Source organism: Lacerta agilis, chromosome 11 (assembly GCF_009819535.1).
Source record: "Lacerta agilis isolate rLacAgi1 chromosome 11, rLacAgi1.pri, whole genome shotgun sequence".
NCBI lineage: Eukaryota > Metazoa > Chordata > Lepidosauria > Squamata > Lacertidae > Lacerta > Lacerta agilis.
Genome location: NC_046322.1, coordinates 25418334 through 25490422, shown reverse-complemented (window position 1 = coordinate 25490422; position 72089 = coordinate 25418334). Strand labels below are relative to the sequence as shown.

Here is a 72089-nt window from a genome sequence, read left to right as displayed (position 1 = left end):
TAGCTCTGTTGGTCTGCCATAGTCAAAACAAAATAATAATAAAATTCCTTCCAGTAGCACCTTAGAGACCAACTAAGTTTGTTCTTGGTATGAGCTTTCGTATGCATGCACACGAAAGCTCATACCAAGAACAAACTTAGTTGGTCTCTAAGGTGCTACTGGAAGGATTTTTTATTATTATTTTGTTTTTCCTTTTGTCTGTCCTGATTCTTCCAACATTCAGCATAATTGGATGTCCCCAAGTTCTAGTGTTAAGGCAGAGAGGATTTTAGTTCAGCAACACCTGCACAGGTTCTCTGCTGCTCCCAGGTGTGCCAAGTGGGGCCGAGGTATTCCGTCCACCCCTATCTGTTGGGAGGGGAGTGGGCCCTCTCAAGGTTGAGGGGGCAGAGGAGGCTGAGCATGGGGTGCCTCCAGTGTCTGGTGTTAGGTATTAAGTTTGACTGCAGTACTCATTCTGGCCACCGGGGCTGCAGTTCTCACTCTGGTCCACAACATGCAAATGAAGGATTGAAAGTGCCGTTCACAGATTGGGTAGCTGGAGGAAGTTTGTTACTGTTGCAAGTTACTTAGTACCATATAAGCCAGGCGGCTAAGCTGTTGTTCAGTCCAGGACTCAGAGCTGAAATAAAGAGCTCTTTCTTTCATCCATCTTTCCCACTATTTAACATCGGGCTCCTTTTGAGGCCGGCTGGCTAGCAACAAGCAAACAGCTGATCTAACACATTTGTGTCTGGTTTTGAATTTTATTCCGGTTATATCACACTCCCTAAAGCAGCGCTCACCTATGAAGTTTAGAAATGGTGCCCAGACAATAAAGATTTCTGAGATAGATAATGCTAAATATATTAGAAACCCTGTTCAACTTAAAAAAAAGAAAAGAATAGAGAGTGATGGTGGTAATAATTCAGAAACTTCACCATGAGGTGCTTTGACTATTTTCCTACCTTTTGGGGGGCTCTGGCTGTGTCTAGAGGGGAGGTCTGGGCTTTGCTGAATGACATTGTGAGATGTCAGCTGTTTCTCTCTTCTGCCTCAGGCCCCACAGCAATGAGCTGGGGCAATGAGAAAACTGTTTGAACAGAAGAAGAAGGGGAAAAAATATCAAAAGGAAAATTGGAGTGAATGCTATGCTAAAATGAGCAGCTCGCAATCTCAAAGAGATTACTAGTGAAATGATAACACAGGCTATTATTTTAAGAACCTGACTTCCACAAAAATGGGGGCTTTCAGGGGAGGGAGGGAGCATGGGGGGAGCAAAAAGATCAGCACCATCAATGGTGACTCCTGTCAGGAGGAGGATAAATTTGTCATTATAAACGATTTTTTATCTGTTGCCATGACATTGGCAAATGTGTTTGTACCGCATATATTTAGGTTCAGCCAACTTTTAATATTCTAAAATAAACATAAAAACAAGGCAAGTATTGGAGGGAAACTAAAGAAAGGAGACTTAAATCCTGCATAAATGCATGGTTGATTGCATTTTTTTCACTTAGCAGTAATTCTTAGGTATACTCCTGGCTACCTTCACAATGCAAACTGCACAGAATAACAAAAAGGTTCAGCAAGAAAAGAATAATTTGGATTTCATACTTGATTAATGTTTTTGTTGTGGATCAAAATTAAAGTGGAAGGAATCTTGTTTTCATCGTACTCAAAGTGCACAACTAAAAGATATGAATATGTGGAGACAGTTTGTTTGTCTTGCTCACATGCTATGGCTACTTCTGCAGGGGTGTACAGAAACTACTTGAATGAACTAGGGAGGGGGGGTCACCTAAACAGCTCCCTTTTCTGCCCATTCAAAATATGTCCACATATGTAGGGTGCACAGACCTGGGAAATATTACGTTAGTTTTCCTGATGAGAATGCTAGTGCTTTTGTCCCGTTTTCTAATGCTTCACACTGCAGTGCCTTTTGCGTTAATTTAAGTGGAGCTTTTGACTGATTGCACTAAATTTCATTCACACCAGTCATTGGACAATGGACCTATCCCCCTGCCACACACACACACTTTCCACATTTGTGTGCTTCTGTGTCCCCAAGATTCACCAATGAAACCGGCAGGAGAGAACTGTATGCAAGTATACCACCACCCCAAATTCCTGTGATTTTCTGGGTTAATGGGTTGCAAATGGGGTTTTTCTGGATGCAATAAACACGGGAAAGAGCACTAAGCGTCCACTATATTTTCTGGGTTTCTGGAAGTGGCTTTTACATTGTGTGAAAGCTCAAATAGAATGCAAAAATCAACAGGGAGGGGAACACAGGGGAAATGGAACAAGCTGCTGTGCAAATGCTGCACAGCCATAGTACACCAGAATTGGGGAATCTGGAAGGAGCTTGTACCTCTGGTGTTTCAACTACCTGTGGCTGTTAATCGGTTGTGTTATTACTATGCAGCAACATTATGAAATGTCCCCTTGAGATTACAAATGGCAGCTAGAAAAGGGTCACCATTATTCATTTCCAGTCTCCCTCTGTTGCATTCATCCATTTTTTAAACAAAAACTGAGTTCCATTTTCAAATAAAAAAGAGGATTACTTATCATTTCAAAAGATATATATCACTACCCTGTAGCCAGGACTTTGCTTCCATCTTCAATGATAAAAGCCAAATCCATGCCTCTCTCGCTCATTCCCACCTCTCCACATCTATACTTCTCTCAGCCCTTTGTTCCTGGCTCCAGTCTCAATTCATACGACAACCCTATTATTCTCATCAATACCTTCTCCCAAATTCCTGCAGGCTTCTCTGCTTCCCCACATTGCGTATTGTTGTCAACCTATTCCATTCCTCTAGCTCCTTTCTTTCTGTATCTAAAATAATTAAATACACCACAATTTCCCTCGTTCTAAAAAAATAAACAGTCTCCCTTGATTAGGGATGGGTGAGTCTGTCAATTTTTGTAGCTCTGAATTTATCAATTTTCTAATCTTCAGCTCAGTTCTCCACATTTCCTCATTAGTTTTTGCTTTAACGAAAAGTTCTCAAGAAAATCTGCCAGCATTTTTGTGCTAATATCCACATGGACATGCATTTTTGTCTAATATGCAAATGCAAATAAATTCCCTTAATATAATGCATTTCTGCATTTCATTTTCATCGACACATGCATTTTTATGTACACTTTACCACAATATAAGCATATATAAGAACTGCAAAATTCAGAGAAGTGCAAATTTTGAAGCATGGCTATACCGGTATTTCAGTCCTTGTATTACTTTGGAAAGTGCAAATTTGGGAGATTCACCTTGTGGCCCACCCGCCTGCACTGCACTGAACTGCCTTCCTCAAATTCACTGCCTAGTTTTAGCCTCTTTCAGACATTCCTTCCATGCATTTATTCTACGAAGGAAGAAAGCGGGCCCTCTGTGATCCAGCATCACGGCTGTTTCTGGATCACCTGAGAAGGCAACATAGGTGCCCATTTTCAGGACTCCAGCTGAACACCAGGTGCTGGTGAAGAGACTGGCAGAGTGCATGATATCAAACTCAAAGCCAGCATAAATGAATGGAGGAAATGCCTGAATCCTTACATCTTCTATCTCCTTGTCAAATTACTCACTCAGTATTCCACTGGCAGGATACTTCTCCTCTGCTTTCCCAAGCCCAAAAAACTCCATGTACACTGATGTTAATGTATAAATATAATAATAATAATAATAATAATAATTCTAAAGGAATCACACACCCTTTGAGAACTGCAGCACTTGTCCTCTGCTGTTGCTCTACTAAGGACTCAGCTTATGCAAGCAAATGTGTTTGGTACTACTTAGAAATTAATGGGAAATCAATGGGACTTCTCCTGGAGGTCCTTCCTAAAACAAGAGCAGCATAATTAGGCCATTAGATTTCAAACTTAGCATGCAGATCCATGTCTATACATCTGCTGATGTTATAAAGACAGGGCTACTCAGTGAATAATTGTAAAATCAGCTGCAGCCTTACATTGTGCTTCCTGGTAAATAGCGACCACTTGCAAGTAAACACCGTGGAAATGAGATGTGCATGCAAATGACTTATTATGCTCTCTGCCCCACAATTCCCAGTGCTTATTACTTTTGAAATCACTGCTTGCATATAAGGAGCAACTGGAAGTTTACAGGAGCATCTCCCTTTGCCAGGGGAAGTCAGAGAGAGAAAGAGGGTTGGGTGTGCTGTTGTGAACTGACAAAAGAAATAACATCAGAAATATCAATACAGCACTAGATTACAGATTTGCTTCTTTATATATCTTTGGGCTTTTACTTCTGTCTTACATGCTACCTTTCATTTTTTTTAAAAAAATCATGATGTATTTATATATGCCTAATTAGTAAAATTAAGTTATTTTTTTACTAATGAGAATTAGTAACTCTCCAGTTTTGATTACTGCTGGTTGCATGCAAAAAAGAGAGAAAAGAATAAGAACCATTTTGCATGCTTTACAGGCAAATGAATATGTACAAATGTTAATTAATACAACCATGTAAAAGACCACGTATAGACTGAACCAATGCATAGAATCATAGAATCATAGAGTTGGAAGAGACCACAAGGGCCATCCAGTCCAACCCCTGCCAAGCAGGAACACCATCAAAGCATTCCTGACAGATGGCTGTCAAGCCTCCGCTTAAAGACCTCCAAAGAAGGAGACCTCCACCACACTCCTTGGTAGCAAATTCCACTGCTGAACAGCTCTCACTGTCAGGAAGTTCTTCCTAATGTTTAGGTGGAATCTTCTTTCTTGTAGTATGAATCCATTGCTCCGTGTCCGCTTCCCTGGAGCAGTAGAAAACAACCTTTCACCCTCCTCTATATGACATCCTTTATATATTTGAACATGGCTATCATATCACTCCTTAACCTTCTCTTCTTCAGGCTAAACATACCCAGCTCCCTAAGCCGTTCTCATAAGGCATTGTTTCCAGGCCTTTGACCATTTTGGTTGCCCTCTTCTGGACACGTTCCAGCTTGTCAGTATCCTTGAACTGTGGTGCCAGAACTGGACACAGTATTCCAGGTGAGGTCTGACCAGAACAGAATAGTGGTACTATGTTTTATACAGTTTATACAGAAGGAAGATCAATGAGTTCAATATTTATTCCTGAGCCTGGAACTACAACTTGAGTTTTCAAAGTTGCTACTTCATGGCAGCAAAATCATATGAACTCCATGAATAAAGTTGCCAAATATCCCCGCCCCCCCGCCCCCCCAATTCTGTTACATACTATTGCAGGCATAAGCAAACTTGACCCTCCAGATGTTTTGGGACTACAACTTCCATCATCCCTAGCTAACAGGACCAGTGGTCAGGGATGATGGGAATTGTAGTCCCAAAACATCTGGAGGGCCGAGTTTGCCTATCCCTGTACTATTACAAAAGCACTAGCAATTTTATCACACTACTAGAAAAACATACAAGAACATTAATATTCCACATTTAGTTTGACCATGAAAATATTGCATACTTTCACCTCTGTGGCATAAATATAGTGCATATTTAGCATATGTGAACTATAGAAATGTGCCTGTTACAGATGTGACTGTGAAAGTTGCAAACTGAATATCCTAGTCTAAAGGTTTTATGATGCAATCTTTAAAATACATTTTAAGACAAATGTTTATAAATGAGGTGTGTATTATTCTCATATTGTATTCCGGGCATTTGAAGGTATTCAAGCCCCTCTGCCTTCCACCAAGGGTTTTACACATGTAAGGCATTTTGGATCACAGAACAGCATGTCCTGCCTGCCTTGGTGCAGTCCTAATGAAGACAATACCAGGGAAACCTTGTGAGCGTTCACATCACCTGTTACTGCCCCCTGGTGGTGTGTCGTGCATTCAGTCCAACTTTTGTTCTGAACAAGAATTTCTCCAGGAGCTTTCCTACTTTAGGAAACAGGCTTGAGGCTTGCTCAACACAGTGGATCACATGCCATGTCAAAACAAGCAACAACCAAAACCCTAGTAAAGCCCTAGTTTTGATAGTCACCTTAGTGGACAAGGTAGCCATCAGAATTAGGAGAATTGCCCAATAAGACAAGCCTTTTATAAAGTTGCTATAGCTGCAGTCATTGTAAAAAGGGGCCTATGCTATCACACCTAGACGGAACAGAATGACCTGACTCTCTCCCCTGCAAGGAAACTCCTAACTAGTTTCCTTAGTAAAGCTCCCTCTGCAGGTGCCAGGGTGACATCCCAGGAGGGCTGAGTCTCTTAGGGCTTATCCACAATTACCTCTCCTCTGTTCTTGCTAGGCACGGTCCACACTTTAAACCTCCTTGCCTAAGTGCCCTTCTTTTTTGCTCCAGAGTTTTCCCTGTGAAAACCCGCTCTCCAGCACTCAGAGCAAATGTCAATCTGCAGAAAACCCAAGTGATATTTGTTCCAATTGAGCACTCAAGAGCAGGTTTTCCGCAGGGGAACCTGGGGCAAAGGGGGGGGGACACTTGGGCACAGAGCTTTTAAGCACAAAGCTGTGCCTGGAAAGAGCAGGGCAAAAGCTAAGTGTGGATAAACCCTCAGTGAGAACTAGAAGTAAAAGGCTGGAGATTGGGAGTTGAGAGATAGTTCTAGGCTCTTGTCACATGTACATTTAATTCATGCCTATGTATGGTTAGCAAGGGGATGGGGAATAATGTTTGTATTTCAGTTTGTGCATGGTTTTTGGCAAGTGCAAATGAGGAACGTTTGCACTGAAATGTTAACCACACCAAATTTCTCCCCTCCCCATCTGCAGTTTGGACTGACTGACAAGATTTGTCTGATTTTCTCAGCAAATACTGCATTGTTCATGTGTTAAACAAATTACTTACACATTTAGTTAATTCCTGGGCAACTGCTGTATTGTTTTACATATTATGGTTCCTTCTATTTAAAAAAAATGTGTTTTAAATAATTTGCTTTAATAATTTGCAAGCTCTAGTCTACCTAAGCCCCACAGAGGACCCACGTCAGCTCTCATGAATCTTTACACCTAGGAGCTTTTTAACCGGCTGGTAGGCTTGCAGAAAGTAGACCGTGTCCTCATTCTTTCTACATCCTATTCATTGGTTAGGACCACCGCTGGGCAAGAGAAGCATTTGCTGAATCAGGGCAGGTAGAAGAAATCAAGACATAACCAGCTTAGAAAATAGAGCAGAAGGGGCCAGACAAGGCAAGGGAAAGCAAAGTACCAAAGCCAAATATGTTCTGGGATACAGAGCTAATTTGTGGCCCATGGTCAGAATGCCATGTAAGGTCTATTGGTCAGTCTAAGAGGAACGTTTCTTCCTTGCTTTTTATACAGACTGCTTAGGCTTGGAGCAAACCAAATAAGGCACAGTTGCACACAACTAACAAAGTCAGCAAGACACTGTCATAACAGCACTTAAAGGTAAAGGTAAAGGGACCCCTGACCATTAGGTCCAGTCGTGTCCGACTCTGGGGTTGCGGCGCTCATCTCACGTTACTGGCCGAGGGAGCCGACGTACAGCTTTCGGGTCATGTGGCCAGCATGACAAAGCCACTTCTGGCAAACCAGAGCAGCGCACAGAAACACCGTTTACCTTCCTGCCGGAGCGGTACATATTTATCTATTTGCACTTTGACGTGCTTTTGAACCGCTAGGTGGGCAGGAGCTGGGACCGTGCAACGGGAGCTCACCCCATCACAGGGATTCGAACTGCCGACCTTCTGATCAGCAAGCCCTAGGCTCTGTGGTTTAACCCACAGTACTTACTGCACCACAATAGTGGCAGAACAGTACTTACTACACCACAATAGTGGCAGAAGACAAACTCTGGCTATGCATCGCCAATTACTATTGCTTACCCTAGACGAGGGTGGCGCTGTGGTCTTTGCGGCAAAGAAATTGTTTATGTCTTTGTGCTGGAGAAGCGACCCAGGCCTCCTCCAGCAAGCACGTCCTGGGACATAGGATCAGGATGTCAGGACATGCTCAGTATTTTACTTTATTTTATTATTGGATGGATGTTTCCCAAGGAGGGAAAAAATTCATTGTTGAATGGTTGAGGATGGTTTCCTACTCACAGTATCCAGATTGCTTAAGGGCTCCGGTGAGTTCTCACTGAAAAAAGCCCTAAGTGCCAGCCTCTGCTTTGTGCCAGCCATTCTGAGAAAGAGGGCAGAGTGGACATTTCTTGTTCCTACTCCTCTTTCCTTCATGGCCAACTGTGTAGCAGGACAGTGCTTGAATGACCAGATAGCAAATACTAACTAGGCTAAAAACTCCGCCCTTGTGGTGAAAGGAGAGAGCTTTGCCAGCAGGTGTCACTCAAATGTAAGAAATCCATTCCCAGACTGAATTTCACCAACAGAAAGCCTCTGCACACAATTTTCCTCAAGCTCTGTAAAAACAGGCTTGGGCTTCATGCTGACGTCTTGATAAAGTTTAGCAGCCCAGGTGCTTTTTCAGAATACAGTAGTTTGCTGCCTGGTGCCTTTCTGCACTGGCATGTTTAAAAGAGTTTCAGTCCAACTTATTTTACCCCACAAAAGACAACTTGCAAAGTTGCAATGGTATCATGCTTGAAAAAAAGTGAAAGGTAGGCTTTAAAAAATGTGTCCCCCCATCTCTTTATATACAGTTTTACTTATTTCCAAACAGAAGACTGAAGCAATTAACAATAACAGGCAAAGCAAGTACGATACTATGAAATTAACAGACCGTACAATACAAAAGTGTATCTTGCAATTAAAATGTCGCAATAAACCTATGAATGTTACAGTTCACAACCCAGTAACAAAGTCATAGCAATTTAATGGTCATATGTTTAAATGTACAGTGGTGCCCCGCTAGACGAATGCCTCGCTAGACGAAAAACTCGCTAGACGAACGGCATTCGTCTAGTGGAAGCTGCCCCGCAAGACGAAAAAGTCAATGGGGCTGCTTCACAAGACGAAAAATTTTCATCTTTTTTTTTCGTTTAGCGAAAGCGCGGCTGTCATTGCCGCTTCGCTAGACGAAAAACTCGCTAGACGAAAATTTTCGCAGGACGAATTATTTTCGTCTAGCGGGGCACCACTGTACATGAAATTCAAAACACACAGAAAAGCTCAAGATACATGTCGATCTTCACACACTTAGGTGAGGAATTATATGATCATATGCTGCCTTAGAGTTTTCAACTCAGCTCAACGCATGTAACTATAACTCTTATTATTCATTATTTTCAGTTGTTATCTCTGAGAAACGTAGAAAATAACAGGATAAACTTACACGATTTCTTCAAACTTATACGACTCCTTAAAACTTAGGTAACGAACCACATGTTTAAATGTTGTATAATAACTTGGAATTTAAATTTTAATCTATGCAACCGAGACAAAATGTATTTTCATGTAATGTTTGATACTTCCAGCTGATGAAGGTGAATACATCGAAACAGGGCCCTGTCCTGGTTTCTGATCCATAACTGACTTCTGACTCCTGCTCAATGATTGAAACTAAGATCTTCATATCAAACCTGACTATGGACTAACATGAACTTGCCTCTATTCAAAGATTCTCATTTCCAATACTGTAATGGATTATTTTGTTGTACATATCCCTGTGAGTTTGAGTTTGTAATCTCTGTTTGAATATATGTATTTGAATGGACTAGTTTTTGTCATAATTTATTCTTGATTTGCGAGTAGGGACTGTTCCCACTATTGAAACTTTATTGGCCAGAGTTCTTGGTGTGTTTTTTTCTTGGTAAATGTACATGCCAGCTGTGGTGCTGGTTCATCTTCCTACTACTATGTGGAGCATTACGGGCTGTGGATGCCATGCAGGAAGCTGAGAAGTTTGGGTCTACAATCCCTCTTTCCTTTACTCTCCTCACTCCTGGTAGCTTCAGCTAAAGCAAAGAGAAGTTTCACTTGTCCGTACCTTGAATACCATTTAGCTAGCCGTGAAATGAGAAGTGCCCTCTCTTTATGTTTCATACCTCATGTGAGTATGGGTAGGTGTGGTCCTACCCCCAGGGCCAACTGAGATAGTGTTCCTGGCTCAATAAATCATGCCCACACCCTTCTCCTCCTCTCACACCAGCACGCTCCCTTTTATCCTCTGACTCTAGGTTCTTTGAAACAGAGATTCTCATTACGCCTTCAAAACAGAAGTGCTCAAGATGAAAGTGCTCAAAACGAAATGCTAAAAATAAAACACATTTTAATACAAATGGAAAATGCTAATAATTCACTTTAAATCTTGATAACTCAGGCTTCCTGATAACAATACCGCCCACCTGGCAGCTTGAAAACTTGGAACCTCTACGCCCGTTAGCACCATTACACGTAATTTGCATCCATCTGTCTGCTCACAAAGTGCTGATGTTCTGGCGTTTTGCCTGCCTTTGAGCCAGGCTAACTCAGAGAGACCCTTACCAGCTTTGCAAATACAACCAAACAGAACACATAATCAATGCTGTCATAAAAATCAGAAATGAAAGTACCGGTAAAAGCCAGACAAAACCCTAAAAATATATATTAAAAAAACCAGCTATAAAACATGCCAGAATTCCTAGACAAATACAGAAGCCTTCTCCTGGCACTCAAAAACATCAAGAATGTCACCAGGCCATCTCATGCGATTGGAAGGCATTCCTAAGTGGGGGGGTCCCTGACTAGTAAAACCATTTCCCCGGGCACTACCTACCTAACTTCAGATTGCAGAAGGGTCTATTGGATGAAAAACAATGGTTCAAGCAGACTCATAGAGTGAAGGTGGATCCTTAGTTAACCTAGTACCAAGGCATTTATAAGTAACAACCATAATCTTGAATTATGCTGGAAACAGACCAGTAGCCAGAGTAGCTGTTTACATGCTGGTGAGATGTTCACTTTAGCTGGTCCAAATTGGTAGCCTAGCAGCTGTGTTCACGGATAGTCCCAGGTATGGAGCATTGCAGTATTGAGTAATAGCATTTCTGATTACACCAGTAACAATAAGCACCATATTTTCCCCTCTCCCACCAAAACCATTGCTAGCCAATAGTTTCTGCAATGGAAGATACCACATAAAAATGAAACTGATAAAAAGCTTTTAAAAAATAATAACAACAATGGTGAAGTGTTTACCTGGCGCAGGAATAGTTGCTACACAACATCCAACATCATCTGGAGGGCTACTGCAGGTTCCCCATTCCTTGTGAAATGTTCCCAGCACACAATCCCTAAGAACAGTGTAGTCTCCCAGAATTACTCAGTAATTCCCCTTTACTCAAGAAAAGGAGCCCCTGCAACTCAGTAGCTGTGTACACACCACATATTTTAAGTATATGTTGTTCAACATCTTTTAGCCAATGACTTGAATGAAGGAATTGAGGGGATGCTCATCAAATTCGCAGATAACACCAAACTCAGACAGGTAGCTAACACCGCAGAAGACAGATTCAGAATTCAACATGACCTTAACAGATTAGAGAACTGGGCCCAAACTAACAAAATGAATTTCAAAAGGGACAAATGTAAAGTTCACCACTTAGACAGGAAGAACCAGCTGCAAAAATGTAAGATGGGGAAAACACCTGGATTGCCAGTGGTATGTGTGAAAAGGATCTAGAGGTCTTAGTGGACCACAAGCTTAACATGAGCCAACAGTGTGATGCAGCAGCAAAAAAACCTAATGCTATTCTAGGCTGTATGAACAAAAGAATTTCAAGGGAAATAATAGTACCACTCTATTCTATCTTGGTCAGACCACACCTGGGATACTGTGTCCAGTTCTGGGCACCACAGTTTAAGAAGGATATTGATAAGCTGGAATGGGTGCAGAGGAGAGTGACCAATATGATCAAAGGTCTGGAAACAAAGCCTCATGAGAAACAGTGGAGGGAGTTGGGTGTGGAAAAAAGGAAACAGAGAGGAGATTTGACAGTCATCTTCAAATATCTAAAGGGCTCTCACATGAAAGATGGAACAAGCTTGTTTTCTCCTGCTCTGGATAGTAGGACTCATAGCAATGGATTCAAGTTACAAGAAAAGAGATTCCAACTAAACATCAGGAAGAACTTTCTGAAAGTAAGAGCTGTTAGGCAATGGGACAGTCTCCCTCAGGAGGTGGTGGACTCTCCTTTATTGGAAGTTTTTGAGCAGAGGTTGGATGGTCATCTGTCATGGATGGTCATCTGTCATGAGATTCCTGCATTGCAGGGGGTTGGACTAGATGACCCTTGGGTTGCCTCCCAACTCCACAGTTCTGTGATTCAATTATTTTCTGCAAAGAATGCTGGAAGAGTGGTTTGTTAAGGGAATTGTAGCTCTGTGATTCTTGTGGGGAAGGGGCATGTTTACACAGTCATTTTAACATACCTTTAAAGTTACAGGTAGGTAGCCGTGTTGGTCTGCCATAGTCAAAACAAAATAAAAAAATAAAAAAAATCTTTCCAGTAGCACCTTAGAGACCAACTAAGTTTGTTATTGGTATGAGCTTTTGTGTGCGTGCACACTTCTTCAGATACTCTGAAATGGAAGTCACCAGACCCTTATATATAGTGAGAGGATGGGGAGGGGTATTACTCAGAAGGGTGGTGGGAAGGGGTGATTGGCTGATGGGTGTGGAAAACCTGTTGATGACTGACTGTAAACGACTGCAATTAGTCCTAAAGGAAAAAGCAAGATGGCTAAAGATAGCTTTGTCATGTATAATGAGATAAGAATCCAATGTCTTTGTTCAGACGAGGTCTCTCCGTGGTTTTGAGTTTGGTAATGAGTTGCAATTCAGCTACTTCTCTTTCCAGTCTATTTCTGAAATTCCTTTGTATTAAGACAGCTACTTTGAGATCTTGTATAGAATGTCCTGGGAGAATGAACTGTTCTCCTATTGGTTTCTCTGTCTTGTGATTTCTGATATCAGATTTATGTCCATTTATCCTTTGGCGTAGGGTTTGGCCTGTTTGTCCAATATAGAGAGCTGAAGGGCACTGTTGGCATTTGATTGCATACACAATGTTTGAAGATGAGCAATTAAATAGTCCTGAGATGAGCAATTAAATAGTCCTGAGATGGTATGTCTGATGTTGTTAAAGCACATTCAGAGCACATTTATTCCCTTAAAAAATTCTGGACACTGTAGATTGTTCAGGGTTGCTTGGAATTGTTACACTGTGATGGGCTCAGAATTATTTGATGGGGGAAATTGTGTTTCGAATGTGCTGCTCCTGACTTGAAACTAGTAGAATTCATCTAGGCTTAAGCTGATTTAACAGAGAATGAGGAGCGTTAAGCAGAAAGTGTAGAATACCGTAGTTACATAACTTAGCATTTATTGTGAGAGGAAACTGTGGTCACAGATATGAAAATAGCAGAAACCAAGATGTTAAGAGATGAGAAAGTTAAATGCTAGAATGCAGTTCACTGCTAACACAAGGAAATCTTTTGGTTTCTGTGTTCAAACCGAGATCCAGTTTGCATGAAGGTGGGAGATCCATGCATTGGGGTAGAAATAGGAATCCGAAGTTCAGTGGCCTCACTGTGTGTTCAGTAGTGGGAAATGGTCAAGCAGAAGGGGGCATATTAAAGTTTAGAGGAAGAATGCTGGTGGATTTATTGAGATATAGTGCAAATGGGAGAAAAGGGGGCTTAAGAAGCATGAAGAAGTAGGAAATGGGAACAATTTGAGGTGATAGACCTGTAGGAAGAAGATGTGACAAGAAATTTCCAGTAAGTGAAGGGAGAATAAGCCAACAGTAGCATAAAGAGAAGAAAAAGAACATTAAAAAGAAAGAAAGAAAGAAAGACAAACCTAGGGTAGAAAAGTACCTGGATGTGAATCATGAAAGGAAAGGTTTGGTTGGTGGAAATCTAGTTTTATCCTTGATCAAAAGCTTCCAGCAGTTCTCGTGCTCTTAGAAAGGAGCAAGTAATCATAGAATTGGAAGGGGTCATCTAGCCCAACCCCAGGCAATGCAGGAATATTTTGCCCAATGTGGCGCTCGAACCCATGACCCTATTCACATACCATCAGGACTGTTCTTTCACAACTGCTCATATTTACCCATGTGTGCGTATATGTTTTCAATAGCTTTTAGGTGTTATGAATATGCTTTTCTTTTAATTCCATTGTCACCGATATGTTTACCACCTTCCTTTGGGATGAAGAATGGGCATAAATTTAATTAATAATAAATGTAATACTGGGCTGTATCAGAGTAGACCCATTGAAATTAATGGGCATAACTTAGTCATGTCCATTAATTCAGTAGGTCTTCTCCTTGTAGAACTTGGTTGGATACCACCCATGGAGACCTAGCTGAAAAGGAAAGCATAAAAGTTCTCTTTTCTCCTTCCAAAGCTCTCACTTTTCTTGATATGGAAGTTGGCAGTATAGTGGTCCATGCTGACCAATAACAGGTGGGCAAGAGAATGGCAAAGGCCACTGTTAGGAAACTGCCTCCACCAAACTTCAGCACGAGTTCAGCTAGTTGTTGAGCTGTTTTCGCCACATTTCGGAAATTCCCCCAGCCATCAGTTCCACCTTTGTAATCCCGGTAAAGAATGGGAAAATCCAGACATATGGCAGCAGCCCCAATTCAGCCAGCTAACACAACTTGTGTGTATGTCCAGTGGCGGAGGAACCCTCTCCAGCACCTGGGGCAGCACAGCCCGTATGGACTGCACATGTGCGGCATCCTGTACGGACTGCGCATGTGCAGAGACCATACAGGATGCCACACATGCGCAGTCCATACAGGCTGCCGCTTGTGTGCGACGGCTGTACAGGCTGCCACTTGCACAGTGACCACACAGGCTGCCACGCAAGCTGCATCCTGTACGGATGGCGCGAGAGAGCAGCACCCCGTACGGACGCTGTGTGAGCGAGTGCCCTCGGCCACTCTACAGCTGGGGGTAGGCAGGGGCCATCTTGTCACCCCTCCCAGAGTGGAACACAGGGCGGCCTGCCCCCTCTGCTCCTCCCTTCCTACGCCCTGCATGTCTTCCAGACCCTCTGAATTTATCAGCCCAGAACATTTTACTTCTCTGGCAATATTGCATTAATGCACATGAGATAAGGGATCAGAGGGTACACGAACACAACACTTTGGCCTCACCTGCACTATGCATTTAAATAAGTATTTTACCTTTTTAAACAGTTATGGCTTCCCCCACTTGGCTATATTCTACAAACACATAAGTTCCAGGTAAATTCTATTTTACAAGGAAATTTTTGCGTGGTGTTGACATTTAGTGGGAAATCTTTTGAGGGTAGCACCTGGTAGCTAATGTGATAATAACTGAATGATAAGCTACTTTGCAAGCTTTTCTTTTCTTTTCTTTCTTTTTTTTTTTTTTTAAAGAAGTTTCCTATTGTTGACATAGCAGTTTGGGGGAAAGTTATCAGTAGGTGGCTATAAAACGGTGTAGAGCTTGTCAGTTTCTGTTTTAAGATCAGCTCTCCCCGTAGCTTTGGCTTGCAACCTTTCCAGCCCTAAAAGTGACTTCTTTATTTTCTTAATCCATAACTATTTAATACTATTTCAATTTTAAAACCCTTCTAAGCAAAGGGAGGTGAAATTGGAAAAAAATGGAGCCAAAAGAACTTGCTGTCATTGTAAATTGTGGTAAATGACAGATTAGAAACATGCTCTGCTCTGGACAAATATGGTATAAAATATATATTATATAAATATATATTTACACTTAATGTTTTTCAGCATCGGACAATGTGGTCTTCTCAGCTGCTTAGACTTTAGTCAAGGTAAGAATATACTGTCTGACATGTATTATGATGATGATGATGATTATTATTATTATTTCCAGACATATTCCATTTTATCTGCTTCAGATCCTACTTACAGGAGTCTATTTCTGAAAATGCTTTAACAGGATCCCGACCAAGTAATATCAACAGATGGACATACAGGCGCCCGGGAATATGAGAATTACAGTGAGATAACTGTCCTTGTGTATATTACAGAGTGCATTAGAGGCATTTGGAATTCACATGAGATCCTTGATTATAATAACTTGAGAGTGCAGTTCTTTTTCACCTGCAATCAGGAAGCTGAGAGAATTGTGTTCTGTTGTTTGTTAGCTTCCAAGAAAAAATGGAACCATGGGCTTCCTGCTTGGATATTATGATCCAAAGGACTGGATTAGCATGTTATATTTAAAAAAAGATCAAGCGTGCCTAGCAATTGGGAGAAATGCCATTCTAGAAATAGGGTGATATAAGCAAGAAAACAGCTATAGAAAAATGAATGGAATGGAAGAAAAATCAGCTTTGAAAGATAGTAGCAGACTATGAAGTTTTACGGCCAAAAAGCTAAGATTTATTATTATTATTATTATTATTATTATATATTTTTAAAAAGATTCCTATAGAAACCGGTAGCTCAGCAGTAATTAATATTCTTAAGTCCCACTATAAATTACTATTCATTTCGTTTGATGGAAGTTTTCATGTTTTCTGGACTTTGAACTTGTATTACTAAGCTCAGGTTCTTTTAAAAATAGCTTAAACCAACAAACAAAAGCAGAAGGATGTGGTTTCTGCATCTGTGTATTTTAAGATCCCTCAGTACTTTACATTTTGTTCCTTCAGACTATAAATGGTTTTCTCCTAGAAATGCTTGCTTTAAATTAGATTCTCCAGAAGAATGGATTGTGCTAACCGTATCTGGTCACTATAATAATGTGTAACTTGCCACAGGAGGCAGACAGTGGGGTCAAGCACTCTAGCTCAGTGCTTTACGCCTGTTTTCATTGCCTTCCATTTGCTGGATCATGATTCTGCAGCGGGCGGGGGGCGGGGAGGTGTCTCTTGTATCTGTGAAGACTCCTCACACTTTTTGGAATGAGGACCTAGACAGACTCAATTTATAATATCAGGCAGCAAAATTCAGAACGATCTGTTCTTGAGAGCTGCTGCCAGTCAGAGAAGTCAGTGCAGGGTTAGATGCAGTGCTTTTTTACATAGAAAAAAATGGTGTCAGTACTCACCATGAAGTTGTTATAGCAAGTGCCACACTTTAAACATTTTTTGGGGGGGGGGAAGGTGCCGGTACTGCATACCCTTAATTCCCCCCCCCGGGGGGGACACTAGTTAGATATATTAGTTGTCTGACTACAATGTTAGGCAGCTTCAGATATTTTGGGGGGTGGGGGGCTGGAAGTTAAAGATATGCAACAAGAGGAGGCGACCCACAGAAGCTGTTCACAAATAAACTGGGGCGCTTGGTTAAATGTTATTGAGGGCAACTGAGTATACGGTAGATAAGCTCCCAGTTAAAAGCTGCCAGCACAGCCATGGAGCTTACTTGATGGCAAGTCACTGTAATGGTTCAGACATAGCTTGACACTACTTGAACAAAGGAGGTTAGGCCCCTTGGAATCAAAGGATCCTTCCTTTCCTTCTGTCCACAGCAGTTTCACCTCTAGCTACCTGGTTTAAAGCAAACCATTGCCATTTTATCAAACCAGTCAAACACGCAACCTGCTAATCAGAACTGGACACATGGTTTTCAGTACCAAACATTGCTTGCAGAACAAACTGCAAAATACAGTTCTGCCTTAAAGCAGGGAAGGAGGAAGGGATTTGCCACATGTAGGGTGCAAAAAGTCTGGAGGTCTTGTCAGGTTGTAAACATAGCTCAAATCTATGGTCTGGCTTTATGCCTGAACTATCTCACCATCTTTCAGTCTGGATGGAATACCAATGTAATGGATCAATATACTGAAGCAAATGGAACTGAGTATACCCTTGTGCTTCTTTTTCAAAGGAGAAATGAGGCGGTGTTTATTCTTTGCAGTTTTGGCTTGGCTCGCCATAGGTGAGTTATTATTCACTGCAAAACCCTTTGGACGAGGACAGTCCTATTTGGATATAGGGTAGCTCTACCCCTTTGGGCAGCATATTGACTAGCAATTTAAGGGAAATATAATATTGAGCAGCTGTTTAGAGTTTGATGCCCCTGTGCGCCGCATCGCAGGCTGCTCCTTCGGGAGAGTATTCCTAAGTGGACTCCTTTAGGGTACAAGCATGAAATGGCATGCATAGGGAACCTGTCACCATACAGGTGTTGTTGGACTCTAGTTCTCATTAGTCTCACCCAGCATGGCCAATGGCAAGGGATGATGGAGCTGGCAGTCCAACAACATTTGGAGAGCTGTAGTTCCCCCGCCACTGAGGTACACCATCATCTTAAAAGCATCATTTTTCAACTCCACACCCAAAATAGAAGACCTGGGGTTGAATGTGAGCAAATTTTGATTCACAAATTGACTAAAGGAAGTCTTGACTAAAGGACGTATCTCAGATTACATTAAATCTGAAAAGAAAACAGTAAAAATATAAGATTTTGTGGTTGAGATGAGCCTTCCCAAACTTAGGACCTTCCAGATGTTTGTTCCCATCAGCAACAACTAGGATGGCTAATGGTCAGGTTAATGGGCATTGTCATCTAAAACAGGGCCTCCTAGCCTTTTTGGTATGAAGACCTACTAGACCAAATTTATTTGGCATGGTGACCCTTTGATTTATTGCCACTTGAATTTTTGACCTTAAGTCTTCAGCCACCATTAGTTTCATGCATTGTAACTGCAAGTTTGCCTATTTTATAGCCATTACTTAAGGCATTTACTTAATATCACTATTAATGGGGAATTCATTGAAATATTTATAGTACTTACAAAGATATTCACAGAACATCAATAATCTGCTGGATATTGCTTAATATTCTGCTTTCAAAAATTTATTCTAAAAACGTATGGTTACATGAACTGTTAGTTGTTGCTAACCAATTATTTTTTATTCAGTATTAAGTTTATTTGGCAAGAATCAGTCAATGGCTAAGCTTAGCATTTTGACAAGAAGTAGTCAATATGGGGTTTGATGGTTGATGGACATGGCAACATTTCTGGAAAAAACTGCTTTCATAAAGATGTATACGACCAAATGGCAGCAACACAGAAATGGTTTCATTGAGTAATATTGGTAATATTAAGCCAAAATTCAGATAACTTTACTTCAAACATTAATCTTTGAGGTTCCTATCACATGTCAGTTCAATGCATTGTTCTTTTTCCACAGACAAAAATCACTTTGTGACATCAGTCTATTTCTTTGGCAGAAAAGCAGTGGACAAATTTGGACTAAGGAAACTTTATATCACTATTACAGCTCACCTCTGATGTGCAGGTGCTGCCTTTGGTGCATGTGCATCACATGCAAGCTGCAATAGTCATTCAAAAACTCCCTCTTGTGGCAAACCGTCACCGGATCTGCTGCCCAGCCACCAGAAAGGGGTTCTAAATGTAAGCCTGAAGCCCTTGTGATGTTCAGTTACAAGTGCGAGCACAGCACTAAAATACACCAACAAATAGTTATAAGCAGTGATCATTGCCTGGAAGACCATAGGTTCCCCCACCTATGATCTGTACCCGCCACCATCACAGCTGTTTGATAGTAACGTCTTCTAGTAGAAGCTGGTTGCTGCTATTCTGCACCTTTTGATTATCTCTCTTCCCAGCTTCCAGTTTCTGTGATGGGAATGGCCTCTCTGTCTGGGGAGGCACAGGCTATGGCTTCAATCGCTCCTTGTCAGCTCCAGGTAAGTGCCAGCCCAGCAGAAGCTGGTGTCTCGTAGAACTAGTAGGGTTGGGGGCAAGGATTCCAACTAGGTGGACTCGGTGGTGTTAAAGTCAATGACAGAGAGAGCCAGCTAATTCTGCTTTTGTGACCCCCATGTTCCTCCTCCCATCTGAGTCCTACAACTAACAACCTACTCAACACAGCTGGGAATAATCAGCCAACCATATACGGCCACGGTAATAAAAGAAAAAAAAAGAGTACAAAGCTGTATACAGTATGTCCACTTAGAAACAAGTCCAATTAAGTTCAGTGAGGCTTAGCTCCAGGTATAGGTGCATATAGAGGATAAGGAAAGTTTTTCAAGCATAATCTTAAAAGATGGGGGAGAGAACATTTTAGTTCCCATTTAAGGTCATTTCTTCAAACCTTGTTTTCTCTCTTTTATAGACACCTCTGATTTCTCATATTGTGGCCGGCCTTCGTGCACATTACATCCAGGTGAAAGTCTTTGATTATCCATTACCCATGTAGACCCCAATACCATACCCCCCACATTTTGGGAGGGAAATTTGGTGCACTCCCCCCCATCCCACCAACTCCATCACTCAACCACTCCCTACCGCCAACCCCTTCCTTGCCCGCCCACTCACTGCCACAAGCCACTCACTCATTCACCCGTCCCCCTACCTTTGTCCACTGTCTTCCACCTCCTCCTCTGCAGCCCTGGGAAATGCCACACAGACCAGCGTGGCATATTGGGAGTTTGTCCCAATCTGTGATGCTGCATAGACCAAAACATCCTCCTCCTCCTCCTCCTCCTCCTCCTCCTCCTCCAGCACTGTAGGCATGCTTCCAGGAGTGCTGTGGCAGATGGAGGAAGAGGAGGGGTGGTGCACAAGGAAAAGTGTTTTTTCCTGTTTAGCCCCATGCTGTGGTGTGCGCCAGCTGACTCGAGCCATAGTGTGGAGCCAAAAATGTCCATCTTTTGGTTCCGTGCTCTGTTGCAGCCAGAGCACAGGAGCAAAAAATGGGACATCCAGGATTGGGATCAGAAGCCGGGGTGGCTTCTGTCAATCCAGAATGTCCCACTTAGAGGGTATGCAATCCTATTATAACTGGCATTGCTACTGTCACTCATGACATACATACTGAAGCAGCTGCCAGGCCTCCAGGACCTGTGCTAGACCTGATTATCATCATCATTGTCGTCATCCATTGCTCAGCATTGACCGGCTAGGACAGGCATAGGCAACCTTCGGCTCTCCAGATGTTTTGGCCTACAACTCCCATGATCCCTAGCTAACAGGACCCGTGGTCAGGGATGATGGGAATTGTAGTCCAAAACATCTGGAGAGCCGAAGGTTGCCTATGCCTGGGCTAGGAAGATCAAGACACCATTTAAATTTTACCCTCAGCACTGGTCTGGGCTACCTGGGGAGGGTTTAAAATCAATAAATAAATACTAATAAATAAATTGTGGGATATCAGATGCAGGCTACCTGGTGATGATCAGAGGAGCACAGGCACTGCTAGGTAAGCCAGCTTGGGGTTGGCTGCAGCCCTGGTGCAGAAGGGGGACCTGCTAGTAGGAGGACTGTGCCAAAGAACTGTAGTGATACTAACACTGCAGTTCCCAATGTATGGTGTGTAGCTTGCACAAATTCTTCTTGGTCTCTGCAGCATCTCAACAGTGTGCTATATTTTCCAGTTGGCTCAGGCTGTAATAGTCCAATTGCGTAGAAATGTATGGCGGGGAACCCCATTTCCACTGGTAAAGACACTAGGGGAGGAAAGGTTGCTACTTCCCTTTCTGACTCATGAAAAAAAAAGCCCACCTCAGGATTTCCCTCACCACCCAGAATTCTTATTCACCTGTACGTCACAGAGGGCTGATAATGACCCTTCCTTGTCCAAAATGAGATATCAAGGGCTAGTTTAAAAAACATTTTGTCCAGGTAATTCACAGGAAGCTCTAAATTGAGTCATATTGTTCTGAAGGAGGGTAGATGATGCAGTGACAAAGAAGATTAGAATCTTGCAAGACTTTCATATTGCATGTCTGTCTTTTAATCAACCAGTGGGGAGTGGTTCTTAGAAGCCATCCTCCAATTCCTGTGAATTTACAGCCCACATATTCAAAAAGTGCTGAGGGATAACTTTGTTGATAGAGCACGAGACTCTTAATCTCGGGGTCTTGGGTTCTTTCAGGGCTGGAGTCAGATGCAGGTCAGTAGACAAGGAAGCAGATCTCCATTGTTAGTGAAGTTAGCTATTTATTCAAGGAAACAAACATACAAGTCAACCTAATGGTCTTAGCAACACTCCCCAGCAGGCCTTGCCCCTATGGAGCAGTTGCCAGAACTGAAGGTCTCTGTCTTCCACATTTCTCTAAGGCTCCTCCTCTCCTGGATGTTTCCCAAGCAGTCTCAAACTGCAACTGCGCACCTCAGACCTCTGTTCTGTTGTTCTCATTATTCTGTGAGTTCCTGGAGACCAAGGGGGAGGGGAGCTTGTTGCAGCAGGAGAGGCAGAGTCCTTGGATTCTTGGATCAGTCTCTTGACCCCCCACCTTGGAGTCTGACCTCTTCCCTGTCACAGGCTCTTCCTGCTCCTAAACCCTGCTAGCCCTTCAGCATCCGGCGCTTCATCCCAATCTCTTCCCTGTGGCCTCTCCTCAGTGTCCCACCACCAATCTCTTGGCTCTGAGTCTTCCTCCTCTGGGATTTCCCTTGTGGGTTCCTTGGCTGGTGCCTCCTACCACTCCTCTTCGTCCAGCCAGTCCCTGACAGGCTCAAGCCCCATGTTGGGTGAAGGATCCCTGAATTTCAGGGAGTTAAACTACATGACCCTCATGGTCCCATCTATGAAATTAGATGCAGCAGTCACAGCTTATTTTCCAGGAGGTCAGGTGAGCGTCTCTGCCCCACCATGCTATTTGCTAGTGGTGATTCTTATGACTACTACTGGCCACAATCTTCAAGATATACTTCTTCACCCCGCAATGGATGTGGTTGCTTGCTTTCCTTTTTCAGATTGGCATGATGATCTGACATGCTACTACATCGAAGAGAAATTGATCTTGAATTGTTCTTGGTTGCCCCTACCACATGCAACAGATTCTCTTGTGTATACTGTGTTTTTAAAATGGTAAGTCAAGGGAGAGGGAATTGGGAAATCAACTGCAATGTGCATCAGAGGTTGTTTTTTTTAAAAGAGTTTCAGAGAAAGGATTTTCCTCAAGATCTTGGCAGGCAAGGGGAAGGGTTAACGGTCCCCTCTATGTCTCCAGCGGATGCAATTATTATTTTTGAGAAAACCTGCATGTTAAATGCAATGATGCATTTAGCATCACATGCAATTGGGGCCTCACTCTCCTAGATATATGTCTGCAGGAGTCTATGTTGTGGAGGACTGCCTGCTACCAGCATAGTGTACAAGATTTAGCAGTAAAGGGAGACCAAAATAAAATTGGATGGCAAAATGTAAAGCTTGCAAGAAGGGAATTTACTAATGGACATCTAACAAAAGCAAACTATCACAATTAAATGGGTTTGCACATCCAGTAGTATAAAGCGCTGACTAATTTCTAAAAAGAGAAAGGAGCTGGAGCCTAAGCCCACCTGCGTCATAATACCTGGTGAAGTCAGTGTTTCTGTTCACATATTTCAGGACTGGGTAGACCCCCACCCCAGGATGGAATAGTAGTAGGGGAAATAGTAGACAAAGGATACATTACCTTTTGTGATGGCCCCCTTTGCTATTGTTTTCAGGAAGCAACAGGGTGGGGGCAGGATCTGGCTAAAATTAGAGCTAGCTTGGAAAGGTTTGTGGATTTCACAAATGTTATGTATTGAATAATAACAGAGGTTTCCCTACTTCCCTTCTCCAATAGCTATCCTCTTTCAAGCTGAGCCCCTGTAAAACTCATCCCAATTTATAAAGTATGAGAGGGGGCCATTAAACACCTAAGCAACGCACATGTTAGACTACTGGCAAAGAAACAAAAGCCAATCTTCTGTCCTGAACCCCCGGTCTACCTGGCGGCAAGTCCCGCTGATGTATATAATACATAAAGTCCAACAGTCAGGAAACACAGTCTACAGTCAAACCCGAAGCACAGTCCCATAGGGATCCCGGAGCATCCAATGTGAGCAGACCCAGCACCTCAGCTCTGCCTCCATTTTGTACCTTGCATGCCGATTGCAGCATTTGGGCTTGATGAGGCATGTGACCCTCACCTGTTCCAAGCCTCCTCCAGCTCAGGAATCACACACCTCCTCCCTGAGGGCTATGGGCCCTTGCCTGCCTCAGTCTCCCAGAGCACCCCCCACACACACTGCTCCCCACGCCTCAGAGCCCGCCTTGTTCATGGAGATCTCCTCTTATGAGGGTTCCTGATCTTCTGGTCCCTGGATCCTGAACCCCATCCCCTCACCATCCTCTGTCATCCTGTGTGTACTTTCCGCAACCCCAGCCTCTCCTTTCCCACCCCCTCAGTGGGTCCCAGTCGCAGCTGTCCCCCTTGTCAGGGTCCTCTTCCTCCTCCCCTTTGCCCTGCCAGTTCATGACACTTCTCATATGCATAGAACCAGTCCAAGTTAATTCACAAAGTTTCTGTAAGCACACAATGGTTATGTGAGGCCTGAAAGTATTTGTGTACTCAGAGCCGAATGTTACACCTATGTTAATTACATGATAGGGGATTTTAACCTTTTAATTCTGGTGCCATTGGCAAATGTTTCCGTCTCGCCCCAGGATGAATAGCAGCATGAGGGAGGAGTATTTTTTTTTCTGGGGCTACATCCTGCCCCCAACCGTCCCTATTTGGCCAGGACAGCTATGATTTTCTTCTCTCTGGGAAGAAAGAATACTTGAAGCTAATTTTCGTGGGGTTTTCTTTTCTTTGTAGCTTCTAAAATCCCTCTGTAGAAGGCTTCCTTTTAAAAACCATCCAGAGTCCAGCCCATCTAGACTCTTGCCTTGAGTGGTGTGTCAGTCATTGCCCACAAATATCCACAGCAAGAACTTCCAGCTCTTTGACCATGGCTGCAACAGAGCAACAAACAAAGACAAAAGAAAAAGAGGGTGTCAATAAGACACAACTACTTCTTCTTCTCTCCCTTTCCCAATCCTGAGGCACAGACGTCAAGCTTAGGAGGGACATGCAGGTGGATCTGGTAGCCTCTCCTATCTTTCTCCTCCTTACCAGCCAGCACAAACAGCATTCAGCATCCTCCAGTAAACAAATAACCAGTATTTAATTTAACCAATAAATAAATACTTAACAAATAAAGGTTTAAACCATGAAACAGAACCATTAAAAAAATCCCTTGCTGCAACTGCAAACCACACAATTAAGGGAACATGTAGTTAGGCCCTGAGAAGACTGTTCAAGGGAGAGCAGCCACTGTGGGTCACTTGGTTAGTGTTGTGTACGCGCTTCACACAAACGCCAGCAGAAGTGGTGCAAACATTACCTCTTAATGACAGTGTCACTTTCATTAGAGCAAACTGTTCCATCTGAACCACAAATAACCTCAGTGCTAACCAGTCCTTTTAAACTTTTCCTCTCTCTTTTTCTTTTTTTGACAATGTGGATGATTCATTCAGAATGCTGGATTGTGGTTGTGTTTAAGTGAAGGGTGGAATTGCTTCTTCAGAGACGCAAGGGAAATTCTGCCTTTCAGCCCCTTTGCTCTGGCCTAGACTCTCTTGTTTCGGGTTTTTTGGTTCAGTTCTTTCCCCTGCTGACTAGTGCCATCAAGTGGTGCCTGGGAATGTTTTCGTAACAATCTGAAGAAGTCACCCTGTATTGCCAAAGTCTCTCTAGAAAGAGTACCCTAAGTGCTGCATGGCTAACTGGCCTGGGAATTTTCTTTTTAACTGGAAAGTCCTTCCATCAGATGTCAAGGAAATAAACAACTATCTGACTTTTAGAAGACATCAGAAGACAACCTTGTTTAGGGAAGTTTTTAATGTTTGATGTTTTATCGTGTTTTTAATATTCTGTTGGGAGCTGCCCAGATTGGCTGGGGAAACCCAGCCAGATGGGCGGGGTATAATTAATTAATTAATTAATTATTGACATAACTGATTTTTTAAAAAACAAAAACAAACAAACAGATCCACTAAATATGATCACTGGTTATTATCAATTTTATATATATTTTTAAATGGATCATAGGCAGAACTAGGATTGGCTAAGCCCGGGGATGCATCAGAGGTGGAACATGGACAGATCTGGCGAGCTTAGTATTTTAGCAGCTTTTGGGTAGAAGCTGGAATGATCTGTATCATGGTGGAACCTAACAATCCGGGAGCTTTCAAAGAGCACTGTGGATATAAGCTGAGGTGCTAAACATGGTGACTATTCATTTCAATGCTGTGTGATAGAGCATAAAACAAAGACTGCAGTAGAGCAGGGATACTCTCCAGATCCTTTGTACTACAACTCCCATCATCCCTGACCGTTGGCCATGTTGGCAAGGTAGGACTGAGGCAAGTTACAGTCCAAGAACATCTGACTGCCCTTGATTAGTAGAGAAAATTTAAGGCCCTCTCTCTTGAAACTTGGACGAGGCTCCTTACCTTCAAATCATCCTTTTCTCCCCATTTATAATTTACTGCAAACATCTAATGCATTTCTAAAAATACTTTCATGAAAAGGAGCACAAATATTATTGTAGCATTTTAATGCTCCCAAGAGAAAGCAACTTTTAAAATAAGACTATTCAGCTGCCAAAAATTGATCTTTTGATTGCATACTTCATTTTATTTCCTATCTCTCTGTGAATTTGCCACTTATAGATCATCTGCTGTATTAAAACACAGAACATATTTATGATGCATATTGAGTTTGCTTTCCTTTCCCCTGAAGGAAATTGGAAACAAAGCAACACTGTGAAAAGGTGGAAACGACCCTGCCTCTTTTAACAAGAAGAAAGCATCATATTCGCATTCATGCAAACGTGACCGTATGGGTATCAGGCCGCTATTCCCACGAGGGATGTGTGACAACAAAGAAAATTTCATTCGTGCCCAGCAAAACAAGTACATTACATTTCTTCCATAGTCTGAAGCTGCAGATTTTATTGTAAAATAGTTCTGGTTTTGTTATTGTAATTTTTTTCCCCCTAGGGCAGCGAACATGCTAGCCAGCAAATTCCAACATACACAATTCTTTTTCACACTCACAGTTACCAGGCATAATTTTATGCAGGCCTGTCCTCCTACCAGAAACAATTTATGTGACGAGGCTTCACCACCACACGGGCAAGGACTTTTTCTAGGCCATTGAAAGAACTGAGTATAGTTAGCATAGAGAAGAGAATGTTAATCGGGGGTGATAGCAGTTGTCATATAACTGAAGGGTATCTGGGTTTGTTCACATTAGTGCCTTAAAACGCAGCAGGATCCCACCCCTAGCTGTATTTCAAACTGTATTTGCACAGTTGTTCACTTCAGAGATGGGGCTAGGATGTCTTCACCTGGCATGCATGACCTTTTGGGTCTGTCCCCCATTACCACTTACTGTGCATCCAGTTTTCTGATTGGCTTGATGGGTAAACCACATCAAACAGCAGTATTTGACAATAAATTACAGGATCGATATGGGTTGCGGTTATAACCTTTGCAGTGGAACCCGTTCGATCGTCTCAGGTATAGATTTTTAATTCTTTTAAAAAAAGAAACTACTGCTAAAATGCTTTTCCGACGATATTTTTTAATATCAGAATATTAATGAAATACAATTTAAATAGGAAGAGTATTACGGGTATATTACTATAACCAGGCAGAGAGCCTTCTTGGTGGTGGCGCCCGCCCTGTGGAACACCCTCCCATCAGATGTCAAGGAAACAAACAACTATCTGACTTTTAGAAGACACCTGAAGGCATCCCTGTTTAGGGAAGTTTTTAATGTTTGATTTGTTTTTTATATATATTTTGTTGGGAGCAGCCCAGAGAGGCTGGGCAAACCCAGCCAGAAGGGTGAGGTATAAATAATAAATTGTTTTTATTATTAATTTTTATTATTATTATACTACAATGCTGATTTTAAGGCATCCCCATTATAGCATCCTATGGCAACTTGTATGCCTGTTCCCTGCAACCCAAATGGTGCCAAATGTATTGCTCTGCTTTCCTTTGGACCATATTAGCGAGGCCAAGAGTGGGGTCTTGTCATCTGGGCAGCCCAGGACCTCCATACACACTGCCCAGGCTTGCGCCCCAGAGAAGTCACTTTGAAGCTGCTTATGCAGCAGTTTGACTTCAGCCCTAGAAGTACACTGCATTGTCTCTCGAGACAGATGGGTGCCAACAATAAAATGGTGCCCACTGCTAAGGTTATAGTGAATGTGTGCTGAAACCCTCCCCTTAAAAAAAAAAGTTGGAAGAATGGAATAATAACTCTAAGTGCATATGCAGCTGCTGAAATTGCAGTCTTTTTCTGTTCTGAAAAGTGCCAGACTTTCTATGGTCTAAAAAAGGTGGAAGAACCCCAGGGAGAATACGGTCTGCTTATGATCAGATTATGGTGTTGTGTGGATGCCCCATTAAAAGTGAACGAAACATGGTAATTCCACATTAAATGCCAAGTGTGGAAGCACCCTGAGAAACTGCATGTGAATTATTTTCTATTTGGTTGTTTTGTTTTTGCATTCTAGAGAAATGTCCTTCGCCCTTCAGAATAAGAGCTTATCAGTTGTTCCACAAATTAATAATTATGTGGGACTCACCAAGAGATGTACTGCAGTATGAATTGCAACACAAGGAAGCAATGCAAGCAACTTCGTCCTGGATATCAGTATGTAAATCAATAAGACCTGTATTAGAAAGCTTCTAATGGGCTAACATGGGCTGCCATATGTCCTGATTTTCCCAGACATTACCGGGGTCTCAATGGCGCTTTGTCCTGGGTCACTTTTTTGTGTTTTCTTTTAGAAAAGTGCAACAATTTTGGAGCCTTGCTAAAAAACAGGTCAACAACTTTCTGGGTGTCCTGGTTTTTACTTTTTGAAATATGGCAACCCTATTCTTGTGGGCATCTAGTTTGGCCACTGTGAGAACAGAATACTGGACTAAATAGAATACAGAATACTGGACTAAATAGGCCTTTGGCCAGATCCTGCACAACTCTTCTTGTTCTTTTTCACTTTCAGAAAAATCTCAGCACTGACCTCCCCCACAGTTTCTGCTGCACTTTCAATGTTGCCGAATTCAAATGTTGCAGTGGCTTTCTTACTTTATCTTCCTTTTACGGTTCCTACTGCTTGTTTCAGTGGTTAAATTCAGGTGTCAAATTTATGATGCAGATTAAGCTGGCCGTTTGTACAAACGGTGTCAGTTTTTTATTTTGCTCAATTATTGCTTTGGTTGCTGGATTTGAAACTAATTCTTACAGTGCCTTTTATATGCCTCCAGCTGCACAGGGATTACCGTTAATTGAAGGGTTTGGGATACTCCTCTCTAATGAAGGAATTTAAGAAGAGGTTGAAAAGAATGTGTAGAGTTATTCAGCCTGGATTTCATAACCCCAGACATCTCCTTCCCATCCCATTTGCACTGCCCTGCTAAACACTGATTGTCATTTTAATTAAGGCACCCAGCCTTTGGGAAGGAATCCAGCAGATAATCTGAGAATTATTAATTGTACTTATTTGCAGGTTCCTATAGAGAATGGGACCTTTAATGCAACTATCTTCAGCGTAAATACATCATCATCATATGTTGCTCGCCTCAGATGTAAACCCCCTGGTAAAAGTTGTTCTGTTTGTGCTTGGAGTGAAGAAATTATGATCCCACATAGTAAGTGCCATGCATATTAATTTAAGCATGGGTGTATTTCAGTTGTCTGGCTTTGTTTAAGAATGAAATTCTGATTGTAAATATGCTTCTGGGTTTAAATTTCCCATGTTGTTATTTACCAGAGCTTACTGAAAAGCCAGTCATTGTGGAAAATGCAACTGAAAAGATAGCACAAGGAAAAATAAGTATCTTTCTTAAATGGAAGGTAACGTATTATATTTTTATCCTACTCTTCTTCCTCGGAGCTCAGGCAAAGCCCCATCCAGTTATATCCTTACAGTGATACTATCAGCTAGAATAGACAGAGGGGGTGTTGAGTAGCCCAGAGTCAGGCAGTGAATATAATGGCTCAGCAGAGATTTTAACTCCGCTTTCAAAATTCTGTTTTACTATATCATAGTGTGTCTCATTTGGACATATTTGAAAAGTATGTTAAATTTGTGTAACCAATGTAACTAATAAACAGCTACTCTGTATTGTGGCTACATAAATGATGAAGAACCAGGTCAGATGGCTCTTCCCAGTCCAACAAATCATCATATGCTTTGTCTCAGTACTTTCTGGTTTATTTAACCAGTGTTTCCTGTAGTGTCTGAATTAGATATTAGTTTGAGCTGTGCCAAGTTAGATTGGTCAAACCACAGTTTCATAGTTAGGATATCTGGGGAACTGGTTTAACAGACCAGGGTGCATTGAGTTAAGGCTTGAGAGAAGGGAATGAAGGAGACCAGAGGACTGCATAGGCACACAGTTGGTTGGTTGGTTGGTTGATCAACAAACAATAATAATGAAGGCTGTTATGTGATATTTACAAAACAGACAAGAAAATATATACAGAGATAATTGTTATTGGAATTATATCTGTCATCAAAAAATTATGCTTTAATAACTTAGTTTGGTATGGGTTGCAGCTTTCACTGTGCCTGCAATATTTCGTGTCATTTTATTTCTGGTGCATAATAACTGTTTAATGTTCATGTTTGCTTATATTAGACAACACAAAGCAGGAATACCATTGGTTACAATATAAGCGTCGAAAGAATACCCCGCTATTGCCGCCACATAGTGACATACCTCAACATAACAGAGAACTGGGTGCATCTGAATCTCTCCATGGCTTATTACAGAATCAAAATCTATGCCTACAATGAAGCAGGAGAGTCCCCTCCACTAACATACCTGGTTCCAGATTTCACTGCAAAAGCTACAGGTAGAGTATTTTTCTGTCAAGAAGAATGCATAAAGAAAATATGATGAAGAATCAAACTTCCCTTTTTTGAGTTTTGAAGCAGCATAAGTGGATTTCATTCAATGTGTTTGCTTGTTACACTATTTCTATCCGACTTTCGTATCTGTCTGAACTCACTGATGGCACAATACAGGACTGGTTTCAGTGTGCTTAAGCCCATTTGAATCAGCAGCTTGAGGGCACTTAATTTTGCCAATTGTGGGCATCATGTGATGCTGAAACCATAAGATGAAAGAGTGTCTACATGCCAGTGGACTCCCAAGTACATGTGTCAGGATACCCGTCCAAGAGGGGGTTGGGTTTTCTTAACTCTCTCAGTTATTTTTAATAGTTCCCTTTCCCATTGCAGATTCACCTGGCCAGTTCAACCTATCAAATCAGCAAAATTATTCTGTTATCACCTGGGATCTAAAACACAGTTCAGATTGCATTGTGATCGACTGGGGCACTGGATTAGAAGACATGAAGATTCATGTTTCTACTTGGAAAAATGAGATACGGCTAGGTATTAAATCAATTTCTATAAAATTGACACACAGGTATATTTTCATTGTTTGCTTCCAGACATTGAAAATAATCAGACATAAATAATCTGTTAACTACTTCACTTGGGTTCTGATCATGTTGAACAGTTCGTGAACCAGGATAACAACGTAGGAGGGGTGATTCTGGGTCAGACCAAAGACTCATTTTGTTCTCACAGGTGGCTATGGGACAGACATGAACAGAATAGCATTCTCGGACTTATATTCCCCAGCATCTTGTATTAAGAGTCACTGTATGTCTGACACTTACATAGACATAATAACTTTGCCAACCTTATCCTCTGTTTCATGGTAGCAAATTCCATAGTTTAACTGTATGTTTTGTAAAATACTTTTCATCTGACCTGAATGGTCAACCATACAGCTTTGTTGGAAAACCCCCGATTCTAGAATTATCCACTTCCTCCATATTCACAGTGTGTGTCTGCATTTGCACTAGTAGTGTGCACTGTGCAGTGCAGTGTGATTAAGCCCATTGAAAGCAAACATCATTTATGGCCTTGGAAATCTGCTTTGACATGTGGATCTCCTTTCCTGGGCTATTTATAATTTGATCAGCGGGTCTTATTTTCAAAATTGCTAGCTATCTTTTAACCAAGAAGACCATGACATTATAATACAACCAGAAACACAAACACTGTCAGAGCCATCTGTCAAGCAAGCCCAAATAGACTTTGCAGGATTTCAGATTTCAGGCAAGGGGAGGGGAGGTGTTTCAAAATTTTTGTAGGTGTAGAAACAAGTTTTAAAACAGAACTGGACAATAGAAAGCATGTGCAATTGCTGTGCATCTTCTGTTTCTGTGAAGCTTGCACTGAAATCCTACATAGTATTGGATGAAATATGCAATGCCAAAGCCAAAGGCACAAACCCCAATGAATCCAAAGGATATCCAGTGACTATTCACTTTTGTTTTCTTTTTTGCTCTGTCCTTCTTTCCCTTTTCATCATCCCAGTCACTAACAACGAATTCCAGTTTCAGAAAAAGTACCATCAATAGTGGTTAGATGAAGAACAACAGATATATCAAAAACCCCACACTGTGCCTGCTCATTAGCAAGCCATGGGGGAAAGATTTATACATTTCAGAACAACAATATACATAGATGAGAAGATTCCCTTTGCCCACAGCCACCTAGTGCCATGAAGTGTACTTACTGTCCTGTCACAGGCTAGATAGCTTTTCCTCATCTTCCTGAAAACGTGTCCTTGCAAAGCCCAATAATAATTCCTTAGCTTGTTGTACGAAGACCATCTGATTTATGTGCAAAGAAGCTCTAATTCAGGGACGTTTCGCAGCACTCTTTTTCTGCATATTGATAGGGATCGCACAGGTGATTCTAGCAAACAGATCAATCGGGATTAGCCGTAATGTACCTTGGAAGGCATCTGATCTGAGGTTGCCATCAATTATTCATCCCCTGTTTTCCTTGACCTTCTTTTATTACATGTTCATCCCCTTCAGGTTGCTTTTTTTAAAGCTTCCGGAACAAGAAAAATCCATACTTGAACCATCAGGAGTAAAGTCATTTTCGTTTCCCCACAGCATCTCAACCTTGTAGATGTAGCAAGCTTAGCATATTTTGAAAAGCAAGGCCATCTGCTATATAATGCCATCTGATTTAAACAATTGAACACTCACATTATCTAAAGGTGGATGGGAATGCACGTATATCCAACAAATTCATGTGCACGGTCTTCTTAGATTCCTGGGCTTCAGGTGTATGTGTGGCAGAATTATGATATGAATTGTACATTTGCAAGTGGCAATGTCTGTGTCTACCATCTAGATGGCCTCCAACCGTATAAGTTATATAAAGTAACATTTCATGCATTTGACTGTCACTGTGAGGATTTCATGAAGAGTGAATGGACGCTGGCCAGGACTTACTTCTATGCAGTGGAAGGAGGTATATCTTCATATTTTTCTAATATAATTTCTTCTTGTTTCTATTCCAACTTTTAATAAGTACCCAAAAGGGTTCTACTGCAATGAGTGGACACTAACCTAAGGCAGGGGTAGCCAACATGTTGCCCTCCAGTTGTTGTGGACTACAACTCCCATCACCCATGACCATTGGCCATGTTGGCTGGGTCTTGTGTGAACTGTAGTCCAAAACACTTGGAGGGGCCCATGTTAACTACCCCAATGTAAGGGATCAAGGTCAGTACTACACACTATAATGGACTAGTTTGGGGCATTTGGTGAAGTTAGTCCCCCAATTTAATCATTATTTAATAATTCAATTATTATTTAATTGTTATATTTATACCCCCAACGTTTCCATAAAACATTATTCTGCTCCATTCTTTTTGAAACATCCTGATATTCCTTCAGTTCTGCTGCATCAGAACTCTGGCAGGAATTTTGGAATGTTGGAAATGGGGACATCACAATAAATCATGGTTTATTGTTACCACCACAGACTCATGCACACTCTCCCCTGGCATGGGTAAGAGGAAAGTGGAAGGCGTGCTTCCAGCTTGGACTAACTAACTGCAGCTTAGTGTTACATTTGAACCAAACTGATCACACGCATGTCTGTTTCTCCATAACATCTAAGTTAGGAGAGGCTATGTGCATGATCTGGACATAGTGGTGGACTGCATGTTGGCCAGTAAACTGAGCTTGAACCCTGGGGAAATGCAGGTGCTGTGGGTGGGTGGCTCCTGTGTCTAGGAGATGGGCAAGTCAGCTGTTCTGAACGGGGTTGCGCTCCCTCTGAAAGAGCATGTTCATAGTTTGGGGATGCCCCTGGAGACATCTTTAACACTGGAGGCCCAGGTAACCTCAGTGGCTAGGAGTGCCTTTTACTACCCACAACTGGGATACCAGCTATGGCCATTCTTGCACAGGGATAGTCTGACCACTGCGATTCATGCATTTGGGGCAGACCAAAACCTTGGTGACCACCAGTCAGTGGGTAAGTCCAAGAGGGCAGCATATGCATAAAACTAGCTGAGTAAAGTTAGTTTGGGAGGGAGAAAACCCTCAACTAATCTGGAGACTCTCTTTTAAGTTCCCAAAATAGGTCCAGCTAATGTAACCGTTCCAGTTGTGACAAAGCAGTCAGCTGTTGTGAAATGGGCTGCCATACCTACAGAAGAGTGCTTAGGATTCCTTCTGGGTTACAAAATTCGCTACACCGAAATCTTGAACAACCTCTCTGTGGGTAGGTCACTTTGTTGACTGGACATTATCATTGAAATATTTGTCCTCTATTTCACACTCAAAGGCAGCATTTTCTTTCTAAATTGAGAAACAGTGGAGGAAATTGCACATTTCTTTCCATCGTTTCAGCTGTTGGGTGTCAATGGCAGAAGTCTTTTCTCCCAAGCCTGACTATAGGTTGGCAGAGAAAGGTGGGTTGGTAAAAACAGAGAAGGGGCAGGCAGAAAACCAGACATCCCACCTTTAAAAGCCATTCAACAACACCCTTGCAGCTGCCTGAGTAAGTTTCTGTTCGGCAGTTCAAACACTTGAGTTTCTTTGCAGGGGTGGGGAATCTGTGGCATTGCTGGACTACAACTCCCATCTCTGGCCATGCTGGCTGTGGCTGATGGGAGTTGTAGTCCAATGGTATCTGAAGGATGGCAACTTTTCCATCAGTGCATTTGAGTAAAAATATATATGCCCAAACTGATATAATTCCAGTCACCAAACCTCCTTTATCTATCAACATCAACACATTTATCGTGGCACCTTTGGATGCTCAAAGCACTTCCTCTATTTCTTCAAATAAAAGTCACAACGATCCCGTAAAGCAGATCATGTACTCTCATTTCCATATTGCAGATGCAGAGTTGAGGCTGAAAGAGAGTGGCTTTCCTAAGGTTCCCTGCTGAGTTCATGGGAGGGACAAGATCCATACGGAGAACATTCTTTCTCCGATAGTCAGAACAACTATTATTAAAAGTGTTTAATTGCAGAAGCCTGGTAGGAAAGAAGTGCTTTCAGCACATGTTCAAAGGTCAACATAGAAGGTGTCTGCTGAGTTTCTATTGGAAGAGCATTCAACAGGGCTTGGCCTATGATGCTAAAGGCTCAGTTCATGTCTATCTCAAATGAGCCTCACCAACTCATATGAGGAAAAACCAGTGATGCTCCTACAGATGATCTCAGTGCCTGAACTGGGATATATTCTGTATATATCTTTACAGAGGTATTGAAATCTTATATTGGACTCATGATCTGTCACAGCATTTTGATTTCTCCCCTCTTGTGTTGCAGCTGTTACTGTCAGTCCTTCAACTCAGCAGTACCTCATGACAGGACTTATGGCAAAAACTCTTTATAGAGTGCAGGCCTCAGGAATCACCAGTAAGGGAGAAGGAGCTCAAAGCCAGCCACAAACCTTTACCACCCTGAAATATGGTACTGTGAAGGTTTTAAGCATTTATTTTTATTTTTCAATATAAATATTACCGGGATGGATAACAGTGTCAAACAATTAAAGCAGTAGGTGGCATCTAATCCCACTTCCTCTCATCAATACTGGGGCAGCCCATTTTTGCTGAGCACTAAAGCTCTCTGCTCCATTCCCAAAGCAACCCCCAAGGATTGAGATTACCTCTGTAGCAGATTAGGATGTAGCAGAGGACTGGTGGGGGTGTCAGCAGAACAAATAGGTGTCCCCATGTAACATAAGCAGAAATACCACTCACAGACTAGATGACCGTTGGAATAGTCAGTCCTTCCATTTCTACCTGAATTATTTGTATGGGAAAGTACTGCATTTATTTATGCATTCCTATTAGTATATATGCTCAATTTTAGCCTGGAGGAAATAAGAGCTGCACCCATTTGATTTATAGCCACAAACAAGAGTCAGGCAGGTGTGGTCATAATAACCGTAAGCCCCCATTCAGCACAAATGGATCCCTTGGAAAAGTATTTCTTCTTCATTTTTAATTTACTAGGACACAATATGAGATGGAAAGGAATAGGCATTTATGCTGACGGAGGGAAGTTGACCCTGAAAAGCCTTTCAGCTAGGGGACATATTTATAATCGCCTCTGTTTCCACTGTTCAGGCTGTGAGTTCCGTTACTTCTGTATCCAAAAATAGCATCGCACGCAAGAGAGAGTGATCAGCAAGCCTGGGGGAATTCAAAGGGAGAGACCCCCCCCCAAAAAAAATAAAACAGCCCAGTAAAAACTGGGTGTGCTCAGAGGCCAAAGGATCATAGCTGTCAACTTTCCCTTTTTTTTGCGGGAAATTCCCTTATTCCAGCACCGTTTCCCACTGCAAAAAAAGGGAAGGTTGACAGCTATGCAAAGGATGCTGGCTGGCTGTTGGTGGGGAGGGGAATAGAGTGGGGTAGCTAGAACACTGAACAGAAGCACTTCACGCTGCAAAATTTAGCTTGACATCTCATCTCTCTAGAGGCCTCCTTGAAAATTGTAAAGGAGGTTCCGTTAGCCCTCTGTGCAAATGGTTCAATTGTCAAATGATATTTGTTAAGCTGTTTTCCAATGCATAATCTAAAGGTGTGTTCTGAACATTCCCATCATCAGATCCTGGGGAGTTTGAAGGAAGTGTGGCTGGCCTCTGTCTTGGCCTCATGGTCACCATGACTGCCATTGCCATGCTTTGTTCCCTGATACTTAAAAGGTAAGAGAGTTTCCTTGCCTTGCATATTTTCATCCAGCCAATATTACTTATTAAGCACAAGTAGGCAACATGGTTAGAGCCAATATTGTCTGGTGGTTAGAGAGTTGGAGCGGGTCTTCCAGGGAGTCATCTACTAAACCTCTGTCAGTTCGCTCTCATTATGTCTCCCTTCTATGAAACCACCCTGAGATCTATGGGTATGAGGCAATATACAAATTTAATAAACAAACAACAAAAACAGAACACTGACCAAAAAGTAACAGTGACCTACAATACAGGATTGTTTGTGAGAAATATAAAGGCTTTAAAGCACTTGGTATTAGCAAATTATAAACTGCCTATTCCTTAAGGCCATGAAATGTGCAAGTTTATCCGTGAAAATCACCATACTGTGGCAGATAGGAGTAAATTATTTGCTGAAAACAACCTTTGGTCTGAAGATTCAGGTCTGAAAGAGCAAATTGTCTGCGTTTAAAATATTTTTAAAATAGTTTACTGAAAGCTTTTTTTTTTTTTTTTAAATGAACATTTAAATAACATTTAGAATAAATACATGCCCAAGGGACGGGCTTATTAATTGAGTGAAGTTTTAATCTGTTTTACAATTTTAACTATTGCATGTTTTGAAGTATGGTTGTGTTTCCCCTGCCACAATTTATGAAATAAATAAATAAAATAATAGTTTCCAGGATCTTTGCACTCTTTGGCTGGAACATTGGAAACCAGAAGTAGGTTTTACTGCTTAGTGAACAATAGAGAAGATAACTGCCTGCATTTCTAAAATGTGTGTAACTCTGTAAAGAAAAGAGCTATAATATATAAAGAGAACTGAACATTTAGGGTGCAGTCTTGGAGAGCATTATAGGAAACAGCAGCTCCAGCTCTTGCTGGGTGGAAAATTCAATCATTGGGTAGGGGTGGTCTGTTCTCCTCACTGCCCTTTACCATTCCATGGCTGGTCAGGGGTGGACTTGAATCTGCTGAACCCAAAGCCCCCTTCTTCCCTGGACACCATACTCTCTCCCTTTATTTTTAAAAACTTTTTAGATGGAAAAAGCAGAGAGGGATAGGAAACTAAAAAGCCACCAGAGCTTAGGAAGGAGCAATAGCCCTGTCTTGGATCCTCTCCCTCATCTCATAGGATTCTTCTGCCTGACAAGCTGAATATTCTTTTGTTCTGAGTGATTATTTGGGAATTACTCTTTAAAACTCTACATTTCATGTCAGTCAGAGGAAATTCTGTGTTTTCTCCTTCAAGCTTAAAAATGGCCTTTTCCTGTTCCCTTTGGGTTTCTTTTCCAAAACCCACCCACCACATAAATGGTTACTAAAAACAGTTAAAACTGCCCTTGGCACTCAGTCTTTCAACTGTTCAGGGCACCAGACAAAAAGCCTGGTACTGTACAAATGTTGCAGAAAGGCTGTTGTTGACCCCATTTCTGCCAACAACTCGGTCCCCTTTCTTTCTAACATTTCTAAACTGCCTTTAATCAAAACTTCCAGAGTGGTTTACAGTTCATAAATACCAACACAATGAAAACAGTTAATTAAACTTTAACACAGTAAAAACAGTAGCCAAGCAACAGGGTGTATTGATGACCAGCAAAGACATGGGTGAATGTTAAGTATCGGACCAATATAGACGTCAGAATGGAGCTTGTGCAACTTTTAAGATGTTAATAAAAGACTATGCTCTTACAAGCCTAAACAAAATTTGTCCTTGCAGATCAAGAAAGCTATGTTGGCCAGCTGTACCAAATCCAAAATATAGCGCTGCTCTGCTGAGTATGGAGAGAACCACACCAGTGGTATGCAAATACTGTTTTAAAGCGTTACATTACCATTTAGTACTACCTACTTCTCTGTATGTTTCTATTATAGGTAAGGTAAAAAAGAAAAAAAAAAGAGAGAGGCTGCTATTAAAACCAGTTATAATGCAATCAAACATCAGACAAGTGCGACATCATCAGGATCCATCTGCTTTTAGAGATAGCGTGTCTCTAAACACTATTTGCTAGGGATCTCTGCCCACTGAATTGGCTTCCTACAGGGACCTGGTTGGGCACGGCGAGAGCAGAATGCTCAACTAGATGGGCCTTTTATCCAGCAGGGCTTTTATTGTGTTTTTATTTCTGGATCATAAATTTGATTTTCCCATGCAGTCGCCTACAGGAGCACACAGAGAAAGGCTGTAATAAATGCAGGGAAATGCCAGCATTTTTACATAAGGGTTGATAAGCCAGGAGGGCATGCTCTGTTACCCATGCACCATTGCCCAAAGCAATTATAGCTGAAGTATTCATTTGCAGATTTTTTATATGCTGAGTTTATTTAATCGGTATATAAAAACCTACTTTTTTAAAAAAAAGAAAAAAGAAAAATGGTATGTGCTGCCTATTGCACATTGACATCTGATTTTATGCAAACGCTGCAAGTTAAAATGGTTCTGGTTAAAAGCACCTGGCAGGGTGCTTAATGTACACCTGCACAGGGTCTTTCTAGGCCAACAAGAAAGGGAAGGGGAAACCTAGGCTGCATTGAAGGGGACAATGGAAGATTAATTCAGTTTATAGGGAGTGAATGAGCTCACCTAGTCCCTACTGAAAAATTCTGTTATGCATAGGTGAATGGTATAACCCAGGCGTCGGCAAACTTTTTCTGCAGGGGGCCGGTCCACTGTCCCTCAGAACCTGTGGGGGGCCAGACTATATTTTGAAGGGGGGGGGGGAATGAACGAATTCCTATGCCCCACAAATAACCCAGAGATGCATTTTAAATAAAAGCACACATTCTACTCATGTAAAAATATGCTGAAAACCGGACCATCCGCAGGCCGGATTTAGAAGGCGATTGGGCTGGATCTGGCCCCCGGGCCATAGCTTGCCTACCCACAGTATATCCATATATGAGTAATACCAGTAGGTAGACAGGTCATTTTCATCATATGAAAATGCTTTTCATTAAATTTAACTTTGATATGAAATAATTCATTTACCATTTAGTGTACTTTTCAATTGGGGTCATAGTAAGGAACCAAACAAAACCGTAACAAGACTATGCATTGTCTTATGTTTCAACTGTGTTTTATGTGCAGGTTCTTCTGGGACCCAGTTTACAGACTCCGTCACAAGCATATAATGAAGCCAATGAGCTTTATGTGGTAGATGATGATTCAGAGGCACTGTTAAGACAAGGATCCCTTTCTCCGGGCACAGCTACAATGGTTTCCACAGACCATTCTGAAGCAGTTGCAAGGCAAATACTGGACATAACTCTGAATCCTTTGAAAATCCCTGACCAAGTCAGCAGCGGCGAGAAGGGAAAGGTTGGAGTTCACACTGATTATATTGGTGTGGCTGTCAGTCAGAGAGCTATGCAGAAGCTCTCAACACATCTCCCTAAAGGAGCAGCCCATCTAGAGAGGAAGTTAATCAACAATTCAAGGAGACCACCAGCAGCACACACTGCTCAAAATCCTCTGATGCTAAGTCAGGGGGTGCTTAGTCCAGCAACTTTGTCCTTAGAAAGCAGGTCAAAATTTGAGCAAAATCGTCATGAATCACCTTGTAGAGATGAACAGCAATTAAAAGACAGATTCCAGCAGTAGGGCATTTCATTTTAGGGGTGAAACCCCTATGCAAGTATATTCAGTGAGGGGGTCTAAAAATATGTTATTGGCATGAGGGATTAAAATCTGCTATTAGTTTTGTGATTGGACATTTAGGTAAGTCTACAAAGTTTGCAGCTTTGATTTTTATGCAATTTTGCACAATGTTTTACACACACAAAAAAAATAAGACAAGTTTAAAATTATTGGAAATTCCACAAAAACGTAAAATGTCATATCAGTTTAACCAAAATATATTTTGAATTCCCAAGTCATGTTGCAACTTTTTAGCACCCTTCATTTTTGTAATTTGAAAGTTGGAAAATTCAACACACCCTATAATTGGCAATCCATCCAATGTGATTTCTAAAAACAGACGGCACATAACACTGTTGCATTAAATGCTTTGGGGTGTATCTTATGATTATAAATCAGAACATAACTTCTGTTCATACAGATTAATATTTTTGGGAAGGAGGTGCGAGTGCTCCGAAAGGGTCCTAGAGCCTTCCCATTTCCTTCCAAAAGCTGTGCGCTAACTAGGCTTTGGGAAGGAGGCGGGAGAACTCTAGGACCCTGTAAAGCCCTCAGGCCTCATTCTTTGGGAGAATTATGGTTGGATGGGCTCACTTTTTTGAGCCACACAGAAAGGTATCAAGTGCTTTGCTCTATGCAATGTCAAGCAGCCTGTTGTAGTCTCATTGCTGAGCAACAACATACAGGTCTCAGTGGAGTGGGAGGGTCAGAAGAGTCTCCAAGGTGTACTTGCCTGGAGGCAGAGTCAGCATCCAAAGTCAGGTCGTCCTAGAGTTGGGTGAACAGCAACCCATGTGGTCAGAAAATCCGAAGACCATGGAGTCAAGGGCCAAGACAAGCAGGAAGCAGCAAGGAACTACAAGCGTTGTTACCAACCTCTGTCTGCTGCTGGAAGCTGTGCTTAAGGCTGAAGCCAGCTGGTTCTCGTCAGTGCCTTCTCCTGTGTGTCCTTGAAGGCTGATCAGCTGCAGGTGGAGTCATTCCTCCTTCCCCTTCAGGCTGTTCAGCAGGTAAAGCTGACTGGCCTCCTCATGGTGGTAATTTACATGCATGTATATTTGCACGTAAATTATAATGTGTTCTGTCTTGTGCAATCTTTCTGTACACATTTTTTATTTGAATGTGGGCAGAAACAGTGACTGTAAGCATTTGATTAATAAATAGGTAAATAAGCAGGTTATGCAAGTAATTTATATACTGAATATTCATAATTTTCTGATCATATTTAGCCATTTTGTGTAAATTTTATACAGCAAAGAGAATACAATCTAGAATGAATCAAGTGAATTTATCTCTACAATATAACTAAGCATCTTCACTTTCAAAAAGCAGTGCAGCCCATAAAACCACTTCAACTGCCTGATTTCTATCTCTTACCTGTTGCTAAAAGTAGGCTAATTATTTTATTAAGCAGATGCTGCAACCTAACAAATCATAGGCATGCTTCTTTAAAGATGGGAGTTGGCAGATAGTGAGGCAGGGAAACACTATTTTACTGGTGATGGGCTTCTGGAAATGAGAAGAAAGGGAATATATACCCCCCCAAAAAAGCCTAATTAGCAAATTAATTTCTCTTTTTTAACTTGAAGATATACATTGTAGAACTCTTGTTTATCTTACATTGAGGAAAACTATAGTCAGGATCCTGAATTCTGACCTTCTGCTATAATCAAGATACTTTAAACAAGTTCCACCAAACTAAGTGGAAAGCTCTTATATAATTTAAGTTAAAAGAATTTCCTTGTAGGCTGGCTAGGAAGTATGCAGTTCAAAACTCGCCCCAGCCATGAACTCACTATAAGGATTTTCACAGCCTCAGACCCAGTTACAAGTGGGGAATAACAGCAGCCTTGGCAATAAATGTGAGGAACTTGAATTCTATGCATGTTAAATGTTTGGCATTACTTTATGTTGATATTTTACTATTTTTAACACACACACACTTCCTCAATACTCCAGATCTTTTTCATCTTTGCTATCACTGCAAATGCAAAGCACACACCAAAATACTAGCTCCATTAGTAAACAATCCATTTTCAGGCATTCCTTTAAAAAGTGAGCAAAAAATAACTTCCCTCTAAAATACTTAATTTTATTAGTGATAGTACCAAAGATAACAAGTATACAATCTTTACTCTATGCTACTTACACATCATAAATATGACAGCTGTTGTTCCAAGACACAATCTTTCAGTCTTTCAAGACGCATATGAGATTTGTCATTCCTTTATTATCAGAATAAGCTGTTTGCCAGCCAACTTCATGTGGCTTAAACATAAAAAAAAATGACTGTCCATACTTTACATGGTAAAGCATTCACTATAGTTTTAATGTACAGAGGCCAAAAGGAGAGGAAAAAACTTTTGACTATAGCAAAAAAACAATGGGCTATTAAAGCAGAGTCACAATCAATGGGCTTTGTTTCCTTACAGCATGTTTTAATTTTTCCATTTACCACAAAAGGTTTACATTTGCATTAAGTGCAATTTAGAGAACACAAAATGAAAGCTAGTTTTTACTTGGCTTTTCCATCTCTTTCCCGTGAGGTAAGGCAATTTGATTGTGTTATGTTATATTATATTCAACAGTTCTTGATTTTAGTGTAATCTTATCTTAGGGTACAGCCTTTTGTTGTCAGTCTTACAATGCTGAAATGAATTCAGAGAGGAGTTGCATTTGTCAGGTGCTGTCCTCTTACAGGCTATTTTCCAACAAGAAAACAGGAATCTGTGTGATTATGTCTTCTTCAGGGAGAACTTGCAAGCTGTCCCTGTCATGCTTCACAACTGGTGTTAGAAATTAAGAAACTCTTTAAAATGTCCAGAAGATAACTATTTTAAAAGGGCACTTTTGATTTCGATGCCCAGTCCACAACCCGGTTATGATATACGTTTACTTAGAATTGTTCAATTAATCAATTTGGCATACACTATAGTTAATTTATAGGATAACTGGACTGCAGACAAGGCCATGTCCACTATATGATGATCCTTGAATCTTGATTTCAGCTTTGACCTTTTTCCATTTAAACATATCTTCAATCTGTTATGAAATAACCACCAAATACTCACAAGGCTGACCTCTCAGATGCTTACCTACTATTGTGATAGAACCATCTAGAAGATAAAGGATTAGACAAAGAGGGGATTAAATAACATGTAATTCCTAGGAATCACTATTCTGTGTTTCAAAGAAGGCACTAAAGCATTAGCTTGTGCTCCCACATCCCAACTCAAAAACAAAACAATCTGGTCATGGGTATCTGTCCTATTTGCAGGTGACTGGACACACTACAATATAGCTCAAAATGAAGCCAGTTGTTTGGAGATTACTACAGAGATGTGCTTATAGTCGGAAGAATGGAAATCTAGTATAAACATGGCCGTTCTTTCTAGAATCTGAACATTAGCATGCATTGATCAACTACTAGTAAGAGAAAGCTTTTAGTCTTATAAGGAAATTACTTTAAAATATAAAAAGAAAGTCACAAGCAACAAATTAAAGAATCTTCACTTGCCTTTGTGGGCATAAACACAATAACTGTAAAACTGTGTTAGGATAAAACTTGTCATCACTGTCATGTACAACAACAAGGGAAGCATGTGTATCTCTGCACCATTTTCAAGCACATTATCAAAACATATCACATTGAGTTAAGTTTAAAAACCCACAAAGCAAAACAAAAAAAATTCAAACTACCAATATTTTAACAACTTTGAAAGCATCCCCAGCAACTTTTGTGGGTAGTACAGATTACAGCTTTCCACTTATTTGTAACAGCTGTCAACCAGTCTTATCATCACTGAAATGCATGGATTCCTACAGATGATCAGATCCAATGCTGTTGGCTCTTGTTGTAGCAGATCCTACTGGTCAGTGCTGCTTCTTGCTCATCTTCAAGTTGACCAAACCACCCGAAGAACCCGGAGCGCTGCTAGCACAATACAACATGTCCGGTTGATTGCTTGGTAATTTTTATCCTCTTTTGGTGGGTTGTGGGGGAGGGGAGGAAAAGCTTTGTCTCTTTCCACAGTTGGGTCAGAGGTCCATTCAGTCCTCTACACATCTTCTGTTTTAACTGAGAGGTTTTCTTCATTTGGTTGGCAGTTCCCATTCTGTTGTAGTTTGACTTCTTCTGCAACAGGTGTGTCTTCCTTTTCTACTTTGTCAATTTCAGAATTCTGGTTCTCTTTACTCAGATCTTTATCCTGCACAAAGTTTTTAAAAGCAAAAAATTGTAGAATAAAAAGACCGTAAGAAATATATGTTGCATCAAATAACGTTCTGATACATTTCAGATTAGTATGTATCACTTTAGTTATAGCAATTTATTTTTAAAGATGCCCACTTGTTAAGAATAGATATGAGCAGCCAAATTGTATTCCCGATTAAAATATGTCTGTGTATTAAAAATTGCACAACTACTTCTGCAGGCTCAATGAAGCCTCTTCTCCACCCCTATATGACATGGTCCTCCTCTAGTTTCAAAAGACTTTTTAAAGGCAGTTTGTGATATGGCATCAGGCATTGCTGACAGAGCAATGGTCAAAGCAAATCTTGGAGGATAAATAATACAATGGGGAGAAACTAAAGGACAGTTTATTAGGCCAAGAGGACCTATAGGATGTGGCCCTCAAGCACTGAAATAGTTTGGGTTTTCTGTCAGAAAGAGGAAGAGGAGAACAAGCACTGGAGAGTCCTACGACCAAGGTCTAATATTAGAGACAGGAGTGTTGAGGTCTAGGCCAGCTCTGCAAGTCTGTGTTTCTGGAAATGATGGGCCCTTTTGTATCCTGAACTATCAGAAGGACCAGGAGGCTGTATCTTCCTGATCCACCAAAACTAGGATAAAGTTTCTCAGAGGGTCTTCTTTTCTCCAACCCATGACTAGGAACTAGGTGAAGTAACCTCTGCATTTCTTTTGCTAAACTCCCAGAAAATACCTAGCTATGAAACCCTATGATGTGGAGTTACCTTACCACCAACACCATGGAAACAAGCACCTACCATTCAAAACAAAAATCAGGTTCCACTAGGCAAGTCCCAAAGTAGTTTTTTATATCTCTGTCAGAAATCCCATGCCAGAACTTCAAGTTCAAATAAAGGATGGAAGCAAACTAGACCAGCTACTCATATTCCTAAACACCAGCACTAAGAGATCTTGTTCCATACAAGTTCTAGAGGAATGGGGTTACTACTGAGAATACGCCAAGCCTAGTACGTGCAATTCTTGAGGCCTTGCAGTTCAATGTGTAACTTGACACTATTAAAAAGTATTTGTGTTCAAGCTAATGTGAAGTAATACAAAGTTTTATTTGTGGTTTTCAATCCAGTGGCTCTTTCACACATGCAGGTGCTCACTGGATTATTATTATTATTATTATTATTATTATTATTATTATTATTATTATTATTTGTACCCCGCCCATCTGGCTGGGTTTCCCCATCCACTCTGGGCGGCTTCCAACAGATATTAGGATACATTAAAACACAGTGAGGACTTGCTTTGCTACTAAGAACACTCCTGATACTTTCAAAGTGCTTTAGGCATAGTTCATTTCTGTATTGAAGCAGAAACAGACGGGATTCTCCCGCTTAGGTAGTCCCCACCTGCTATACTTTGCGAATCTTGTGAACTGATTCCAGTCCTAAGAGGACAGAAGGCAAACAGCTCTGAGAGTGGAAAGTAACAGTGCAGGCCAATATGAATGATTTTGTTGCCTCTAACATGAAATGACACTGTGAATGTTCTCCTTATCATCTTGGATTTTGAAATAAGGAGGCCCAACAAGATGAACTGCTATAACAACCACAACAACCACCACTACCCAGCCATGTACTCTACACAACAAAGGTGCTTTATCAAAAGAAAAGAAAAAAATCATTCTGCAGGATTCCCCCAATTCATTAGAGCACTACAGATAATCTCAGAGTGATGGTCATGGTCTGTTGCCCTCATCTGTAATATTTTAAAGATACCTTGAAGAAGGATCTCTGCTAAGAGCCAGCCTTGGCATGTTGTTAATCAAGAGCTGATAATGCATGTGGGCTGTTAGCATCTGACATTTTGCTCTAGGCAACCACTTTGTAACTTCCAGCTTCATACTGCTACAGTGGTGCCTCGGGTTACATACACTTCAGGTTACATACTCCGCTAACCCAGAAATAACGCTTCAGGTTAAGAACTTTGCTTCATGATAAGAACAGAAATCGTGCTCTGGCGGTGCAGCAGCAGCGGGAGGCCCCATTAGCTAAAGTGGTGCTTCAGGTTAAGAACAGTTTCAGGTTAAGAACGGACCTCCAGAACAAATTAAGTATGTAACCAGAGCTACCACTATATATGGCATGTGCATTGCTCTACTAAATAGTCTACTTAGTCCTATTCATCAACTGCAGTGTAATTTACGTTTTCTTCATATTCCCCACATTCACCCAGCCTGTAGTGATCAAGATGTTCTTGGAGGTGCTAGGCACTTTAGAAGCAACCAATGATCACCAAACAGCACCTTTGAGGAAACTGCATGATGTATCCAGTCAATGACAAGCATTCTTTTCCACACCTATTTCTTGCTTGCTCACTCATTCACAGTGGCTTACCTTCAAAGTTGTGGTTTTATCAGATTTCTCTTTAACATCCTTGTCTTTGCTACTCTTTTTCTTGGAGGTAGACCGCTCCCTCTCTTTTCTATCATTACTCAGGTCTCTCTCCTTATCGGTCTTTTTGTCTTTCTTATTTCTGTTTTGAAAATAAGAATGAAGTAGTTGCAATTAAAAAGGTCATATATGGTCTGTTCACATTCCCCTGCATGCATCTGCTGTATGCACATTTTCACACAAATGCTGAACATGCCACATGAAGCGGCAGAGGGGAGCAGCCAATAACATGGTCTGACATTCTACCATGGCAAGAAATTAGCCAGGTGAGACAAGCCAGAACCTTCCTCCCAACACTGGCAGAATAGAGAGGGAGAGATGGTCCCTGGCTCATCTTTCGTGCAAAATGTGGATTGCAACCTACTTGTTTATGTTTTGTACTTGCTGGTTGAAGTAAAGAGCCAAAACATGCTTAGAATCATACAATCGTAGAATTTTAGAGTTAGGAGGGACTCCGCGGGTCATTTAGTCCAACCCCATGCAATGCAGGAATCTCAGCCAAAGCATCCAGGAAAGATGGCCATCCAACCTCTGCTTTAAATTTCAAGGGAAGGGGAGTCCACAACCTCCCAAGGGAGACTGTTCCACTGTTAAACAGCTCTTACTGTCAGAAAGTTTTTTCTGATGTTTCTGTCTCCTTTCTCCAGCTTTATGCTGGATGGGGCCAATAATTCTGCAGTCTTAGCCATGAATCAGAAGCGCCCACTTCAAATACTGCTTCTGCCTAAAGATGAAGCAGGTGGCTTCAGGCAACTAACTAGTTTTCTTAGCCTCATTCCCCCACTGCAATACTGGGGTAATCTTATTGCAATAATAATAATAATAACTGTTATTAATAATAATACCCTGCCCATCTGGCTGGGTTTCCCAGGGCAACATATGTAAGAAGATTTTGAACAAGCAAGTGCTATAAAAATGTAAAATAATTATCCAGCAGGAATGAACTGCTATTTTGTAAACTGCTTGATGCTTTCTCAGAAGTATAATGCAGTTTTTCCACATACTCAGCTCCACTGAAAGTAATTTTCCACTGACAAAGAAATCAAAAGTGCATCCATATTCCAGCTCATACAAATGCCAATCATAAAATTCACAACCCCTCTTTATCCTTATACATGTAATTTGAGTTTAAAATTTTATGCAGCACACTTCAATATAAGTATTTCCAGGATGCATGTGTGTGTGCCAACCCCAATTTCTCATCATTCTAGTAAAATGACCACTGGGGAGAGCCTACTGTAGGACCTTGCGTGATAGAGCTATACACTTACCTCCTTGGAGATGGTGACCGAGAGGATTTCCTTTTTGTAATTTTAGATGATCTTGGAGACTTTGAGGGACTTCGGCTCTTCCTCTTCCGTCTATCTCTGTAGGATTCATTAATTAAAGATTAATGTTGGAAATTACAATTCACAAGTGGGAACTGCAACAAAATGCTGCAGTGTGGAGAGCTCCTGTTCACTGTTTTTAGTCAGCCAGCCATGCCTTCCCCTTCTTCCTCCTTTCTGCTTTTCCCCCTGACCCAACTGTCAGCATTCACTGGGCACACTCAGTTCACCCCACCTTAGGGGGATTTCCCCTAAAGATTTTTTGCACTTCTGGAAACCTCAGGATTTCCCCTAAGGAGTCACTCAGTGCACAATCATACAAATTAAATGCACGCAAGGCAGAGAAGAGATCTTGTGAGAGTCTCTAGACCCCGCACAAAAGCCTCCCAAGGGGGAAAGGGCCACTTAGCTTACTGGCTTCGGAAAGGTAGGGATGGTCATGTGAGAGCAGTGCAGAGGTTGTTCTCACTGTATATGATATTGGCTTTATGTGCAAACCCCGCACCCCGCCTCCTAGAACATGAGCCTACTGTATTTATCCCTTCTTCTCCTTTGCAATACTAAAGACATGATTTATTCTACACCGATTTGAATACGTTTCCCCCCCTCCAAAAAAAAAAATCATAAACAGAAGCACTAAATCTACGAAGCATGACAAAATTATAAGGGGGGGAAAAACTGAACCTGCTGGAACTTCGTGATCTTCTTGAGGAGCTGTAGCTTCTGGGGGGTGTCCTGGATCTCTTTTCTTTCTTCCTTTTTTCATCTCTCTCCTTTTCTCTCTCTCGTTCCCGCTCCTTATCTCGATCTTTTGCCTTCTCTCCTTCCTTGTCCTTATCTTTTGGCTTCTCTGCTTCCTTCTCTTTTTCTTTTTCACTGCTTTTCTCCTCTGCTTTTTCTTTCTCTTGGTCTTTCTCCTTGTCCTCCTCTTTTCCTTTTAGCTGTTCTTCGCTATCCTTCTCCTTGTCTCCCTCCTTCTCAGTCTCTGTCTCTTTTTCCCTCCCTCTGACTTTGTCCAGATCCTCTGCCTTGTCTTTTTCTATGTCTGACACTTTCTCCTTGTCTCTTTCTTTTTCTTTTTCTTGGTCTTTGTCCTTCTCTTGATCCTTGTCCTTATCTTTTGCACGATCTTTTGTTCTATCCTTGGTCTTCTCTTTGTCCCTCTCCCTCTCCCTGCCCCTTTCCTTCTCCCTGCCCCTGTCTTTATCCTTGTCTGGATCCTTCTCTTTTTCCTTATCTCTGTCTCTTTCTCTACTAATCTTTTCCTTCTCTCTGATCCTCTCTTTGCTTTCCTTCCTCTTCTCCCTGTAAAATGAAAACATTAATTTAAATTGTGCAGCATTCATTACAACAAAGGACTAAAGTCAACTGCTGACACAAAAAACTTCATACCTATACTATGTAAAAGAATTAAAGTTTCCTACCCCACCTTCCCTCCTACCCCCACCTCTTTTCTCCCCACCAACCAACATCTGATGTATGTACCTTGTAACCCCCCCCCCCAAAAAAAAACCTTAATAAAAATAATTATAAAAAAGAACTAGTCAACCAAAGAGCTTCTTGCCACCCTCAAGCATGCCTTCAGGATCACAAAATAGAATCTAGTAGAGCAGTAGTAAATCTAGTAAAGGAAGGGTAACACCTCCTGAATCTGTTTTATCTGGGGGGGTTGCTTTTAGATTTTTATACCGTTTTATTGATTTGGGGGCTGTATTTTTGTTTTACTGGATATTGTTTTTATATTTTACACATTAAGTAGTTTAGAAATGCTTTTAAGTAAGTAATAAGTAAATAATAAAAAGGAGATAAAATTAGAGCTCTTTGTTATGCTGAATGAGTGAAAATGTTGGGATGCTACAAAAACCACTATTTCATGGTGAGATTGTGAACTGTACATCTAATGTTCAGGAAGTTGCTCAATACCTCACAAGGAATATAAAAGAAATAAATTAATCATAGGAATCTTACCGAGAAGGCGACCGGCTTCTTGATCTCAGCCTTTCTTTAGATTTTGAGCGCTTTTTGGGTGGAGTTTTGGATCTGCGCCTGTCCTTCTGGCTGGAGCGGGATCTGTCCCGTCTGTCCTTCTGACTGGAGCGGGATCTGTCCCGTCTGTCCTTCTGGCTGGAGCGGGATCTGTCCCGTCTGTCCTTCTGGCTGGAGCGGGATCTGTCCCGTCTGTCCTTCTGGCTGGAGAGGGATCTATCACATCTGTCTTTCTGGCTGGAGCGGGATCTGTCGCGAGATCTACTCCTATAACATGCAACAGCAAATGATAAATGCTATGGACTACACCAATCCCTATTATAAACCATACAAATTGTAATTGCACTCCACTGTACAAAATAATTTACAATTTTTCAAACATAATATTTAAAATGAGCATAAAATAGAGAATATAAATCAAAATTAGCTTCCTAGCAAAAGGTAACTAAAACAAAATTGTTTGAGAAAGGCAATCAAACTGATAAAATAATGGACAGCAAAGTGCCACCTCAAATTAGCATTACTTACAGAACTAAGGTGTGGTGTATGTATTCCATAATGAGGCCTCCTTCCCCAACTTTTTTCAGAGGGATAAGAATCTTGTGAAATTTGCTTCCATGCATACAAAGCTTTGCAGTTTGTATTAAATGACAACCCCTTCTTTGGATTGTGTGCAGACATTTACTATAACATGCCCATGATTTGGGGGAGGGCAGGGTGGGATATGGGAGACAGGAACACTGCATTTCAGTATTGAGGCTCATTCAAATGGTCCATATACCAAAGGAATATCCCCAAGAGATACATCTCCTTCATCAGTAGTATTTATTTTTGGTAAGCTCCCTGAATATTTCAATGTGTGTCATCATCACCAAGCTATACAATGCACTGCAAAGGATTAAGCGAAGCTGCCGTTTGTGATCCAAGTGAGGTCCAGCAGGCTAAAAAGAACTAAATGGGTATAAAATTACATTTGTGGCTCACCCAAAATGATTTTGTACAGGAAAACGTTTATGAATGTATTTGCAAAACAATTTCACTGAACTTGCTCGGGTTCCTACTCAGTGCCATTATTTATTGCAATACTCATCTGACGCAATAGGAGTGTGTGTGCATGCTAGAGATTTGAAGTGGAGCTAATGTTGTGTTGTAAGTTTCCACAAACAAAATTTGTATTTCATTTATTTCCTTACATTTATATCCTGCCTTTCTTCTATCATGGAAGCAGCATAGATGTTGTTTCCAGGTGGTCAGCTATGCAGGCACTCCCCAGACCTGCTTGGCTTCAAACCACCCTGGTTGCTGGCTAGACTGTAAAAGCTACCCAACAGAAGTAACAAAGCTGCTCCACCGAGATATTTCAAACTGTTACCTACCTCATCCAATACAGTGCTCAGCATAATGATCAAATACTTATTCTGGTTTCCTTGCATTGTGTGATTTTAATATTTGTTATTGTATTGACCAGAAGAACAGAGATAAAATACATGTAAAAAAAAAAACATGTTATCAGGTCCAGTACTGCAAATGGGAAACTAGTGAATGGGACTGCACACTCTACACAGAAGGCCCATTTTAAATCAAGTACTTCCATTGCTTATTAGCATCATGGCACTCCTCTGTACTTAAGTGTATTAAACTTTCACTGAATAGTATGGCTGCCATCACAACAGATTTAGAATTGAGGTGGTAGTGAGTGTTTTTGCTTAAAAGAAAGGACCTGTAAACCAAAGAGGCAACAAGAACAAAACAATGTCGGATATTTAGATAAACAAAGACTGATGTAACAAAATGTAAAAATAATTCAGTATGACATAATTAGTACTAAACACTATTTGAATCCAAGATACTTAATTGCTGTATATTCTGCAGCAAAAATTAAGAGGAAACGGACCATTTGATTTGGGGGCCACCTCAGTTACCTAAAAACTCATGTTGCCAAGATTTCCATCCTTGAACTTTGACACAGTATGTTAAGGGACAACTTCATGCACCTCCATGGATAAAGATATAGCCTCTATGGGCTTTTAGATCTCTCTCCTCCAGCATAAAGGAATTTTATTGAAAATCATCCATCAATGGTATTTTACACTGGTACCGGTATGTTTGGCTGACATTACAAGATCAGGGCTGTGGACCACTGGGAGGTGATTGGCACGTGACCGAGTTGTGCCGAAGTCCATGAATTTTTGAAACAAGTGATTATAAAAATCAGGACACTTAATAGATAAAAATGTGACCCGTTCACAGAGTGCACCCTGCTGGAAGTTCCAAGAAACCGAGATATCTAAGCAGCTAAGGGTGGCACTGATTCTTCTATTTCACCCCTATTGTGGGATTAGATATTAAATATATGACATTGCAGTCACAGGAGTGGCAAATCCCTCCAAAATATAGTTTTATTGGGTGGCATATTTTGACTTTATTATCAAAAGCTCCATTGTGTTGAACTCACATTATTTTGTTTGCACCTTCTCTTCAAAACCCTAACAACTAGAAAAAATTGTGTTATACTGTGAGGCTAAAATTAAGGGGAAACAGCTCAGTTACCTAATAAACTCAAGACACTGAGATTTTCTCCCTCAAACGTCAGAAGAACAGACAGCAGCATCATACTTTGAGTGATATGACATGTTAAGGATGAGGGAATGGTGTTCTCCGAGCTTCCCATTAATTTTTTGTAAAGGGCATAGCTGCCACTTTCTGCAAAAGCCCAATATGCAGACGAAAAACCACTTATCTTTTTTCTGCCCCATTCTCCATGAAGGAAAAATGCTTTTATTCCTGTGAGTTGGGGTTTTGCAGAAAGCTATCGCCTCCACAAACTGAACAGGGGGTGGAAGTGTGTGTGGATTCCCCTCCTTCCCAACTGGGTATTCAGAGGAAGCAGCAGTGAGGCATCTTTTCAAGAGCCCAACTTCATTTTCCTCCCCAGAGGAGAAAAGGGAACCCAAAAGCAGTTCTTGGTGGAAGCACAGGTATTCTTGGAAAAACAGACAGATTTTGTCCTCTGGATTCAGCATGATTTCCGAAACTGTTTTACTACAGCTGCCATCTTGCCATGAAAAATAAGGAATTCAAATTCAAAACAGTTCTTCATTTCAACCATCCACAAATTGTATTAACAGCTTAAATTGAATTTCCTTAAGAAACAGAGAAGGGACATGTCAACTGTTGCTTTCAGAAGATTTATACATGAGAATTTTACCTGCGTTTTGAGTGTGATCTTTTCCTTCGAGATTTTGAACTAGATCTGGATACTGAACGTGAATGGGAGCGCGACCGACCACCTTTCCTTTCACTGCTCTTTCCAGACTCTGAGAGAAAAAACGACTTTGCAGTGTAAGCTCAGAATATTTACAGATCCCAGCTAACAATCTGGCACAAGTGGAATGTACCACATATATTGCAAGGGGCCTACTCTCTGCACATCTTCCTTCTTTGCAAAAATCCTTCAGAAACATCCAAGAAAGTCATTGCATATATTCGTTGAGTGCAGCCATCCTGCAGCAGTACACATAAACCAGATAATTATAAACAGCTAGCTAAATAAGGAATGGGATTTATGTTGCCGCCACAATGCACAAGTTTAAAACATGTTTGGCAAAACTCACTTCAGAAAGAAACACAAATTCCAATAAAGCAGTTTGAAAAACTATGCAGAAACACACATAATAGCACTGTATTTTATTGTCAAAGCACTATTACAATTAAGAAGTTGATGCTTGAAAACCTAGTCCCTCTACAGAACGGTTTCAGTACTACGGTATATGTTTTATAACCAATCACTAAATGAAGCAATAGATTGGGAAAACGGATGACAAACATTAGTCAAAGTTATTCCACTGATAGATATATTTAATCCCAGTGATTTTCAGATCAGCTCAATCAGATGAACTCTGGCCAGCCAGGTCAGGAAACAATACTAACTGAATCTTCCCCTTAAGCAGTAACAGCTATTTCTGGATTTGGAAGTTGAATTTTTTAAAATAATAATAGCACCACCTTTTTAAAAACAAAGAACCCAACGTATCTGATATGCAAATGCCAGATACTTGTAAGGTAGGTAATGGAACTGCATGTCAGTCAGCGCTATTTGTTCTTCTTTAATTGGTTAAAATGTTAATAATAATAATAATAATAATAATAATAATTGGCAAGCGAAATATTTCAACATTCATTAGAAAATCATGTAACCGTCAGCTCTTGCCAGTGAGACCTCTTCTGAAACTGCTATCATAGAACATTGGGGAGTGCTCTCTATAAGCTAGGATTGCAAATGAGTTTGCTGAACTAGGAAGATTAGAGATGAACCAGATCTGTCTCCAACTCTCCCCTTCGCCAAAACTGCTAGAATTTTCTCATTCACTTACCCAGTTTCAGAAGAGAGCTAACAAAGAAATAAGTGGCTGCAATGAAGTTTCCTAATGAGTTCAGATATCACAGGAAACCGGTTTAAGAAACTGGGAAGTTTTCTCTGAAGCTGAGTGTGCAAGGCAGTGGGGAAGAGAGAACAACTTCAGCTTGTTGCTCATTCCCGCTTCACCAAACCATGATTTGCTGACCCAGGAATGTTATTTGTGATACATAGAGAAAAGGTTGGGAGTCTGGATGGGATTAGGTCACAGAAAAAGGTAAGGAGGAATGTGAGCACAGTAGGTAGCAAGATGAAAGTACAAGACTGAAGAAGAAGCAAGACACCTGGCAGGGGAGAAGGTGGAGGAGACAGGGAGTTAATGAAAGGAGGGGCCAACAAGAAAAAAAAAATCCCATACATTTATGTTACAGTTAATAAAAAGGATTCCATTCAGCGCTTTGACAATAGAAAGCAGTGCTACCCTGTGCATGAACAGTTCTATCTTCACGGTGCAAAGTGTAAAACCACTCAGACGCCATCAAAAACAGATGGGTCACAAAATAATGTTGTCCACTGGTTGTTGCTCAAGCTGGCCTTTCCCTATATCTAAAAATAATAAATAAAAAGCTATTCTAAGTATACACCAGGATTCATTGCAGTAGATACTTTCATCCTAGCAGTGGAGATATTCGTATTGCAAGAAAGTAATAATATCCTACCTGGCTCAATAGCAGCAGATATAAAAGACTGGGCTTCCCGTACTCTCTTCATCACTTCTTCTAACTCCTTAGCAGCAGCTTGTGGTGTCATTTCAGGAGGCTTCACTATAGCATTATTGGAGTGATTTATTCTAAATTAAACAAGCAAACTCAATTCAGTTTATATGTCAATGCACATATGCACACGTAGTTCAACTAGACACACAGAAAAGATATGCACTTCACACCCAAATGTTCATTTTATAGTGCAGTCAGCCACAGAACTGGGGACCAGCACAAGCCTCAAATTCTTAAGTCCGCAACTAGTTTGGGTTATACCTCGTCCCTGCAGGTAAGGGATGGCGGAAAATCTACTTTTATTTATGTTCTCTGTTAAACACCTGGGAAAAGAGACTTTCTCTTTCCTTTTTCCTGTCAACTTGTTTTCTCATTAAGGCTCGTTGCTTTTTGAAGTCTATGTGCAAGCTTTGTTCTTTTTAGTTTAAACTCCAGGTGCTGTATTATAGTCAAGTCACTTTAGAAATAACAAATGTTATTAAATACAGTATTGTGCAAAAGAAGTAAGTGTCTCGCTGGCTCCATGCAAAGGATATATGTATTTGATTTTGCAAAGTGCACCAGTTTCAAAATACGAAAAAGAGCCAAAAGGGGACTACAACAGGTAATTACATTTTTGCACGTTTTGCTCTAATTTTGGCAGTTTTCTGCCAAATGCTTCAACTTAAACTTAAGATTTCTGTTTGAAATGCTGAATGCCAGACCACTTTTATTCTGCATAGTTGTTTCATCATTACTAAATAAATAAACAATTTCAATCTGTTTTAGTATTTTAGCTTCTGTATGTTTTAAAGTTTTAAAGTAGAGTTGTAAATTTTCTTGATTTTGCTATTTTCTCTTTTGTAAACTGCTCTGAGGTTTTGTTTTGTTTTTTTTACAATCAAGCGTTGTATAAATTTTATAAATAAAAAGCATTGGCTTGTTGGCTCAATTTTTACTTGATTTTGCAAAACTTGCCTCTGATCTCTAGAGCTGGAGTTGCCCGTGGTCTTTATTTCAGGACAGGAACCAGTATGGAGCCTGGGGGTATTAAATTGCAAACAGGGTAGAGCTCACAGAGGATACCACTTGAACTGTTGTGGCACATGCCTCTGCTTGCACACAAGCAACAGCTAAAAAGAATAAGATTGCACTTTTTCTACCAAAGTATTAACGGCAAACAGATTATCAGGTTTTATCAGGTACTTGGTAAAGGGATTAAAGTACCATTGAAATGGCAACTGCTGCATGGCAAACCTTTCACACAGGTTCAGCAGATGTGTTTGCCAACATGAACATGATTTAGGTTTTAAGTTAAGACAGAGGGCCCTTGCACAGAGTTAAATAAAAAATGCATGCAAATATTGCTATGGAAATGCTATTCTGTGCTAAAAAATAGTAATTTATAAATATTATTCAGTAGTTTCCTAAAACTGTGGCAGAATTCTACAGAACAGGGTTGCAATTACACACAATATACCTCCCAATTTATTTTGATAATATTTGTACAGTTTCTTACTTCAGCGGCCTATCTCCAAACACAACTCCATTAAAAGCAAGGGCTCTAGGAACAGAATTTTGGTCAGCAAACTCGACAAAAGCAAAACGTGTTGGTTGAGTCTCATCGCCTGCCATCCGCACAAACTTGACTTCTCCAACTTGCTTAAAAAACTCAAGAAGCTGATCTGCTGTAGTTGTCTTTAAAAAGAAAGAAAGAGGGCTCAGTCAAGTAACATCACACGCATTCACTTATAAGCCTGTCCCATATCCTTTGACCCAGCCAAAATAGATATCCAAGTCCCAACTACTGTAAACTCCTGAATGACCACTCCCCATACTGCATGCTCTGTCCATCTAATGCAGACTATAAATCAGGAAGAGCCACCATGGTGCCCTTGAAATATTTATTGAACTACAACTCCCATCAGCCTCAGACAGCATAGCCAATGGCAGGTATGATGGGAGTTGTAGTCCAACTACATCAGGAGGAGATCATACTGGCAACTTCTGGTATAAATCATATGAGTGGGGCCTTGTGACCTCGTGTGTTGTTCACAGCACCATACTATACAAGTTGGGAGGAAAAGTAATCATTTTTAAGCTCTTGCAGGCTGTATAGAGTCTGTAACTAACCTCTGTACACAGCATCAGGGAAAGGCTGATGCAGCAGATGCTCTTTTAGTTTGCTCAAAATCAGAGCTATCAAGCCATGGAATATAAAGCTACACTTTCCATTAATGCAAGTGTGGGGAACCTTTGGCCCCTTCTGGGGCTGATGAGAGCTGTAATTCAGCAACACCTGGATGGTCAAAGGATCCTCACACCTGCATTAATGCATCTACTGTAGCAAAGACATTTACCTGAGAATTCAAGTTTCCAACATATACAGTCCTCCTAATTTCATCAATCTTGGAAGGATCCACATTGCCCATAATGGGCGGCTGCGGTATGTCTCCAATGGCTGTAATATTATGATCCAACGCTGCTGCTGGTATCGCACCCAGTGGACCAAGAGAAATACCAATCTGAAAACAGAGGATAGTTTTTTACAGAAATAAGTATGAAAAGTTTTCCTCCCACTGTGGACTGATTCAAATTAAATTCACCTCAAAATTTAGGACTGTTAGCACCAGTCCTAAAACCTGCTGTTTGATATGTAACCACAAACCATCTTGGCTGACCAGACCAGGAAAGTAATATTCTTAAAAGGAAAACAAATGTGTAAAACGCTGTATACACTGTCACTAATATGTCTTAAGAAGAGAAGTCTTCTATGTTTAGCAAAAGCATTATTGCATTGCTACTTCAGTCCTCTTTCAAGTCTAGAAAGTTTAGCACCCAGATGATGGTAAATCTAAGAGTACACAACAACACCTGGAGTCCATTTTAAAATTATTTCAATCTGCAGATGCTGTAGCTTTAACATTATACCAGCTTTCTCCCCCACCCAACTTTTTCTCTCTCTTAACATTCAACCTGACAAAGAGTTCTGGAGAACTCTAGATCTTGCTCATTATGTTGTGACATTCAGACTGCTCATTATGTTGTGACATTCAGACTGGTCCTAATAAATGTATTGCCCTACATTTGAATAATTTCAGATTCAAGACGATTACTGTAATCATTACAATGTAATGGAACATGCACCCAAAATGCAACTGAATAGACTGCATCCTCTTTAAGTAGAATCATCACTTTAATATCTACTTACTGAACTCACGGGTGGTGTTGGTATAGGAAGCAACCCTCCACCAGGAATCAGGCTTGTCATTGTAGGAGCAGGAGCCAAGAGGGAGAGGGCTTTGGCTTCATCTGGAATTTTACCTGAAGAAGCAAATATTTTTGTTACTAAAAGTAACGCCACCTCCCAAGTGTTATTTTTCTATTTTTTTTTTACCAACACCCTTCAACTTAAAAATAGTAAAGAAAAAAAATCAATCTATGAGAGCCTTACAAAAAAGAAAATAATTCCAAGTTTTTCCTTTGCCCCTGCTCCACTAGGAACAACAAGTGAGCAAAACTAGCATTACCGGATTATTACTTTAAAAACTGAACAATGTAGACAATTATTTAACACTTTGAGCTATGGGTCACCTGTACTGGAAACTTAATGTTCATGAACCAAACGATATCAAGCATGGACGCTTTCGCAGGACGTTGTTTTCACGGTGATCGAAAGTTGTGTTACACATGACAACCGTTCGTGTTGGCTGCATCACTAATAGCACACAGAACATCAGATACAGAAAAGAAGAACATTTTTTAAAGTTTAATCCCCAGAAATGGCAAATAACCAAATCAGTCAAAAGGAAAAAAAAGAGGAAACAGGAGTGTGCTAACCAAAATCAGCCCTTTTTGTCTGCTAAAATAGTTGAGTGAAAAATGTTACCAGATGACTGCCTGTTGTCAGTCCGGTACAACAACTCAAGCAAGGCAAGAAACCTAGAACCACACTGATTTGTAGCTTAAGTACTTCAACTACCCAGTTGCCTTAACATCCGGAGGTAGTGGGGCATTTACCAAAATATTTGATCAATCTCATTGGTCCAATGCAGACATAAGCATTTATGTCTGAGTGCCTAAACCTTTGTTAAGCACTACACCTTCATCAAGTAAACATAACTAAGGTAGTTTGACTAATTTACTTTGACTACCTGTCCAGCATCTTTATTTGTCAGGTGACAATAAGTTTTGCTGATGTCTCTCTCTCTATATATATTTTCTCTGCAAGCATGGCTGACCCTCAGTAAAATAAACAATGTCACTATATGTTTGGGATCTTAACCCAACATTTAGTACTAATTATAATCAACCATTGCCTGCACTGGATTATTACCTAAAATGAACTTGACTAAAGCGTTCTTTAAGTCTAACCCACTGAGTCTTTCCTTAAGATATCCTAAGAACTGCTAAATATTGTGATTTCCATTTAAGCTTCAGCAACTTGACTTTAAAAAGCCATTAAAAATTCTAGCACACACAAACCAGAATTTATTTGAAAAGCTGACCAGAAATTATTACCTGCACATGGCAAAGCACTCTGCCTAGAAGTCACCTTTGTCTGAAGTAACACTAAGTGTTACACGTCAAAGTACAACAACCAATCTAACCACTGAGCCCTCAAATCACCTGGTGTTTTAATGACATTTACAAAGAGAGATAGACCCTTTTGGTAGTTTTTTTAATCCCTGCCCACTAACATCCTATCTGCCCCTCTCCTGCTGCTATAGTCCTCATTTCCATAGACAATCAAAGACATAATATGGGGCAAACTTTCAAACTACTGCATTAACTTCTGGAAGGTTGCTACACTTCAGAAAGTTTCTGGTGTTAGAAGCGGCCTGAAGACCTAAACTGTGATTTTCAAGTTCCTTATGCAATCTGAGTTTGTGAAGCATACAATTACAAAATAAACCAAAGCCAAAACTAAGACAGCAACAAAGCATTACAATTAAAATATTAATAGCTTCTTATCCAGATAGAGATCAATTATTCCTGATTTTTCTTGGGCAAGATACAAGGCCCATGTGTAAGAACCAAATTATGGTCTAAGACAGACACATGAATTAGCCAGTGTCTCTCAACTACCGTACAATAAAATTCAAGTACATCTGTGTTCTGATATGATGCTTCAAGATCCAAGATAATACATGTATAAAAATCAATGGGAATAAATTTCCAAGCTTAAGTACTACAAGTAAAGCCTTTTCAGACTTTACTAGAAAACAAAACTCATCATCAAAACTGAAACATCAAAAATTCTATTTCTGATCAGAACAAAACTGCTAAACGTAAACTAGCATCCAGAAAACTAATTTCACACACAACTTCTCTGCAACAAAACTATTCTTTACCTAAAGAGTATCTTTTGCTCCTAACTATACATATATCTATACATTTCTCAGCTTAGTGATGAATGGAGTTAAAGTCCACAAAAAATAAAAACATATTTCAGTAGTTTCAATCTCCACAAAAGATATCCATATTTGTTGAAACTCCTTTCTATGTATAAAACATTAAGCATTGTCAATGGCTAAAATGACATTCTTAAAAGCAATGATATGAAGTGTGCACGCGCAGATGCAAACACGCAAACATACACACACACACACTTTGCATTCATTCAGAGCTAGACCATGTCATTTTAAACTGACTGATCACTATAATTATTTGTGTCAATTTACTTCCGTCAGTTTAAAACCTCTGGTGTCTTACTCTCACCTGAAGTAATCTTTATAGCTTTAAAAAAAAATATTCAAGTGGCTTTAGAATAACTCTAATTTTTGGCTCGTTAGCAAAATCAGCAACTTCAGGAGGGTCTATTTTTAACAATATAATTCCTTGGCTGCTTACATAAAATTCCCAGAAATTGCAAAATTCTTTATTGAAAAAGAGAACAATGAAAGAGATGACAATATCAATTTGTGCTCATCTCTACTTCAGAGAAATGTAACAGAAGAATGTTGGTATTTTTCTTGAGAGTTTTACACAGAAATTATTCAAACTTGGCAATGAAAACACTTCTATGATGTGCCTCTGCTGTATCTAAGAGTATGCCATAAGCATGTGCCAACTCAAGATGCAAGAGAAAAATTTGTCCTGCTTGCCGTCTTCCCACAGAATGCTACAGTAAAGAGAAGACAGTATATAAAACAAACACTGGTCAATACTTCACATTCAATTCATGATTGAGTGTTTTCCAGGCTCTCTCCTATTTTTTGAGAAATTGAGAATATTATTAGTATTATTTATTTATTTTCAAAATAAACAATACAGCAGCCAATTAAACAGGCCAGGTATAGATGTCCCCTGTTCACATACTCACCCAACCATGTGGAAGCATTTTCCTCACAGAGCTCTCTCATTTGGTTTCAGCACTCATATACATACTGCCACCAAGAACACAGTGGGAAAGTGGCTCCCAAACAACTCAGTGAACATGTGAAAGGAGCCATTATCTTTTTAGATATGGGCAACCAACTTGCTATGGTTGCTTAGTAAGAGAGCTTCTGGGTAAGGAGGGGGAAGTATTTTCAGAGGACAGTCTTCAGATTGTAGTCCAGAAAAGCCACATATATCTAAAAGCTTCAATAATACGAGCCAATGGAAACAAATGGATCAATTCAATTTTAAAATAATCCAATTCTAGCCGGATTTACTCAGAAGTAATTCCTATTAATTTTATTCATCTTTTATTTCTAACTATGCATGTTTAGAATTGTATCTACAATCTAACTACAAAGTCTAAACTCTGGAATTTTTGGTTGATCTATGAACAATTTCATAGGGTCAAGTTTAAAATGAATCATGAACTCTTATAACAGAACACCATTTTTACAGAACTGAAGAACCAGCTCACAGGTAGAAATGAAAGAATTAAAGCAAAAAAGGGACAAAATTAACAAAAAGAAGAGAAAAGAAAGCAAAATAAAATAATAAAAACAGAGACAGGGCGTCCATCTTCTGCAGGCCAGACTCCGCTCTCAATCCCCCATGAAGTTGTCACTTGGCGGCAGGTTTAGTGGCATGGCAAACAATGCCTAACTCAGGCAAGTGTAACAGGTCTGCCTTGGCCAGTCTAGTCATCTAATAATGCACAAATATCACACAGAGAAAACATACAAAACCAAATTAATAGTCAAAATCCATCTTCCAGAAAATGTGGACATAAAAAAGTTCAGAATGATGGTTAAAAGTGGCATCTCTGATACATTTCAATATTGGCCTCTCTCAAACCAGAACAAGTTTTTTCGAGAAATTTCAGTTATACATACAATGGAAAGGGGCCACATCTTGACAATGTAATGATGTTTGTTTGGTTTTTTTGCCAAGGTCACAATGTTGGTTAGTAATGTGAATAGTGGTAAAGTGTGTTTGTGTTACACATTGAACACCAGTTTAATGCCCAGTGCGGGCTTTCAGAGGAAAATAATTTCTGACAGACAGAAGTATTTTTTTAAAAGCTGTTGAATTCCTTCTCTTTCACCACCACCCCATATCCTTCTATGCCAGGTTTCTAGAAAATTATCATTCCCACAAGAAAATTATTATGCAATATCTGGATTTTCCAAGAGACAGCAGCCACTAGTAGGCAAGCGTAGATAAAACACAGCACATTATACCAGTGCTCTTACAGTCTGCTCCTTTTCCCCATTTGGTTGAAGGTAAATTCAAGGAAGATGTCCACAAAGTTTTAACCATTGCCCAGCCTATGCATTTTATAACTGCAGTGGTGCCTCGCTAGACGAAAATAATTCGTTCTGCGAGTGTCTTCGTAGAGCGGTTTTTTTCGTCTTGCGAAGCACCAAAGCAAACTGCTAGTTTTCGCTAAAAAAAAAAAAAATCGTCTTGCGAGGCAGCCCCATTGACTTTTTCGTCTTGCGGGGCAGCCTTCCTCTAGCGAATGCCGTTCGTCTAGCGAGTTTTTCGTCTAGCGAGGCATTCGTCTAGCGGGGCACCACTGTAAAACCATTTGGAATTCTTATTAATAGTCTAAAAAACACATCATTAGAGAACTATGTTGAGATGTTCCTCTTCAGAAAATGACATCTTTGAAATTCCTTGCCTGCATGACTACCAGTCGTAATTAGGGATGAAATCCTTTGCAAGCTTACCTGAAAGTAAGCCACCTTGAAATATTTGAGTATAGTTGTGTAGGATTGCGCTGTAAGTGCTATTTCAGAAGCTGCACAAGCAGCAATTTTTAAGGTAGTTTACGCTGTCAGGATAGATGTCCAATATTTCAACATGTTCTTTATTTCCATTTACAGGTTTAAATAGGTATTGTATGCTTTCTAGAATTGTAAACTGTACCCAAACACAGCATTAATGATCAGCACTATGTATATATGTTTTTATTCTATTTATTATTGACTCTAGATATTTCATTATGACATCGTGTCTCTCTGGCAAGTCACCTTTGGGTGTAAACTTGCACACATTAAACACTGTGTAAACTTTGTGTAAGAATGCAAACAAGTGTTATTTTATTGCACATAACCCTGTCTTCCAACAACTTATCAGCAGAAATAACAGGGTAGCGGAGCACCACCAAGCCCCCTGGAGCAGTTGGGTACAAGGAAACAAAAGGAAGGAGAATCTTCTTTTTTAGAGTCCCCAGCGTATCCCTTCCTCACCAGCCACTTTCCTGCTGGAGGGTTGATTTTATTACCTTTACTAGTTGGAAATAGTTCTATCTCAGGTGCTTAGCTATTCTTCTCTCATGGGAGTTACAAGGGAGTAGAAGAAAGTCCATGAAAGTGGGGTAGCATAGGACACTCATTTGTTCTTAGTACAGTAAGTGTTGTTATCAGACAGGCAAGTATAAAATATAAAAACTGTTCTCCTCCATGCCCAAAGTATCAGTTCCAAAACAAAGAATAACCATCTTAGATAAAGGTAGGTAACCTTCAAATACTCTCTCGATTTTAGAAATTTGGTTTTAGTTTGGTGAAGCTATTCCAATAACACCAGGGTAGAGAACCTGTGGCTCCCCAGATCCTGTTGGACTAAAGCCATGCTGTCTGAGTCTGAGGCCCCCCACAATAATCCTAGCTATATTACTATAGAGTCAGGGTATACCAGGAATGGGATAAAACAGTGCTTTGGTGTATTAAAACAGTGCTTTGCTGTATTTCCTATCAGCATATCAGTGAGGCCAAGAGGTCTTGCTGTCTGGGCAGCCCAGGACATCCAAACATACTGCCCAGGCTTGCACCCAAGGGAGGTCACATTGGTGCTGCTAACACAGCAGTTTTACTTCATCCCTGGAGGTGCACTCCATTATCTCTCCATACAGACGGATGCCAACAAGTGGTGCCTTTCCCGTCCCTGAATAAACCATGCTAAAGACCAACTCAAGAGCCACAAATGAAAACTATTGAAAACTAAAACAAAGGGCATAACTTGATTGGTTAATGGTACTTTCAAGGCATTAAAACTGACCACTGAAAATTTTGTTCTTATGTATCTGCAACATATAGGTAAGAGTAGGCACAGATCTCCCTACTCCAGAAATGCATGTATTCCTGCTTTGCCAGAGGGAAGAAGAGGTTTTGTTTCTCGGAATATATATACTGAGAATAGAACTGTAGTGTCATGCACTTTATACTAAAACTCCATACTGGATGGTATGGGCAGTATCCAACTAACTCTTTTCACCAGCACAAGGATTTCTGCTTGCGTAACATAACTTCCTCCCCACATGGATCCAGTGCCCTCTCCAAATCTGCCCTGGAAAGGTGGATTTAGGGCAGTGTTTTTCAACCACTGTTCCGCGGCACACTAGTGTGCCGCGAGATGTTGCCTGGTGTTCCGTGGGAAAACATGGGCTGGCGGTTGCGGCACTGGCGGGAGGTGGCGACGCTGCTGCTAGCAGCAGGTGGGCTGGGCGCGTCTCCCCCTCGGACCACGGCGGCGGCAGGCGCCTTTGACTATGAGCTGCTCCTCCTGCGGCGGAGCCCGCGGAGCGCCTTCCTGCCCAGTGCTCACGTCTTCGTGGGCGGCGTGGCGGACGCGGCCGACTTCTCGTCCGACTGGCTGCAGCTGCTGGCAGGCAGGCCGTGCTGCGGACTGGGCTCGGTGCGGGGCGAGTGCCCGAGGGCGCAGCTCTTCGCCGCCGAGCGCCCGGAGCTGGGCTCGCCGCTGCCGGGAGACGTGGCCTTCCGCCTCTGCGCCATCCGCGAGGCCTTCAAAGAAGCCGGAGTCCTCTTGGTACTGCCCAGCCCGGTGGCTGATGCCGCCGCCGCCGCTACCACCGCGGGCCCGGCCCGCCTGCTGCCAGCCGAGCGCCTCCCGCCGTCCTCGGGACTGGCTGAGTGGCGGCTGCGGGTGCAGCGGCAGCCTGGCAGCTTCTTGCAGCTGTGCCAACACCTGAGCTGCATGCCCAACATCTGGGCACTGCGCGAGTGGAGCAACTGGCTGACCCCCGTGGGCCGTGCGGGACGAGGCGGCCGCCGCTACGACACCGCCTCCTACCTCTGCTGCCTACCTAGCATTGGGGCATCTGCTGCTACCAATGCTATTTTTCTAGAAAAAGAGGTGCTGGAGCCTGGAACTCATCACGGACGCCTTCCCTCGTTCTCTTATAATGGCGAAGGCGCCCACCTGAGAGGTGCCAGAACTGAGTTCCTGTGGCTGGGGGGAGAGTCCTGACTAGTACTATAGTTGTTATTTATTATTATTAGCCTGGTGGGGGCGGGGCAAGGTGCGCCATCTTCACATGCTCAATTCAGACATGAGAAGAATTATCATTTTTATTATTACTACTACTACTACTATTATTGTTATCTAATGGTGGTGTGCCTCGTGATTTTTTTCATGAAACAAGTGTGCCTTTGCCCAAAAAAGGTTGAAAAACACTGATTTAGGGAGCGTGGCAGGCAGGTGATTAGAAGGTCAGTTGCACAAGTTATCTACCATGCTGTGATGGATCAACTTAGTTAGATACTGCCCTACATATGAACATTACCCAGTCCTAAAGCAAAGATTTCACAAATTAGTTATATTTTAGCAAAAAGTATGGAACATCATTAAAGTTTAAGTGCAGAAAGGGAAATGGTAAGTAAAGAATACAGAAACCCAATTCTCAAACAGAAACCCCCATGATAGCTCTTTGATTTTTTGTGCTTTTAGCGCATATTACATTTCCACAATCAGAAGAGCCATATATCAATATTTTTTAAGGAAATTTTGAGGTCCACAGAAAGGAATACTCTCCAGGCTGCAGAAAGCCAAGTCAATGGTACTCCACAACTTCAAACAATCTTGCTAGAAGACCTGACACTCAAGCATGTGATATGGCACAGAAGTACTTTTTCTACTGCATTTGAGATTATGTCACCAAAGAAATATTAATTTACCATAATAAAACATTTCAATTAGCAATGTAACTGGGTAATGATAATATAACATAGTTATGAATATAAGAAAAGACTGCAGGTTTTATTAATTCTGAAAATATGCAAGAATTCTTGAAAACTGTTCAGGATAGAGAGCAGAAATAAGGGTCAATAAATTCCAATATATGTATTCCCTTTCTGTGTTACAAGAAAGTTCTACTACAAGGATACGTTTATATATCTGCACTGTGTTTATCTGTTTTTGGAATTGAAACCCTGAAGCTCAGTACCAAAACTTCAGCAATAAATGTTTGATAGATGTTCTGAACGCATAGGAATGTGTTCAACTAACCAGTCCTGATAGCAGACAACAGCACAAGCATTTCCACTAGTGCAGGCATAGGCAACCTTCGGCTCTCCAGATGTTTTGGCCTACAACTCCCATGATCCCTAGCTAACAGGACCAGTGGTCAGGGATGATGGGAATTGTAGTCCGAAACATCTGGAAAGCCAAAGGTTGCCTATGCCTGCACTAGTGCAATGGACCTCTCCCCTACCCCCAAAACATTGCACGGGGCACAGAAATGCTTGTGCTCACAAAGCAATATACTTGGTACTAGGTTAAATTCCTCCCATACATATTCTAAGCCTGTAAGTATCGAGTTAATGACCTCCATCCTTGGCTCACAAGACCACCTTTAGAATTTTGTTTTATTTACTCCCTTTCATTTCCCTTCTGCTCACTGGCCAAGATCACCTTTGAACTTCTACCTGAACAATAGGAATTAACTGCACCTGTGGATCTTGGCTGATGCTTTGGAGACACTTCCTTTCTACCAACTAGGTTCTGCAGGAACAATTCCCTATCTCTGTCCCTTCCCACATGTGCAAGATATTCTGACATAATTTTGTCCTCTCTAAACTATGACTAGAGAACTAGAATTCAGATATATACCTATGCAGCTAACAGACCCAAAACTATTACTGGCTCTATCATTTATTATCTGAGTAGCTGAAGCCGTCCTTAACGTTACAAGGTGATTTGCTACACAATTGTGAAAGCAGCATAAAGGCATGCTTATGATCACATTAAAGCTAGAGAACCACCCAGTTATTCGCTAACAACTCAAACTTAGGAATGCATTACTAATGAGTCATTAGGATGGGATATATACCATTACTCAAATTAAGCCCACCCAAGTAATTCACTACAATTGTTTTTGAATCCTGAGAATCCTAGCTTGCAACCAAAATAAGAAAGTAGGGTCTAGCTCCTACTGTTTCAGAGATGTGTGAATATGTGATTGGAATTTTCTGGTGTAGTTTCAGTTCCATCTGTGTTGCCCATTCCTTTTCAGACAGATGGCTAGGACAATTTTAGGATGAAGTTGTCAGTGTGCAGTTTTAGTGAAAGAAGCAAATATTCATCCTTGCAAAAGATAAATGAAACATGACCACATTTCATAAGAGAAAATGCCCACACATTTCAAACCTAATGTAACACATATTTTTAAATTCCATACAACTTTTTTAAAAAGAAAAGTGTCTTCCTTCCTACCAAATTTGTTTTTATTACAAGAAAAGCAAGATACGTAATAGCTTCAACACCTTCCCAGTTGCTGAAAAAACACAAGCAACAAACTGACAGAACAGAGACTATCAAAACAAAGGTATAATCTGAAATACCAACCTTCAGCGCAGGGCACAACTATCAGAGCTCTGTCAATAAAAACCGTGTTTGTTAGATGCTGGGCCACACCAACACTTGAAGATTCCCGAAACTTAATATAACATACTTTGGAGGAAAAAGCAAGTGGCGCGTTGCTGCAAGAAAAAGAAAACCAATTAGATGCTGTAGTTTTGATCTATTTTTGCTAGCCCTATACAACTATAAATATTAATGCAAATGTAACTCTAAAAATTACAACCTACAGAACATGAAAACTGAAATATGTTTCCACATAGTATCATATTACTTTAGGCTGGTACAAATATAACTCTAACTCATCCATTAACTACAGTTAAGGGATCAGGATATAAAACTGCACCACATCCACCTCCAGGTTCTCTAGTTCATGTGAGCATGCTTCACACGTGCATACACAAACCCTTTACCATGGTTAGGAATGAACACTGAAGAGCGTGAATCATGGTAAAAAAAACAACAACCTGAATTCAGCTTTTGGAATCTGAATTACTATACCCAGCTTCTTAATCACAATTAACAATCAAGCTCATATTGCATCTGCATTGGGCTTTACTTTTTAATACAGAATATAAATAAAACTCTTCTCCTAAAAATAATTCAAATACTAGCAAAGCAACATTCCATCACTAGCAGTAAGGTTCTTGTTTAATTTCAAGTAATTAAAATATTTTAACAGCATTCTGTAAATGACCGATGCTAGTTAAATGAAATAAAATTGTACATTAGGCAAACTTCTGCATGTGCTTTAAGATCTCCAGTTAAGATTTTTATGAAATGGTGGAACACTTTTATAGCTGGTATCCTTCTGGGAATATGGCCAATTCCTTTAAGAAGAAGTCTCTACCACCCATTTGATGCTGAATCTGCACACTCATTTTTAATCACCCTGGCATAAACACTAAAAAGTATCATGGGGACATTTTAATATTTCAGTATTTCTCAAATGCAGCCACTTCATTCAGCACAAGTTGACATCTTGAACTCTTGAGGCAGTCGCCTCTCCCATGAGCTTAAATTAATAGAACTAACCTAGGTTTGTATAACAATGTCTGATGCTATGCTGATTCAGTGTGCGAAGACTAGACCTTAAGGTAGGTGTGTGTGTTTGTGTGTGTGAAGAGTGCAGGTGAACAGCATCAATTCATTTATGATTGTAAAATCCCAAGAAATCTGTGAAAAGCTAGAAAGGATCTCTCCAAAATAGGCAACAGGAAACAGAATGCCAGAAGAGATTCAATATCAGTAAGCGAGAAGTGGTGCACAATAAGACAAGTCCCAGGTTGCACATCAAAAACAATGGCTTCCCATTACTTCTAGGCTGTTTGTCTTCCCAGCAAGCACAAGGTGGAAGCACTAATACTAATTAAAAGTTTATTCTGCTAACATCCCATTCGTATTTACATATTTGAGTAGTCCCAAATCTCTCTGCCATTTGCAAGTGCTTCAGGGAAAGGGAAGGCAGAGAATATAAAATCACTAAGTAAAATCAAGGAAACTTTCCCTCATGCCTTGTTAAGAAATATGGTCTACTGTGCATCCCTTACAATCCCTTCCTATGCGTACTTATTGGAAACTTAAAGTCATATTAATGTAAGGACCATTAATTTCAATGAGATAGGTTCCCAAGCTGCATGCAAAGGATTGCAGCTTCACGCGGAAGCAAGTGCTGTTGAAATTAATAAGGCTTACTCCTGAGTAACTAGTCAGTAGCCCAGCCTTGGATGCAACGCAGTGCAAGGAACGAGATTCGGGGCAAAGAAAAGCAGAATCCCCGAGGAGCCAGATTTCTCCTACATGGCGTCTTTGCTAAACGCAACGCCGAGGAGAGCCTCGAGGAAGCATGAAAAGCGAATGAGACTTCTAGGGAGGTCTCGGCCCGCATTTTGCCTCCGCATTCGCGGCCTTTCCCAGCACCCAGAGAAAGGGAGAGAAACGATTAAGGACTGCGGCTGAGGAGAAACTGGCAGGTTTTTTTCGGGGGGGGGGGGAACAGTCACTGGCCGCCATCTTAATTACGGGCAGCTCTCCTCCTCATAGAACAGATGCTGCCCAATGACGCAACCACTATGAAGCGAGCCACTCGGCACCCGAAAGCAAGATGGCGGGCGCGGCATCCGGTCCGTTTCTCACTCCCCCCTTGCCTCAAGGATTGTCATTCCCGCCATTCTATATGGCCCCGAGGGCCCTGGTCGGGCCCCAACTTACTCCGGAGGGTAGAGACGCAACTCCTCGATGTCACCTAAGAAACCGAAGAGCGTTCGCATCTGCTCACTAGTGACCGCCGATGATAAATTGGTGACTTGGATAACCGAAGTAGGGGTCAAAGGGAAGCCGAGAGGCACCCCGATGCCGCCGCTGTTCATCATGATGGCGGCAAGTTTGCTGTCTCGGCCGAACTAACGCACACAAGCGAGGAGACGGAAGTCACCACGGAGAAATAAACGACGGAGCTTCCTAGAGAGTCTGCACTCGCGCAACTTCCGAGAGAACGCGGCTGCGCCCTGGCGTTGAGGCGGCCCGTTGTTCGTCTCCTCTATGCGGCTTTTAGCTAGGAAACGGAGGGCTTTTTTTGTTGAGGCAGTGCAGCACCTGAGAGGGGTGGACGGACAAAAAATGTCAAAGCATATAGAATAAACAATCCCTAAATTGCACTATGCGCTGTGCCTCCTGCACTTTCCCTCTCCAGTATCCACATTCACCACAGTTGACGCATTAGAAGCCTCAGGCAGTAGAATAGGTTTCCCTATTAGGTGGGGTGAAATTTTTGCATATCCCACCCCCACCCCCGTATTAAAAAGCAAAAGAATTGTTTCGTACAAAAAAATGCCACAAGGAGAAGTTTCATAGATGGATGGAGAGAGAATGGATGAGAGATCGGGCTCTCCAAATTGTGCTGGACTCAACATCCCTGACCATTTTCCATGCTGGATGGTGGCTGGTGGCAACAGGCATACAACAACATCTGGAGGGCCACAGGTTTCTTGCTGCTGTCTAGATTTTGTGTTTTCAAAAATGGACAAACAGCCCTTAATACTGATTTGCTGCAATAATCCCAGGTGCATCCTGCACCGAGCATTCACTTATCCCTAAAACAATTATGCCTGCATAACCCCTGCACTCCCAACTAAACCAGGGGTGGAGAAAGTCAGAACTGAAGGCCAAATGCAGCCATCCAAGCTTTATCTGGCCTTTGGCTGTCCCCCACCAGGCCTTACCCCCTACCGTCCTCAGCCATGGTCTGGAAAAGTCCTAAGGGCCTGATGAAGAAGAGTGAAGGACCACCTTTGGGCAGCAGCACCAAGGTTCCCTACACCTGCCAGGCAGGTGCCAGTTTTCATTTGCATGGTGTTGGGACTTGGGTGGCTGGTACTGATATCTGTCATATTAATTCATTTGCATTGCATTGGCCACTTACTGTAAAGAGCAGTTCTCCACCTTGCAATTTATTTATTCTAATACCAATTTACCCAGTTCTGATAGAAACATTTTTTTCCGAGGGTTGCATATGAAGAAATGAAGGAATGGTTTGTCATCAGTATAGATGATCATAGATGGAATCTAGATGGCATGACATTCCCCAGAACCTTTGACAACTAC

At 41.1% G+C, this 72089-nt stretch overlaps 2 protein-coding genes across 6 annotated transcripts; one reads left to right on the top strand and one right to left on the bottom strand.

Annotated features, from left to right (window-relative positions):
- Positions 1 to 17700: 17700 nt before the first annotated feature.
- On the top strand, positions 17701 to 40365 carry LOC117055286 (interleukin-31 receptor subunit alpha-like). Its single transcript, XM_033164746.1, has 16 exons — positions 17701 to 17746; positions 19445 to 19525; positions 19954 to 20004; positions 22539 to 22653; positions 26384 to 26556; positions 28173 to 28312; positions 29172 to 29313; positions 29436 to 29518; positions 30307 to 30523; positions 30912 to 31067; positions 32898 to 33017; positions 34128 to 34280; positions 35339 to 35482; positions 36626 to 36722; positions 38449 to 38530; positions 39817 to 40365. Exons 1-16 carry the CDS (start codon positions 17701 to 17703, stop codon positions 40327 to 40329), a joined length of 2313 nt encoding a protein of 770 aa, XP_033020637.1. The 3' UTR covers positions 40330 to 40365.
- Positions 40366 to 42436: 2071 nt separating this feature from the next.
- On the bottom strand, positions 42437 to 70910 carry SREK1 (splicing regulatory glutamic acid and lysine rich protein 1). 5 transcript variants are annotated; one of them, XM_033164037.1, is made up of 13 exons: positions 70698 to 70910; positions 68475 to 68608; positions 58657 to 58769; positions 57806 to 57970; positions 56965 to 57143; positions 56424 to 56486; positions 55410 to 55540; positions 53542 to 53650; positions 50316 to 50600; positions 49032 to 49652; positions 48291 to 48386; positions 46963 to 47101; positions 42437 to 44573 (listed from the first exon to the last, which is right to left on the bottom strand). In XM_033164037.1, the coding sequence occupies exons 1-13, from the start codon at positions 70856 to 70858 to the stop codon at positions 44424 to 44426; spliced, it is 2346 nt and encodes a 781-aa protein (XP_033019928.1). In that variant the 5' UTR covers positions 70859 to 70910; the 3' UTR covers positions 42437 to 44423. The 5 variants fall into 5 exon arrangements, with proteins under 5 accessions (XP_033019928.1, XP_033019929.1, XP_033019931.1 ...); XM_033164038.1 differs by lacking the exon at positions 56424 to 56486; XM_033164040.1 differs by lacking the exon at positions 57806 to 57970.
- Between the last annotated feature and the right edge of the window lie 1179 nt (positions 70911 to 72089).

Coding starts and splice junctions, on each gene's coding strand:
- LOC117055286 (XM_033164746.1), top strand. CDS start 17,701: ATGAGGCGGTGTTTATTCTTTGCAGTTTTGGCTTGGCTCGCCATAG. Junction 20,005..22,538: donor TTCGTGCACATTACATCCAG/GTGAAAGTCTTT, acceptor TTCCTTTTTCAG/ATTGGCATGATGATCTGACA. Junction 26,557..28,172: donor ATTCGTGCCCAGCAAAACAA/GTACATTACATT, acceptor TTTGCATTCTAG/AGAAATGTCCTTCGCCCTTC.
- SREK1 (XM_033164037.1), bottom strand. CDS start 70,858: ATGATGAACAGCGGCGGCATCGGGGTGCCTCTCGGCTTCCCTTTGACC. Junction 57,144..57,805: donor TTGGAAACTTGAATTCTCAG/GTAAATGTCTTT, acceptor TTCTTTTTAAAG/ACAACTACAGCAGATCAGCT. Junction 44,574..46,962: donor ATAAAACCACAACTTTGAAG/GTAAGCCACTGT, acceptor AACTTTGTGCAG/GATAAAGATCTGAGTAAAGA.